The sequence below is a fragment of the Bidens hawaiensis genome, unplaced genomic scaffold (genome assembly GCF_021521415.1).
Source record: "Bidens hawaiensis isolate Kalapana, Puna unplaced genomic scaffold, B.hawaiensis_p1.1 tig00007551_1, whole genome shotgun sequence".
Lineage (NCBI taxonomy): Eukaryota > Viridiplantae > Streptophyta > Magnoliopsida > Asterales > Asteraceae > Bidens > Bidens hawaiensis.
In genome coordinates this window covers 971860-1043948 of record NW_027491527.1, presented here as the reverse complement: position 1 = coordinate 1043948, position 72089 = coordinate 971860, and the positions used below count along the sequence as shown (strand labels likewise).

The window sequence follows — 72089 nt, the reverse complement described above, 5'->3', positions numbered from 1 at the left end:
ATATGCAGATCCAAAGCGACCACCATGAGGTTGTCGCAGATTTGGTGCAAACAAGTTTTCTGTTTTCAGTTCCAATGGATGGGCCTATGTCTTTTTCCACTAGACATGTTTCAGTGCAATGGGTGCTTCGGTTTGAGTTTTTTATCACTCCAAAGAATGTAGATTGGACCAGGTAACATACTTATTGGCATACCTCATATCGTTGTAGCTGTAAGTAGAGTTGGCAAAATGGGTAGGTCGAGTGGGGTCAACCTGAAAACTTTTTGTTCATTTAGTTCAAAAGTTAAATGTTATATATTAGACTTTCTAAGCACTTTGTATTTTTTGATGACAGATATGAACATCCTCTTTTAATAGAGGGAAGAGACAAATTTGAATGGGTTCTTCCAATAACAGTGCATGCACCTCCATTTACGACAACTGTGTCTCATAGTAGAACTGAAAAGCCGGCTTCTATAGAACCGTTGTGGGATCGTCCTTGATGGTAATTATCAGCAACTATATCTTTACTAAAGAGAGTGGGTAAACTAATCATTGTTGCAGAAATTTTCAAAAAGCAAAAGTTATAGTTTGCATGTTGCGGTTTATTTTTTCAAATTATCTATCTATGCTTATTATAATGCATATTGCATAATACAAGGGCATCTTAAATTTTAAGTAATACAACTATTAATGCTTATTATACAACACTTAAGGCATGTGGTTAATAGTTCAAAGGGGCAGGTTTATCTTATAGGCAGAATCATCCATGAAACTTTTGTGGTTTTGCTCTTTTATTTCCACACAAGTTTTGGTTATTTAAAGAGTATTTACACTTTTGCCCCTTATCTTTACTGATATATTTCTTTTAATCTCAATCCAAGTATGATGTTGAAGAAACTAGTATTTCTTGTTGAATTTGCAACGATATAGGGACATTTTTTTTTACATATGAGCGAGGCGATTTGTGGTAGTACCTATGTCAAACGGGTAGAAAAATATTAGCTTTAAAGGAAATGGGTCAAAGGTGTTGAGTTCGTGAAAAAGTGTTTCAGGTGAGATCAACCAGATTAAACCTGTTTTGACCCGTACAAAATTAATCTTTACATGTGTTTTAAGCTTTCTACCGGTACCCAAGTTTTGTAACGGTATCAGTATGTTATGCGATATTTATACATTTACATTTTGCAGTCTGCAGTAACAAAAACGAGTAGCTGGTAAGATCACATACAAGATGAAGAAGTCCAGCTAGGCTTCACCTGGAAATACCGAAAGACTTGGTTATGGATTAGTTGTAAAGTTACTTTTATCGGGTTTTTGCAGACTAAACAGATGATATATTTTTTTTTCATACATACCGCCCATTTCAGCTGTAAACATTTTGCCATGCCTCATTTGGACCAGTTTTCTTGAATATTTTAAAGATTATTCACTATTATTTTTCTTGTTACAAGACTTGCACGAATATTAGTTCTTTTTATAGGTATAAAAGTAGTCTCACGGGATGCTCTTGCATCATTAGAGATTGTAGTTAGACAACCTGATTATCTCATAGGAATGTTTGACTCATGCTTAGTATAAAAAAGCGCGCCTAGCCGCACACAAGCCATGGGGTGTACTCAGGGTTTTAAATCCGGTTCGTACCGGCCGGTTGAACCGTTTATACCGGGTTTCGAATAGGTAGCCTGTATTTTTAGGCGATTTGCTAGAGCATCAAATTGTCGGTATTTTTAAATTACCGGAATACCGGTTTTAAGGCCAATAGATTTGATACTTTTTTATGGCTCATATTTATTAAAAATGACTTTTAACTTGGTAGATAAAATTAAAACGAGTAAACCAATAAACTATTGCACGCTTTTATTTAGAAAAAAACTTTGTTTGAAAATCAATTACTTTCGTATTATTATTTTTTTATTATGAATTAGCATTTAGATTATTTTTATTATTGAATCATGTACATGTAGACTATTTTTTAAGTTGAAATTGCGTTTATATAAAATTATAGTGTAATTCAACCGATTGAACCTCCCGGTACAACCCAGTTCAATCGGTTATACAATTTTTTAATTCAATCCGATGTGCGTAAAATACCGGTTTTTAAAACATTGAGTGTACTTACGATTCACATTTTACCATTCTCTATCTCTTGGCGTCGCATTATGTCACCACCATCTTATTTTTTGCTTCAACGTCAACGCGTCACGTCGCCATATTATTTTCCGCTTCATCTTTCTACCAAGGAAATACCTATTGTCTTTTCTTTATTTTTAAGATTTCATAATTCAAATAATATATACTAACTTAAAATGCAATACGTAATCATTAAAAAAAATTAAAAAACGAAATTCGCATTTTTTTAAAAGACCAGATTTTATAGAAAATATAAAGGAAACTTCAAACAAGCAGCAAGAAGCCCATGCATCAATATAAAAGAAAAATGACTCCCAGTTTATGCTCGCTCTCTTACTCCTATGATTTACCCATACGAAGAAGTAGGCTTTGACGTCGCTCATCTTCATATCCCTTATTTGAAAGACTAGTCACTTGAGATTCAGAAAATTTTTGAGCCGAGCTCCGCCTTGTGTTTGAGGTTCTTACTGGTCTTCCTAAAGATTAGCAATACACTCCCCCTATTTATGGTATCAGAGCCATAACGAGGCTCCTGTACCGCCTCTACTGGATCTTTTAAGTATGCTCTGTGACTGCCGACGTTGATCGGATCTCTCACGTCAGAACAACTGATCTTGTTCAGGACTCGAACAGTCTGATACGACGTACAAACACTTTCCATGTGTCGGTAGACAATTTGTTCGTGAGGGGTAAGACGACGTTAAAGAGGAGAAGAGTCGCTGTAAATCTCTAGTTTAGTACGAGTTAAGAAAGCACAGAAGGGTGTTAGGTCACGTCAAAACTCAGATATGAACCAAGAGTCGAGTCTGCCCCGTTCCATGTCCAGTCGTTGGTCGTCAGCGTCTAGGATCGATCAGTTATATGGGTTATCTTATCTACCTGATGATTCTAAAATCCCTATTACTAGTATGCCCTTAGTTAATCCTTAGAGTGTCTTTTCAAAACCCCAAAATTCTCTTTCTAAGAGAGTAAAAAAAATAATTAGTTCAAACCCCAACCCAGGTGTCAAGGAGTATGTTCAAACCTCCAAGTTTGATTCACACCAACTTCCAGCCACAAACTCCGAACACCTTTTAAACCTATCCCTTACCCCAGATCTTCCAAGGATCTGCCAAGCACAAGGCTTCACCCACATCCACTTCGGTGCTGTAAGGTTAGCACTGACCTTCCATGGTAAAAAATGTCTACCATCGTTCTCTCGAATCGCCCTAGTCGATTCCAGGTTTGTAGAATACCAACACGACTGTATTGGTACCATCCATACCACGTTGAACGCCGGCACAGTGTTTGTCACCTTCTACCTGAATTTTAACATGCCTCTCAACGATCCATCATTGTTAACAGCCTTGAAACCCCAGATCCAGATTGGAGGTGCCCAACAGGTCAATACCTTTCAAGCAACCTTCCAATCAGATGACATACAGAGTCAAAAACCACTATTTGGACATCATGGTTCCCGGGCATGACAATTCAGGTGACGCGTTGCTAATCGACATCGATTCCAGCGCAGTGCCAACAGTAACACATGTTCCTAAGCAGCTATCCAGAGAAGAGCTCCTCAAGCTCCTCCCAAAAAAATGGATAAATAATTACAAACAAATCCATCAGGCTCCTGTCCAGATAACGACAACTCCAGATTTCGTCCGACTCCAGGACGGTCTTGTCGAACTCAATTTTAAGAAAGAAGACAAAAGAAATGTCTTCTCCACGATGTACATGATGCAGCCTGTAAAGAACCCAGCCTCGACAGAACATTTCCCTTATGACGTGTGCAACTGCCGGTCATGCTTAGACGAAGCAGACAGGGTTGAATACGATGAAGACGTTCCAAAAAAGAAGAAAGGATCCCAAAGGTCTCTAAAGAAGAGATATGAAGCGGGAGATCAAACAGTTGGTCTTCTTGGCGAACCATCGGGTAAGTTTGACTACTATGTCCTTTATGGTGATTCACCATCACAACCAACACCAAGATTAGCCAAACCTTCATCACCCAAAACCCCTCCTAAGTAGAAATGAATGTTTGTCATGACACCTATCCCGTCCATCTCGTCCCCAGATCTCCAGACTGAGTTCCCGGCCCTGACCTCGTTCGAAGATCCTATATAGAAAACAAAGCATAGTTGGAAAGTTCAACCTTCTAGTACTATGAACCCCACAGGATCCTCAAGCCAGATCAGTGCTGCAGAAGCTACACTCAACTGGCAAAGTGAGAATGTTGTTGCCCAGAACAACGCTCTCAAAGCCATCCTAGCTCAGCAGAACAGGTTTAGCCAAACCCAAGAAAGCTTGGTTGGCAGAGTGCAGACCCTGGAGGGTATCATTTATGAGCTACGGACCAAGATGCTTGGTCTTCATAATGAATTACTCCAGTTAGTCAACTCAACTCCTGGCCCACAGACTCAAAACAGTCTAGTCCAGAAAGAAGCAGAGATGAAGTTCCTCAAAGCCCAGCTTGTTGACCTTGAAAGACAGCACAAGCAACAAAGAACTTCAACCATGGCCGATGATCCATGGAGATTACCAAGTGCTCCATTTGTCAGAACAGCCTTTGAGCCACAGCTGCTACCGGTACACACGTGGTCAAAAACGTCACCATCAATGAACCTAAGGGCAAACGAACAAGCTCATATCAGAGCTAGAGCAAGAAAGTCATCCTCAAACCATAGTGCTTCATCAAGCAGCACAGACCAGAGACCATCCACAAGCAGTTCTAAAAAAGACAAGCAGTTCGGAAATGACATCATGACGATGACTTCTCAAGAATCACCACAACTAGAAAATGAAAACCCCAGGACAATTGTCAACCAACCATTACCAGCTAGTGGCCCAGTCATTATCTCCTACCCTGATAAAGAAAACGATGAAGTCCCAAACCCAGAAACAAGTTTGGAGCCATGTTACATGGCAAAACCACACCCCCATCAGAAGACCCGCAAACATTAAGTGGAAGTACCAGAACCAAATGCCAAAGTCCATATCCTTACCAGCACGTATGATAGACCAATTTCGGTCATTGCAATATTTGATACTGGGTCTGCAGCTTCGGTCTTAAACCCAAATATTCTCCCTGATGAATATTGGGTATCACATCATCAAGGATTTGTGGCAGTAATGGTGAATCGTTTGTAATCACCAAGAAAAGCATCCCCATACACATACGAGTCTTCCCTACGTGCACAATCAAACACAGATTCCTAGGTTCAGACTGCCTTGGAAAAGATCTCTTATTAGGATTTGTTGTACTTCATCGATTAAGATATTTAAGGTACGGAAAAGAAGGACTCAGATATAAGAGGTTTATGAAGCCGTGGAGTACCATCCCGAGAATGTTCATGGTTTCCACCTTTGCTCCTATTGAAGCGATAAAAGAAAAAATCATTCATACTTCTTGTGCTAATAGCCATACTGAATTTCTCAAAAAGCACAGTTCCCTGTTATGGTTAAACGAATCATTCATAATCACTCTTCCCTTCAAGAAAAATGAAGACATAAACCCTACAAGAGCGAGTCATTCAGAAATGAATCCAGACCATATGAATTTAGCTATCTAAGAGTGCCAAGAGCTAGTAAACCAAAATCTCATTGAGTCAACAACATCCCCATGGGCGTGTGAAGCTTTTTATGTCAACAAAAGAAGTGAACAAGTTAGAGGAAAACTAAGGCTGGTGATCAACTACCAGCCACTAAACCACTTCTTGGCAGACGATAAATTCCCACTCCCTCAAAAGAAGACGTTATTCCAGTCTCTGGTGAATGCAAAAGTTTTGTCAAAGTTTGATCTCAAAGCTGGTTTCTGGCAGCTAGGGATCAGCCCAGAAGATAGGCCAAAAACAACATTCTGCATTCCAAATCACCATTACCAGTGGAAAGTGATGCCATTCAGACTAAAAAATGCACCGTCAGTCTTCCAAAAGGCGATGATACGCATTTTTGAGCCAATCCTTAGTAATGCATTCGTTTGTATTGACGATATCCTCTTATTCTCAGTGGATGAGGAATCACATGCGGACTTGCTACATAAGTTCCACTTAATTGTCCAGAAATATGGAATTATGCTATCAGAAAAGAAAATGGAGGTAGGAGTAAGTTCTATTGAGTTTCTTGGCATGAAGATTACCGGAGGCAAGTACCAAACACAACCACACATTTCCAAAGAGCTCCACCAATTTCCGGATAAGCTGACGTCACAAAAGGAAACCCAACAGTTCCTCAGGTTAGTCAATTATATGGCAGATTTCCTGCCAAAGTTGTCTGTCCATACAGCTCACCTGTTCCCCATGTTGAAAAAGAGTCCTCCCACTTGGACTGAAATCCAAACACAAGCTGTCAAACAAATAGAGGAGCTTGCTGAAAAGATGCCTCCTTTAAAGATTCCTGCACAACAGACAAACGAATCTTACAGACAGACGCTAGTGATGAGTACTGGGCGGCAGTCTTGCTTGTCGAAGACGATAAGGGTGTCAGAACAATATGTGGTTATAAAAGTGGCACGTTCAAAGAATCTAAAAAGCATTACCATTCCACGTATAAAGAAATCTTAGCAGTTAAAAAAGGAATCGAGAAATTTCAGTTCCACTTAACTGGCCATAATTTCCTCATTGAAATGGACATGTCAGCTTTTCCAAAAATGCTACAGTTCAAACAAAAGATTATCCCAGAAGCACAACTGCTGAGATGGGCAAATTGGTTTACTTAATGGACGTTCACAGTTAAACACATTAAAGGAAAGATAATATCCTTGCAGATTTCTTATCAAGACCGAAAGAGTACAAGCCAAAGGCCTATAAATACAAGGAGTATCAACAGGTTCAGCACCAACACACCAGACACCCCCATATCTTACCAACCTTATTCATGATGAATAACCCAGGTTCATCCAGCTCCCCAAAACCACTTGCAGAAGAACTCAGAGACAAGAATGTGCCTGAAGAGATTATTGAGGTAATTGCAGAACATACCCTGAAGGAACGATCCCAATTATGCTACAAGACGCTTCTTACAATCATAATGAAAAAGCATGGTCCGTTCATGAAAGGAATCATGTTCCATCCCAATTACCCATTCATGAACATCTTCCATATCAGAGACCTTTATTGCCTACCAAAAGAAGCTTTATGCTTTTTCTGGTATTTGTTTGAATCTCACACAATAGCCATGTCCTTCAACTCAGAGAAGCTTCTCCTTTACTTGATTGACTATCAGTGTGAAAAAATGTCAAAAGCATCCACAAATACGTTCACCCTGCTACAATGGTTCCTCACCCCACATCAATGGATTGAAGAAATTACATCCTCAAAGAAGAAATACTGCATTATATACTTCAGAAGACTCGGATTTATATTCCTCCGTCAACAGGCAGAGACGGGTAGTCATTGGTTTTACATGCCCCTTATTGCTTCACACACTCATGGTCAGATATAAAGCCTACTAGCCCTAACTACAAATACTGGGCTCCAAAGGAATATGCTGATACACGAATATGCCTTGCTCATGCAAACAATGTCTCGCCATAATCAATACCAGAGAACGTAGTTAATGGAGAAAAGGTTTGGGAAAACGACAATCCGTATTCCAAGATCTGGAAGGAAGTCTTAAGCAAATACACAGAGACCCATCTTGTTGATGACTTTGATCCTTACGAAGATGACCCATCACACCCAGATTCCCGTTGGAAGTAAAAAGTATTTATGAAGAAGAAGAGTTTCCTATAAAGCTATTTCTATTTGTGTGCTTTTGGTTTGCTTAATGTGTGCTTAAGAATAAAGCTTTCACTCTTAAAGTGGTTTTAGGAAGTAGGTTATGTATTAATATATCTAGTATTGTGTGATGCAAGCCATGATGTAATTTGCTAGTGTGATGTAAGCAATGATGTCATGGACATCTTTCCTTGGCCTATAAAAGGAGGGTTCCCCCTAGTGTATTTTTCATCCTTGAAAAGAAATAAAAACTTGTTCTTATATATTTCTCTCTAACCCTCTCTAGTTTCTCTCACTAAAAAACTCCTTTGAGTCTTTTATCTTTTATATTTTCTGGTGGGTTGTTTGAGGGTCCTCTCAAGTCTAGAAAGACTAGTCACTTGAGGTTCAGAAGATTTCTAAGCCGAGCTCCGCCTTTTGTTTGAGGTTCTTACTGGTCTTCCTGAAGATCAGCCATTCACTCCAAACATTCAATGAAGTGTTAGTGAAACATTCGACAGAAAATTTGTTTACATTTGTTTATTTGTAAACGAACACAAACAACATTATTTGTTCATTTAATTACACGAGTGAACATGAAAAACTATTTCATTTGTTCATTTATTTTCATTATTTTATGTTTTATGTTTTATTTATTAAATTGTTTTAGATCTATAACAATTTAGTTAGTTTTATGAAATTAAAATATGACTCATTTGACTCATTTCAAACAACATTCAAATTCTTAAAGCTTTTTCATCTTCATATTACTAGCATAATAATATCATATTTTACCAGGTACTTGTTTTTTAAACTATATATTTTGACTTAAAATGGTGACGAAGAATACGCGATTGATGAATAAAAAGAGCAATCAAATATAGAACTTTGAATTAAGGTATAATATTTAACATGAATATTTTTTTCCATTTTTTGTCGTCGGTCATTTGTTAATTTGGATCTGCTTTTTGGTCTATACATACCATCATACTCTTGAAACGACTTTGGGTAACATGAGATCATGTGATCTTGAATAATGTTTGTTATTCTATTACTGTAGTCTTGCAATATGATACATGTGATTTTGATACAAAAATACAACTACTTTACAAGTACAACTTTTCTTTAATATTATTATTATTATTTTCATTATTATTAATATTATTATTATCGTGTTTTGAGAAAAATATCGTTGATGGTAAATATATAGTTTTAAGGTTCAAACTAAGTGTTTACGATGATGTTTTAAAGACGAGTAAACATCATTTCTTAAGTTTATATTGATGGTAATTGATGTATATAAAATTATACATATTTTTAGCATCAAATTATCTCTAAAAACTGCAACTTCCATCAAATAATATAGCTCAAATAGCTACTTATCATGTTAAAATGTATTTTCAGGTAAAAACAAGCCTCAATCGAAGAAACGAACCAAAATCCAAAGAAAAATGAAAGAAAACCCATGAAAACAAGGAAACACGCCCTCATTCTTTCCTATGCAAGAAAAGACAAAATACTGGACAGATGAGCTCGGGGCCGTGCCTCAGAAGGCATGGGGTCGTGGTCACCTTTCAGAAAAAGACAAAATAAATATAACAAATCACCAGAAACACGGGGCCGTGCCTCAGGAAGCACGCCCCCATGGTGAGTCAGCATGTACTATCTGACAGAGCATTAAATACGAAAGAATAGTTGGACACGCGGGCGTGCCTCATGGAGCACTGGGCCGTGCCTGAGTGCCCAAACTGCTTATAAATAGTGGAGCATGTTACATTCATCAAGTGTGCTTGAAGAAAACTTCTATACGGGTTTCTCTTATAAAAACACTCGCTTTACACTCATATTGAAGGCCTTGTGGAGAGTTTGAAGGCTTCGAGGTTATCATCACCATCATCCATCATCACCATCATCATCATCATCATCATCATAATAATAATCGTCCATCACCAATGAAGAAGGAAGATTCATCCACATTTGGTTAGATTGTTCTAGTTTGATCATGTGTTTGCTATCTTCATCTCTTTTAATGTTCATAACAATGCTCATTATGAGCTAACTCCATTTACCATCTAATTTCTATGAAGAAGCTTTGTTTTACTTGATGATTATATTGAGCATGTGATTTAATTTGGTAAAGTATATGGTTATTTTGAAATTATCCTTTGATGAAAAATGTTTTATCACTTTAACTCAATACATCAAGGTTGATGATTAACAATCATTCATGATTCATTCATGTTCTTGGAGACTAGAAATGGTAAAAAGAATACCTTGATAACTTATTCAAGATAAAACATGGATACTTATATTGTACTTTTATAATGATGAGATATAAGCTATGATCTATTTCTCTAGTTTTGATAATTTTGGAATAACATTGTTAACACGATTTCTTAGGTTATCATGCTAGTTAAAGAAATCATATGTTACTGGAATGTGTAATTATAACCTAATTAAATCAACCAATGGGAGGTTGTGTGACTAAACTATAACCACCCGAAGTTGTTAAAATTGGTATTTGAGAAATCGAAGTCAATCATAATCTTTCTACTTTACCAAACTACTTGCCTACTTAAATTGACATTCTCGTGGTAGTATGAGATTAAGCAAGGGTGGACTTGAAAATACGCATGCAACTTTCTTTTATGTCATATAATATGTTCACTTAGAAATGAAGGGATATTCTATCATATATTATTAGGGCAAGTTTATCACATGTTTATTTAATAATCATCGAGAAAGAATGGAGTGGATTCTTGATCTTAGATAGTAGCCTTCATATAATTGAATTACTTATTTAGAATTGCTCTTGCTGTCACCTACATATTATATATATATATATATATATATATATATATAAGTATTTCTCTTTTATAAAAAGTTTAAAAATCAACCCCAAAATGATTAAAACTCTCTGATTGAACTAAAACGAAGATTCATTAATAGAAACATTTGTGTCCACGGATCGATACTTGGTTCTTACCAATACTATTCTACATATACGATAGGTACACTTGCCTATTTTATGTGTGTTCAGTCTTAGTAGAAATCATCTTTATAAATTTAAAACACGATCTTGTGCGAAAGCTAAATCTCTCATATCATATATTTTATAAGCGCTCAATGCATCACATCAAGTTTTTGGCTCCGTTGCTGGGGACACGGTACGTTTCTAAGAACGATTCAAGTTTTAATTTAATTGTTTTTTTATAACTGTATAAATTTTTAACTTTTATTTTATTGTCTTTTTACTAACTATTAGATTAGATTTTTTTAAGGCTAGCCTAACTTCTACTTTAGCTTAACTTTAACTAACATGTAGTTTGATAGTTTGAATTTGATTTAATCGCGTGTATGTTTTCTACATTCGAACCTGAGCTTGTTTCCTCAATTTCTGAACCGGAATGACTTTTTCGTCGACGAATACGTAAACGAACTGCAGAAACCGTTGAAACAATCAAATACGAGTTAGTAGACGCCACGACATCAGGAGAAAATCAAACTGAAGAAATGATAGAAGCACAAAACTATGAACCAAACATGAGCCAGTATGCCAAGCCAACTCTCGAAGGCTACGACAATGGAGTAGCGTCACCTAATGTCACCAAACATTTCGAAATCAAATCAAGCACCTTAATATGGTGGAAAATTTAGTTCAATTTCATGGTCTCCTCGACGAAGACCCTCTTTCTCATATATCTCGATTCTTACGAATTTGCATAACCTATAAAATCCATAACTGTTCAAAAGATCAGATCAAACTCAAACTCTTTCCATTCTCTCTAAGGGGATAAGCCTTAGAATGGATAGAATCTCTTTCTTCTGGTTCCATCACTAACTGGGACCAGATGGTTGAACAGTTTCTCCTCAAATACTTTCCGCCTGATAAAACTGCCAAATACTGAGCCAGCATTACCGGATTCCGGAACGTTGATGATGAGTCGCTACACGCAACATGGGAGAGGTACAAAATTATTATGAGAAGATGCCCACATCATGGACTGAGCGTATGGTTACAAGTATAAACTTTCTTTGATGCACAATCCATTCAAAACAAGCAGGCCATCGACTAAGTCGTTGGTGGAGACCTGGGATCCAAATCAGCTAACGATGCATTTGAAATCATGGAGAAGGCATCAAAGAATAGTTTCACTTATAACCCACCAAGATCTACACAAACACAGAGAGGAATGCACCACGTCGATTCCAACACTCTTGTCACCGCACAGCTTGAAGCACTCTCTAAAAAATTAGAACAACTTCAAGCCGAACTATCGAAAACCAAGATCACATGTGTAACCTGTGGAGGAACCCACAAGAAGAGTGACTGCAAACAAGTCATTATGGCCATGTAATAAGTTGACTTCATCACCCGACAGAACAACGCTTTCAGCAACAACTACAATCCACGTTGGAGAAACCACCCGAATTTCAATTGGAAAGACGATGGTAACACTCAAACCCTACCCGGATTTGAAAAGAGGCCAATGAATTAATCCTTCCAACCTAAACCTCAATTTCAAGAACAAAGTTCCAGTAGCCATCAAAATCCGAGCTACTCAAAATTGAAGAAATGTTTATCCAAATCATGACCAAAACAAATGAAGCACAAAAGAAGGCTGATTCAAGAGACGTTGATATCAGCAGAGTATTGTTAAAACATGAAGCCAACCTAAAAAGTCAACAAATATCATTACAGAATCTAGAAACTTAGATCGGACGGATTGCCCGACAATTGTCTGAAAGACCACTCGGCGCTCTTCCAAGCAACACTATAACAAACCCAAATGCGACAGCCAACGTTGTTACATTAAGAAGTGGCACAACCATTGTTGCCTCACCAACTTTATAACCAGTTATGGAGAAGGAAGTTCATGCTAAGACGTAGGAGATCATGATTCCAATAGGCACCGTACAACTTAAGGAACCAATCTGAACTTATGATCCACCTATTCCATATCCTGGACGGCTGAAACAGGAGAGATTGGAAGCTCAGTACGGGAAGTTTTTAGAACTTTTCAAACAACTCCACATCAACATCCCTTTCGTCGAAGCCATTGCTCAGATGCCGAAATATGCAAAGTTTCTTAAAGAAATGCTAACCAACAAAAGAAATTTGGAGGAACTCTCGCATGTAAATCTAAGTGAAGAATGCTCAGATGTCCTCCAGAACAAGCTACCACCGAAAATGACCGATCCAGAGAGCTTTACTATCCCTTGTCTCACAGGAAATTTGTCTGTTAGCAATGCGCTGGCCGACCTAGGAGATAGTATTAACTTAATGCCTTATGCGATTTTTGCAAAACTAGGGATAGGAGAACCAAAGCCCACCCGCATGAGCATTTAGTTAGCAGACCGATCCGTTAAATATCCTCGGGGCGTTGTTGAAAACATGCTTGTCAAAATTGACAAATTTGTTTTCCTAGTAGATTTTGTAATTCTAGACATGGAGGAAGACAAAAGTGTACCTCTGATTTTAGGAAGACCCTTTCTAGCCACTGCAAAGGCTATCATTGATGTTTGCACCGACAAACTCACTCTAAGGGTCAATGAAGAGGCAATCACTTTTGACATAAGAAAATCTATGCAACATCTGCAACATCACGATGACACATTATACTGTGTTGACATCATGGATTCCATAATGAGTTGCTATGTGCGAGATTCCTCCATCACTAACAGACTAGAGACACAAATCTTAACCAAAATTATCAACAAACCCATTTTAGAAAACAAAAATCTGAATACTATCAACATCAATCAAGAAACATCAGAAGTAGTATGTGAGTTCACCAACTGTAACGACCACCTTGTGTTGAGAATGCATTCTTTTGATTTTAATTTCCTTTGTTGCATACATTTCGCAAAACCTAGGTTGCCTCCAGAACTTAGGGAAATAATCTTTCTCTTTAGCATCGGTGAGGAAAAAGTGGCGCCAAGAAGAACAAAAGCCGCCATTTTGTGGAGTTTCCAAAAGCGCAATGAAAAGAAGATCAAAAAGATACGAACGATGCTTAGGATGCGAAAACTGGTCCCAGGAAGGAAGATGTAGAAAAAGTCAAACTCAGTCTCAACATAAATATACCGAACTAATGAGGATGGGGGCTATTAGGCTCAAAGTCGAACGATCTACTAGAGTTGGGAGTTATGTTCAGAGCAGGATTGAGGAAGAACTAATCCACATACTCGACAAAACTGGTCTTGTCGATCTGACCTTAAAAAATTCACTAGGTCTTGTTTAAAAAAAACAGCAATCTGGAGAAAATAGCTAACCGTTGAAGACATATTAAGACTCCAAAAATCAGCAGAAGTTGTATTTACCATCCTCATCCTCATTAACCTAAACCCTTGAACCACCACAAAATACCAAATCCCTACTCAACCAAAACCAACCCATATTACCTTTTGATCTATGCAACCTTTCACAAAGGTGGAGATTTGAACTGGTTACAAGCTTATTTATCACAGGTCACATTTTGGATAAGAGTGTTCACATACATACATCACAGGTATGATCAGATATAAAACCGAGTGTGAGTGAACATTGTGAGAACGTGACGTTTTGCATAAACAGAAGCTCATAAAAACAAATCGCCTTTTTAAATATCACTACATATATTCTTATGATTTAAGGTTGGTTATTTTGTTCCCATTTTCTTTAAACTATGTTGGGGATTTTTAAGCTATGGTCCGGACTTGCTATTTTTAGAGAATATTTATAAGTAGCTTGCTTGAGACAAGCAAGGTTCAAGTGTGGGGTTGTTTGATGTATATAAAATTATACATCTTTTTAGCATCAAATTATCTCTAAAAACCGTAACTTCTATCAAATAATATAGCTCAAATAGCTACTTATCATGTTAAAATGTATTTTCAGGTAAACACAAGCCTCAAACGAAGAAACGAACCAAAAGCCAAAGAAAAATGAAAGAAAACCCAAGAAAACAAGGAAACACGCCCCCATACCTCACTGAACACGCCCCATGCTTTCCTATGCAAGAAAAGACAAAATACTGGACAGATGGGAACAGGGCCGTGCCTCAGAAGGCATGGGGTCGTGGTCACCTTTCAAAAAAAGACAAAATAAATATAACAAATCACCAGAAACACGGGACCGTGTACACTTGCCTATTTTGTGTGTGTTTAGTCTTAGTAGAAATCACTTTATAAATTTAAAGCACGATCTTATGCGAAAGCTAAATCTCTCATATCATATATTTTATAAGCACTAAACGCATTACATCAGTAATTAATATTGTTTGGTAATAATAAGTAACACATAGTTTATTTATAATTTCTAGAAAACTGGCAAAGATTTTGATCAATTCTTGTTCTTTTGTTTATAAAACTTGGCAGAAAGGATTATTGGTCATCGATGTACTTTTTTAAGTTCAAAGGCGAAGCTGCTATGAGAAGTGGTAATTATGGGCTTGAACAAGTAAACAATTGGAAATTTTCTCCCAGGTTAAGCTCGGTTCATTGTCTCAACAAATTGACCTACCATATTTTGAGGGACCCACCTACCCATGACGGTCATGGTTATTACCTGCAGTGAGTATGTCAAGCTACAAAATTTACAAAATGCCCTACTATCTCTACACAAAGAAGCATTATGGTTAAAGATGACTCGGTTAACGTTTACTATTGACCAAACTTGTTAGCCATGACTTATAGTTCAGGGGAGAATTGACCATTGGTGTTTTCAATTGTACTTGATTGTTAACTTCTTCCTTGCCCAAGACTCGTAGTGTAAGAGGTGCACTTCAGTTTTCAACCTTACTAAATGACCCCTTCGACTCGTGACCCGACTCATTAACCTGTCCATTTTGCAACCACTATTATTTACTTATTTATTGTGTAACACGATGGAGGGTTGTGTGGGCTATAGGCCAGTCTTGCAATACATCTGCCATCTATTATGCTCATGCACTGTTTCATGAAGTTGATTTGACTGCATTAACGAGTCCACCATAATATTATACATCATTGAGAACAATAAGGATTTTATATTAATTCAATCTCTCGTGGGACCTACTTTTATGTGTTTTATTTCTTATAACGGGTGTGCTGGTACCCAGGTGTATGAGTCAACGAGATTCCGTCTTTAAGTTGCTTGGTGAGATAGGTTTGAAGGCTGAGTTTAAATTGTTGGGTTCTATTAGTGCGTTGTTTTAGTCGTCTCGGTCTTTGTATTTATTGTAATTTATAACCGCTTATTGACGCGTAACAGTTTGTTACAACTGATCATTCGTGTACTGTAGCTCATTGGTCGTCAATATCTAATCCGTGATAAACTCATTCGTTACAGAATCATCATTAATTGCAGGCTGATTCGTTACCTGATACCTTATTCGTTATGCCATCTGTTATGTTATTCGTTTGGTCCTTCGTATGCGGATTCGTTACAATTGAATCATCATTCATTATAGCTATTCGTTACTACAATGGTGTCATTCGTTACAGTGATTCGTGATACCATTCGTTACCAGCACCGTTCTCATTCGTTACCATAACCTTATAACCTCATTCGTGTTATTGTTCATCATTCGTTACAAGACTTATTCATTCGTTATAGAAAGTTACACTTTACACCCTTAAGTTTTGATATTGGAATTTTTAACCTCAACTTGGACTTGTTGATCATTTAACCCATATTTTGATATGGCTAACTTTTACGCGTTGGCATCTCAAAATATGATGATGCAACAAATGCTTCACTTAGACGCCGAAATCGGTTCACATTTCAAATGTACTCGACTCATGAAATTCAATGACTTTGCTAAGTGGGGACCAAGATTCCGAGCACATTTAGGATTCATACATCCTGATTGTTCGAGATGTCTTGAGATGATGTTTATGCTGCTCCATTGCTTGGGGATGCAACTAGTGGTTTTGAACCAAAGGCTTTTTCTGCTTATACTCAGGAAGATAAAAAGGCCTTAGAAATTGAAACTAAAGCATACTCTACTTTGACAATGGCTTTACCAGATAATATTTTCCACAAGGTGGTAAGTATTAGATTTGTGCTTCTTTGTTTCAACACATAAAGGGCCTGTTTGTTTGGGTCTGAATGGATCTCTTAATGATTAAGGTCTGACTCGGTCAGACTTAAGAGTGTTTGTTTCATCAAAATATAACATCTTAATGGCTGAATGGGGCTCTGAACGATTCAGCTAAAAACAATCGCTAAATGAAAATTAGGCCAAATATACCCTTCCTTCATCAACAGCGCTCTCCCTTCTCTATAGCCTCGATTCACAACCTCTTACTGTTGTCGGACGCCGCCGCCTCTCACTGTCGAACGCCGCCTCCTCTCATCGTCGGACGTCGCCGCCTCTCATCATCGGACGCCGCAGACTCCGACTACCGGATCCGCTGCCTGTGTCTTCAGGTTCTCATATCATCTAATGTTTATTGTTCGTTATGTAATTGGTTTATTGTTTCAAATTGCTTTGAATTTAATCGATCAAAAAAATATGGTTCGTTTTGCTAGGGTTCTAATTGTTTTAAATTGGTTAAATCAAGATATGTTACATATGTTTGGTCGAGTGTTTGCTTTGAGGTGTATGCAAGTCTTCAAATAGTATTCTTTCTTCATTGTGTTTGGTAGTTGAATATATCTACAATTTGAATTGATTTATCAAATACCCATGGTTAACAAACCTTGAATCCAATATCTTACAAACCATGAAACAGATGTTCGAAAAGTATCCAAAGCTAATACGGTATAGTAGTAATCGCACCCTTTGTATTTTGAATTATACCCGTTGACTTTCTGAATCTGATTTGTCTCGGATGTTTACTTATAAACCAAAATTTCCTAGATTGCCCCTCTGCACTAAAATGCAATTTGAATCTTTCAATCAAAACTTCAGTCGTAATTTTAATCCACCTTTTGGTTTCTTGAATGTAAGTTTATTATGTTGTTTGCAACTATAAATATCATGAACGAGTGTATTAAACTTATTGTTGTGTTTGTTGTCCAAAATGTAAGTTTATTATGTTGTTTTGCAATTAAACATGTCAAACCAATGTGTTAAACTTGTTGCGGCTATTTGTTGTTCAAGCTATAGGGTTATTAGCTTGCTTCGTAATTTAAAATGTTGAATAAATGTCATACTTGTTGCTGCAGTTTGTTGTCCAAAGTGTAGTTTTATTATGATGCCTTACGACTAAAAATGTCAAATTAATGTGTTAAATTTGTTGCTGCAGTACTGAAGATCAGTTGTGAGTTGTGTTGTAATGCCTTAGGTGAAAGTCGGGAGTGAAAATAGGGAAGTCGAAGATCACGCACTCTGATCATTTTGAATACATATCATTCAGTTGGAGAAGTTTTGTTGAAGTGGACATAAAGTTTTTACGAGTTGTGTTGATAACGTTAGAGTTGTCTTGTCTAGCCTTTATTTATGAACTTAAATTATTATATAAATATATTTATGTTAATTTACAGCATGTTGTTTAGGGACTTCAATTATTATATATGTATTTTTATGTTGACTTGGTGAACTATTTTTAAGATGTATTTTGGTTGGTTAGAATGAATTTTGACCATTCAATACCAGTTATAAAGAGCTTTGACTAAACAGATATATTTTATTAAACATAAAATAGTTCAGAGGGACAAAATAGTCATTCTGTATAGTCATTCAGAGGTCCAACCAAACAACACTTACTGGTTCAGCACTTACTGGTTCAGAGTCTCTTAATCATTCAGACCTCTTACTGGTTCAGCACTTAATGGCTCAGCAGTTGCCAAACAGCCCCAAAGATAAGATGCATGGGCAATACACAAGAGAGCAAAAAGGTTGTGTTAAAGTTTCAATTTAGAAACTTTTGCTTGTTAAAAGGTGCAACTGTTGAAGAGATGTTGATCAGGTTTAATCATCTGATTGCTGTAATGAACAAACTAAAAATGGAACCATCTAAACCAGATCAGATTGACACTATCAAGAATGATTTTCTTAGTTCTTATTCTACCTTTCTACTTGTTTTAAAAAAAATCATTCTTTAAATCTAAGGATTTAACGGAAATGGAATTCATTCAAAAGATAAAAGAAAGGGAATATGACTTGAAGTGTCAGAAATCATCAAAAGATAATCAAGATCCAATTTTGTATGGAGGTTCGTTACCATTAAGCAGCTCATTAGCTCCAATCAATGCTTTCATATCTCAGACTTCACAAGAAATGCCATCTTTAGTAAATGAACAAATGTCAAATGTTTGTTTCATGGCATCTGGGTCAAACAATTGTTCTAGTGGAACAAATACTCCATTTTCTGGAAATGTTTCAGCTCAACCACCATATGTGAACATGAAAGAAGCTGAACAAAACTTTGCTTTTCTAAGTGCTTTCATGAGTTCGTATGAAAATATGGTGAGTCGTAAAATTGCCACAAGTGAGCTTACAGATGAAGACTATGATCATATCGATCAGGATGATTTGGAGTTAATGGATTTTAAATGGAATATGGTAATGAATGTTTGTAAGGTAAAGAAGTTCATGTAGAGAACGGGAAAAGATCTACCTACCTTAAATAAGAGGGTTGGTTTTGACAAGCTTAAAGTAAGATGTTATAACTTCCAGGACTTTGGTCACTTTGCCAAAGAGTGCGACAAGCCAAATAAAGAATACAATGGACTCCGTAATCAAGATAGAAGCTCGGCCATGAAGTTCAATGATTTAGATGAAAAAGCTTCTGGTGGTGATTCTTCAAAGTCTGATGGATCACAAGCACTGCTCACGGCTGATGGTATAGATTGGAATCAAAGGTTGTTGGGTAATGGTACAGGAATTCGAACAAATCTTTATGTGTTTGAATCTGCTGAGAATTTCAAGATACTAAAGGAGAAGTATTGGTCACTAAGAGCAAATCAGAGACCGGGTCAGATTATGATATATCAATCAACATGCATCCAATTTCTTTTGCATGGATGGCCAAGATTGATGAGGTTAGTCCTATTTATGTCTCTACTGTGTCTGAAAATGTATCAGCTAATTCAGTTAAATTATCTGAAACTGTGTCTTGTGATATTTGTGAGAAATTTAAGTCAAAATATGACTTAATTCATGCTAAAAATGAATCACTTCTGAAAGAACTTGCTTCAGTAAAAGATAACTATAGACAATCATCGGATTTACAAAAGAAATCAAAGGATAAATTAAACAGAAGGATTTTCTAATAGTAATCATGATCTGAAAGCCGAGCTTTCAGGAAAATTGACCATTATTGACAAACAATTTCAAGAGATTCTCAAATCGAGAACTAAGATAACCGATCGTGAGAATGAAACTCTTGAGTTAAAGAACAAGTTGGGTAAATTTAAAAACTCATCATTCCTTTTAAACGAAATATTGAAGTTTCGGGAAAACAAAAGGGTTCAAAGAATGGGTTAGGATTTGTAGAGGTACCTCCACCGTTTTTCAATGATTATTCAAATAATCCATTTTCTGATAAAGATGAAAATGTTATTAAAACTGACAAATATATGACAGTCATTAATGTGGAAAAGCCAACACAAAATTTGCATGTCAAACCAACTGTTCCTCAAGAATCTCATACTCAAATCACATTTTGTGTGAGCCACATGAATTTGAGGAAGTTGTGCATAGTTCAAATACCTCTAAGAATAACAACTCAAAAGTTAAACAAAGAAATCAGAGAAACCAACAATCTCTGATGAGGACTTAATGCAGACCATTAATCCTTCTGTTGGTAAATTAACACAGGTTGTGTGGTTAAACTAAAGGGGTTAAACAAAGTTTTCGATGAGAAAGACATTCCCCTACACTTAATCAAGCCTGAATTGATTGAGAGTGTCTTTCAAAACGAGACCTCTAGTTTACATGATCTTGAGCAATCTTTCGCAAGATCTAAGTCGTTAAACAAGCATATTCTTAAACCAAGTTTGAAACATCTAGACACTATTAAACCTGTAAAGTTTGTTAGTTATACTGGAACCTACACTTTACAAAGTTTTTATAATTGTTCAAACTTGGACTTTTATTAAAAGAAAAAGGTTGTGACGTTTGATGATGAAGATGTTGTTAAAGTCTAAAGTGATTCTTGTCAACCGAATGTTGCACAATCGTCAATTAAACCACAACGTGCATTTGTTGATATGAGAACCTGTTTCTTATATAGCGAACATGGGCACGTTGTAAGGAATTGTGGAACACGAAAAATGGAGAATGCTCATCCAATTACCAGGGAACAACCCAAAAAGGTTCATGTGGTTAAAGAGATTCTCAAGAGACCAATGTCTCACGTTGACGAGACCCACATTATGTTTCACAATGTGAATCCACGCAAGGTGGTTCATGTTAATGAAATTTCAGTCAAATTAAGTCCAAAATTGTTTGTTCCCACACAGCCAATTTGCAAAAATGAGAACACAAATATGATTAAGAACATATATCTGAGACGCAAGTCTAAGAGACCAGTGACATATTCACAAGCTTCTAATTCACATTTGGATTATAGTGGATAAACATAAACGTAAGTGATATAAACATAAACACTTACCGAATCTAGCGGATTAACATCTTGAGGCATGGTTAATGTATATTTAAGTCTCAAGATTTTTTAAAGATTGATGTGTGTGCATGCGTTCATTTTGCTAATAAATTCAGCTTATTTGTCTTTTCATTTTGCAAAGAAATTCAACTTTATTTTTTTCTTTATTTTTGCTTAAGTCTTGGACTCTCTACGCGTGTAGGAATACCGATCTGAGGGTTAAGGCCTAAGTATTCTGCTTTATTTTCTTGGTGTTTTGTACAAGTCTTGCACCTTCTCCGCTGTAACATCCTAAAATTTATAATGTTGAATAAAGAAAGTTATGTTTAGTAATTTCACGTTTTAGTTATTTAATGTCGAGTAAGGAACGGGTCTTGGGCTTAGTTATTTTATGAACTCGGCCTGTCTCGACCCGTAGGAAGCCAACCCGAGCCTAACCAAACCCGTAGTATATAAACGAAAGTTCTTGACACTTCCACCATTTTCACCATCTTCCTTCACTTACACCCACCCAAACACTCTCATTTCTAGAGAGAGAAGCTAGAGAGAGAAAGTTCTCAAATCACAAATCCGAGTCCACAATCTTGTTCCTAATCGTTTTTGGTAAGTCCCCCTCGAAAATCATCCGTTTTCATAACCATTTTCGACCTCAAATCGAGCAAAAACTCCCATTTTCGTAACTTGAGTTTTCGGGTCAAAAACCGCCTTGTTTTGGTGTCAAAATACAAGCTTTTGTGTTTAAAAGTACTAGGGATCGATAGCCCTTTCAATCCCGAGCATTTCCATGTCAAAAACTTCGATTTTGGGTCAAAAATCTGGAAAATCTGGAAAACCCGTGGGTTTCTCCGTCGCCCAGCTTGAAGGAGTCGAATCAGACTCATTCGATCGAACCAGTCGATCGAATCAGTCCATTCGATCGAATGCGTAGATCGAACAAGTCCAGTCGACCGAATAGGGAAGCAACCGAATGGTCTCCAACTCATTCGATCGAATGAGTTTTGTATTCGATCGAATGAGTGTTGTATTCGATCGAACGTGTTCCTATTCGATCGAACGTGTTCCTGTTTGATCGAACGTGTTCCTATTCGATCGAACGTGATGTATTCGATCGAACGTGTTCCTGTTTGATCGAACGTGTTCCTATTCGATCGAACGTGATGTATTCGATCGAACGTGTTCCTATTCGATCGAACGTGTTCCTATTCGATCGAATCAAGCCAGAACCAAGCTGTTTCCCAGTTCGCCTAAGGTTTAACTTCGCCTGAAGCGAAGTTCGTCTATAAAATAAATTAAAAACCTAATGGAAAATGTGTTAAGGCAGTTATCGAAAATAAAATTTTTCCAAGCTGACCTGGCAGCTTAACCCCAGCCAGGGGCTCTGCCCCTTGGACCCCGCTAGGGGCTGCCGCCCCTAGAACCCCGCTACCAGGGGCGCTGCCCCCGGACCCCCGTTCGTTGTGGGTCATATAAAGATAGAAACGCAACATAAGTAGTAGTAGCTAATTGATACGTGTAAATATTATACAGTTAGCCGTGCGCAGCTCAAGAGGGGAATAACTATTAACGGAGAGCGTAACAGTATTCAGGTGAGTTTCTAGCCCCATTTATGTGTTATGTTTTCGGGGCTGTGTGCATACTCGATGTGTTGTTAATACATTTATCCTAAGTGATAAGTGTATGCCATATGTGATATATGTGATGGATATGAATGGTTGCTTGTCGGTACGCGAACGATCTTCGGATATTGCGCGTACTGTCAGGTCAAAAATAAAGGTACGAATATTATACATCGAAGATGTATGAACATTACAAATGAATACTTGTCGGGGCGTGAACGATCTTCGGATATTGCACGTATCGACAAGAGGTATGGTTGTTAAATGAATGATGTAAAGAACGCCTAGGGTGTTCTTATGCTATGATGTAATTATTGTATATGTGAAGTAGGTGTATGCAGTTACACGAATGGTATGTGAGTTCTACGTTCGACATAGTAAGTTAGGATGGCAAATCCCTCTAGCTTTTGTCGGACATAGACTCGGCTGGTGATGGCGTAGTTAAGGACTGCGGGCCTTATACGTAAAGTAGATGATAGATGTAAACGTAGTTAAGGACTGCGGGCCTTATACGTAAAGTAGATGATAGACGTAAACGTAGATAGGGACGGTGGGCCTTATACGCGTTACAGATAATAGACGACAACGTAGTTAAGGACTGCGGACCTTATACGTATTATAGATAGGCATCAGCATAGGAAAGGACTGTGGACCTTATACGTGCTGTAGTTGTATTGTGGTAGCATAGGGGAGGACTGCGGACCTCGTACGTGCTATGGTTTAGGTTGCAACATAGGGGAGGACTGTGGACCTTGTACGTGTTGTGGATGTAGGATGGTATAGGGAAGGACTGCGGACCTTGCACGTACCATAAAGGGTGAACATAGGTAAGGACCGCGGACCTTTTACGTGTTCACGACCTTGAGTACAGGTATAGACGGCGGACTATGAACGTACTCACGGTAGACTGAGGTTAGTGGTTATAAATATGTGTGTATGTATGGTAGTAAGTGTGTATGTAGAACAGAAGGGTAACTAGTGAAGTATGGATATGTATCTACGGATATGTATGTATGTGTATGTATTGTATGGCGTTCGATTAACTAGAACTCACTCAGCGTAGCTGACTTTTAGTATGCACGCAGGTGAGCTGATTACAGAGTTAGCATGAGGACGACACACGGCATGGATTGAACGGCTGGCATCTGAAGAAAGAAGTAAAGATGTTTTAAATATAAAGTTTTGTGTTATGGTATCAACGAAAAAGTTTAACGTTTTGTAACAAATGATTGATGTTTTATATTCCGCGAAAAGTTTTAATAAACTCTGATTGAAGAACTGTGTTTATGAGTAAATCCGACGCTAAAGTAGGGCTACCGGGTTCGGGGCCTTACAAGTTGGTATCAGAGCATAAGTTCGAGAGATTTAAGCATCCTACATGCTTAGACTCGAACAGAAAATGGGATTTAAGTAAGAAAGGAAAGAAGATGCCAGTTCAAGAATGCCATGTGTCGCTCAAGCAAGATCAGTAAAGGTAAAGTGTATGATTAAATGATATATGATAATGAGAAAAGAAAGATATGTGAACGTCAGGGATAGGAATAATTGATTGTTTGATTTGACAAAACTGCTTAAGTAGAACCAGCACAAATAGACTCATAAAGGGAAGTGTATAGGACACGGAAAGTAACGTGATCAGCTAATCACAACTGGCCACTGTTATTACCTGTTAGCCTTACTATCCTTGTACTAAATAGTTCCTTGAGTGATGATGTTTGTGTTTTTCCCTTTTAGAATACGGATGGCTGGAGCTGGAGAATTTGTGGGAACTGGGGGTCGCACAGGACGTCGTGGCAGGCCTCGTCTTGTCCGGCAACCCTCGGTAGAAGAAGCTTCCCACACCGAAGATGAAGGAAGCGCAGCTGGAGGAGACCAGAACAACAATGAAGAAGTTCAACTTAGCCCTGCAGTTCAAGCAGCCATTGTTCAAGCTGTAGTTGCTGCTGTGAAGAACCTGAATCCCGAAGGATCTGCTGGAAGCCGTGAGCGAACTGCTGAAGGGGCAGGGGGTGATGGTAAGGAGGTTGGGGAAGGAGAAAGAGGGGCCTCGAGCGAGGATAAGTCTGTGAAAGTCGATGATATGAGAAGAGGACAAGGTGGGTGCAGCTATAAGTCCTTCAAGGGATGCGACCCGCCGAAGCTGACTGGGTTGGGAGACGCAATCGCTACTCTCCAATGGATAACCACTATGGACAAGGTTATCCGCATTAGCGAATGCCGTCCCGACCAAGCTGTGGGTTATGCTACTCAGTCATTTGTGGAAGAAGCTATGTATTGGTGGGAAAGTGTGGAGCAGAGAAAGACTAGGGATGAGATCAAGGCGTTGAGATGGGACGATCTGAAAGAGTTGGTGATGAAGAAGTTCTGTGCAGATGCAGAGGTTGAAAGGACGGAGATGAAGTTCCTGAATTTGAAGGCCGGTATGATGACGCATCGTGAGTATACTACTGAATTCAGCCGACTATCTAGATTGGTGCCTGATATGGTTGACAATGAGGTCAAAAGAATCAAATGTTATGTGAGGGGATTGCCACAAAAAGTCCGCATGTTGGTCAGGGCAAATAAACCTGCTACTTTTGACTCTGCTGTTGAACTTGCAGAAGTGGTTTATGCTGACCTGGCTGAGGACGATGTGGTGGTGGGGGAAAAGAAGGAGAAGAAATGGGCTACCTCTGCTAAGCGGTCTGGCGAGATGGTGACAACAACTGATGAGAGGAAGGCCAAGGTTGGGAACAAGGATGCATGTAAGACGTGTGGGCAAGTGCACCTGGGAGAATGCAAGACTGGGACAGACAGGTGCTATCGGTGTGGAAAGAGTGGGCATTATTCTCGAGAATGCCCTGATCGTCCAAAGTGCTTCAAATGCGGAAAAGCTGACCACATGGCTAGGGATTGCAAGGAATCAGGGGCGGTAGGTGCGAAAGGATGAAGACTTTGGGAAACTGCAGAGAGGAACACCTGATGAAGGAATAATTGCTCATGCAATGGTTTTATTAAATTACATTTGCTTAAGAACTTGTTTTGTGTTAAGGTCTAAAAACTTATGTTTATCTGTGGCGTGTAATTATTTTGAGTTTGGTTAAGAATGATTATTATGTTATGGTGAAATGTTGTTTTAGACAATAGTGTTAAAAGTACTAATCGAAACCCTTAGAAGGATGAGATGAGTCTTGGTGCATCGAGGGTCTCATGGACAAGCTACCTTAAATAGCTAAAACACATGACCACCATTCGATGGCTGTAAAGTCGGAAGTAGGAAGGGTAACTCAGAAAGCGAAGGCATTTCTATAAAACGTGTAAATGTAAGAAGTTTTCCTTTTTAGGGAATAAGTTAGGTTTCGGGGACGAAACCTCTTTAAGGAGGGAAGACTTGTAACATCCTAAAATTTATAATGTTGAATAAAGAAAGTTATGTTTAGTAATTTCACGTTTTAGTTATTTAATGTCGAGTAAGGAACGGGTCTTGGGCTTAGTTATTTTATGAACTCGGCCTGTCTCGACCCGTAGGAAGCCAACCCGAGCCTAACCAAACCCGTAGTATATAAACGAAAGTTCTTGACACTTCCACCATTTTCACCATCTTCCTTCACTTACACCCACCCAAACACTCTCATTTCTAGAGAGAGAAGCTAGAGAGAGAAAGTTCTCAAATCACAAATCCGAGTCCACAATCTTGTTCCTAATCGTTTTTGGTAAGTCCCCCTCGAAAATCATCCGTTTTCATAACCATTTTCGACCTCAAATCGAGCAAAAACTCCCATTTTCGTAACTTGAGTTTTCGGGTCAAAAACCGCCTTGTTTTGGTGTCAAAATACAAGCTTTTGTGTTTAAAAGTACTAGGGATCGATAGCCCTTTCAATCCCGAGCATTTCCATGTCAAAAACTTCGATTTTGGGTCAAAAATCTGGAAAATCTGGAAAACCCGTGGGTTTCTCCGTCGCCCAGCTTGAAGGAGTCGAATCAGACTCATTCGATCGAACCAGTCGATCGAATCAGTCCATTCGATCGAATGCGTAGATCGAACAAGTCCAGTCGACCGAATAGGGAAGCAACCGAATGGTCTCCAACTCATTCGATCGAATGAGTTTTGTATTCGATCGAATGAGTGTTGTATTCGATCGAACGTGTTCCTATTCGATCGAACGTGTTCCTGTTTGATCGAACGTGTTCCTATTCGATCGAACGTGATGTATTCGATCGAACGTGTTCCTGTTTGATCGAACGTGTTCCTATTCGATCGAACGTGATGTATTCGATCGAACGTGTTCCTATTCGATCGAACGTGTTCCTATTCGATCGAATCAAGCCAGAACCAAGCTGTTTCCCAGTTCGCCTAAGGTTTAACTTCGCCTGAAGCGAAGTTCGTCTATAAAATAAATTAAAAACCTAATGGAAAATGTGTTAAGGCAGTTATCGAAAATAAAATTTTTCCAAGCTGACCTGGCAGCTTAACCCCAGCCAGGGGCTCTGCCCCTTGGACCCCGCTAGGGGCTGCCGCCCCTAGAACCCCGCTACCAGGGGCGCTGCCCCCGGACCCCCGTTCGTTGTGGGTCATATAAAGATAGAAACGCAACATAAGTAGTAGTAGCTAATTGATACGTGTAAATATTATACAGTTAGCCGTGCGCAGCTCAAGAGGGGAATAACTATTAACGGAGAGCGTAACAGTATTCAGGTGAGTTTCTAGCCCCATTTATGTGTTATGTTTTCGGGGCTGTGTGCATACTCGATGTGTTGTTAATACATTTATCCTAAGTGATAAGTGTATGCCATATGTGATATATGTGATGGATATGAATGGTTGCTTGTCGGTACGCGAACGATCTTCGGATATTGCGCGTACTGTCAGGTCAAAAATAAAGGTACGAATATTATACATCGAAGATGTATGAACATTACAAATGAATACTTGTCGGGGCGTGAACGATCTTCGGATATTGCACGTATCGACAAGAGGTATGGTTGTTAAATGAATGATGTAAAGAACGCCTAGGGTGTTCTTATGCTATGATGTAATTATTGTATATGTGAAGTAGGTGTATGCAGTTACACGAATGGTATGTGAGTTCTACGTTCGACATAGTAAGTTAGGATGGCAAATCCCTCTAGCTTTTGTCGGACATAGACTCGGCTGGTGATGGCGTAGTTAAGGACTGCGGGCCTTATACGTAAAGTAGATGATAGATGTAAACGTAGTTAAGGACTGCGGGCCTTATACGTAAAGTAGATGATAGACGTAAACGTAGATAGGGACGGTGGGCCTTATACGCGTTACAGATAATAGACGACAACGTAGTTAAGGACTGCGGACCTTATACGTATTATAGATAGGCATCAGCATAGGAAAGGACTGTGGACCTTATACGTGCTGTAGTTGTATTGTGGTAGCATAGGGGAGGACTGCGGACCTCGTACGTGCTATGGTTTAGGTTGCAACATAGGGGAGGACTGTGGACCTTGTACGTGTTGTGGATGTAGGATGGTATAGGGAAGGACTGCGGACCTTGCACGTACCATAAAGGGTGAACATAGGTAAGGACCGCGGACCTTTTACGTGTTCACGACCTTGAGTACAGGTATAGACGGCGGACTATGAACGTACTCACGGTAGACTGAGGTTAGTGGTTATAAATATGTGTGTATGTATGGTAGTAAGTGTGTATGTAGAACAGAAGGGTAACTAGTGAAGTATGGATATGTATCTACGGATATGTATGTATGTGTATGTATTGTATGGCGTTCGATTAACTAGAACTCACTCAGCGTAGCTGACTTTTAGTATGCACGCAGGTGAGCTGATTACAGAGTTAGCATGAGGACGACACACGGCATGGATTGAACGGCTGGCATCTGAAGAAAGAAGTAAAGATGTTTTAAATATAAAGTTTTGTGTTATGGTATCAACGAAAAAGTTTAACGTTTTGTAACAAATGATTGATGTTTTATATTCCGCGAAAAGTTTTAATAAACTCTGATTGAAGAACTGTGTTTATGAGTAAATCCGACGCTAAAGTAGGGCTACCGGGTTCGGGGCCTTACATCCGCGTATACTATAAAGCAATGTATCGAACTGGAGGTTAAGGCCTGTACAATTTCAAATTATTTTATCTATTTATTTTGTTAAAATGGAACCTTATTTGTGTGTAGTAATACAGATCTTAAAGGAAATTTTTAACCTTCTGCTTTATTTCCTATTTGTTATTTTTGCATGAGTCACGTCTAATCATTTTTAGTAAATAAAAGGGCGTACATGATAAGCTTCATTGTATGAGATATTTCAATTGTGTCTGGAAGATGGGGGGCCATCTATGATTCGTGCTTAATTGAACAAATTTAATCATATCACTGAAATTTCAGAAAAAAAATTTGTTGTTAAAGTTTAAGTGGACAACAATACCAATGACTAACTTAACACCAGTCATAATAATGTTGAAGTATAAAACTGTGATAGAAGGGCGATTTGGTCAATATGATTATCTGCTTAACTCACAAAAATATGTATTGCTTTAGTAAAATAAAGTTCATACTTGTCTTAGTTTTAATTTTGGTTTTATTTTGAAAATGTTCAAAATCCAAAAATTATTTTTATTTTGCTTTTGCTTTATTTTCGATTTTTTAGCTAAAGGGTAATTTTGAAAAAGAAAATACAAAAAGATTTTCCCACATTTTTAAGTTAATTCTTTTAACTTATGTGTTTTTCACGTAAAACACGTTAAGGTATTGGTTTTTACCCCTGAGTAGTAAAAGTTTTTAAGGTAAAAGTTATTAAAACACGGGTTTTCATACATGAAATGAAATGTCATTTTACTTTGTTATTTAACACCCCATTCGTTACACTATTGTAACGATTGGAACCCATTCGTTAACTTAAATGATAACGAATGAAGGTCATTCGTAATGAAAAATGATAACGAATGTAACCATTCGTTAATGTTCATTCGCTCCTGATGGTCTGATAACGAATGACCTCATTCGCTATGATTGTGATAAAGAATGAAGGACGATTAGCGTGCTATTCATTATGATTTTAATTTATAGTTGTTTCGTTAAATTTTGTTAACGAATGACTTAATGAATGAGTGGCAATTAACGAATGAGCTCATTTGTGTGCCTTGGGGGGCGTGAAAGTCTGGCAATATATAAACCCTAGATGAAGACGAATGGTCTCATTCATCTTCCTCGATTATCACACTCTCTAAACGAAACTCTGCAAAAATTTTCCAAGAATTTCAATCTTCTTTAAATAAAGTTCCAAAAATCATTTTGTGTTCACAAGGTATAGACGAACACAACGCAATCATTTTCGTCAAAATAGATGAACGCTTGAGGGGTTAATTAGGACCTTAGATAAACTGATAATGTGATAATCAAATGAACAAATTAAACATTCATGTTTGTTATATCTGTTAATAAGGGTTGATTAGCAATGATGTTACGAGACTAGTGTTATAAGTTTTACTTCGATTCATTGAGTATTCAATCCAATTGCAATTTTAAAACTGCATGTTTGACCGATTATGATGAATCAATTTTGACCTTGACTATTTGAGTGTCAAACTTTGATATTCATCATGCTTATTCGTTATGAATAACGAATGAAGGTTCATTCATGTTTATAGTGGCCGAATGAACCCATTCGTATTACTTAGATAAAGAATAGGTCCATTCATTTGCTCTTATAAATATGACACCTCATTCGTCTTGTATATGTAATGAATGAACTGATTCGTTACCGAGTCATTCGATATTTAGCTATTCGTTATTGATATGATAACGAATCGACTCATTCATTATAACGAATGGACTCATTCATCATAACGAATGGACTCATTCGTCGTAACGAATGAATAACGAATAAGCTAAGTTATATCAAACAGAATGCTATAATTTTTCTAAGTTTTGGTGAAACTTAGAAAGGTTTATAATGTTCGGGTTTATGTTTTAGAAATGGCATATGAACATATGGTTGATGCTCCTGCACAGGAAAACCCTGACTTTCAAGAAAACCCTGCTTTTCAAGAAGCACCACAGGCAAAAGCTCAGGAACCACAAGTTCAAGCACTAGAAGTTGCACCTGTCGTAGCTGAGCTGGTCTAGGACAAGAACACAACATCTGTGCATTTTTACAAGATGACTTTGTGGGCCATGATATATTTAGGGACGTAATCTCTTTCTTTCGTCGCTCACGTATTCACTATGCTATCACTGTACATTTCAGCGTGATTCATCCACTTTGGGAAAATGCTCGCTATGTCGATGCTGAGTAGCATATCGTAGCTGTTGTGCAGAAAAAGACGATCAATATTGATACTGGCGTGATGCGACGTGTTCTGAAGTTTGCTGATATACTAGACCACCCATGTGAGTTTGACAAGACCCTGATTCGAGGCTTATTTCAAAGGTTATTCTATAAAGGCGATCTTGGCCATTCACAGTATAACAAGGCGTACTTGTGCGAACAATTCAAGTACCTGTTACACGTTATCATTCATTGCCTTGGTGGACGTAAGGGTGGCTATGAAGAATGCATAATCAAGCTGCAACCTGCTTTCGTTGCACTAATACTGAACAAGTCGTTCAATTTCTCCGAGCTGATCTTTTATCATCTGAAGGAGAACTGCTTGGTTCGACATCGCAAGAATAAGTTCCTAATGTATCCACGCTTCTTGAAGTTGATTATCAATGATTTGGTGCCTGATCTAGTTATTGACCAGACATTGATGAGTGATGTAATGGTCTTGGAACACATGGATGAAGATACGATGAAGCGTATGAAGACTTATCGTAAACAAACTGCTGAGGACATGCCAAGATTTAAAAGGATGATTGGTCATTTGGCAAGGCCTAATTATGAATGTTCATCTAATGATCGTTGGATCCACGATGATTCTGATTCTGTACGTGAAGATGGACAAGGTGGGAACAAATGACGGTAACGATGGTGGTGATGGAGGTGATGGTGGTAATGGTAGAAATGGGGGAGATGGTGGACGTAAAGTGGTTGAGGTAGCAAGTTTTGAAGCTGCTCAATGCAAAAGAAAGGGTAAAGCAGTTATGACAGAGAAACCCAAGAAAATGAGGGTTCATAGGAGCAGTGATGTGGAAATTGGTCCTTACGAACCAAGGTCGTATGTTCCTCAACAAGTACCGGTAGTATCTGCTGCTGTTAGTACCCCGGCTATCACACTGATGACGATGGCGTCATATGATCCAAGATTCGCTTCGATTCCTCAATTGATGTTGTCTCCTATGCCGACCTCTATCATTACAATTTCTACAACTCTTGCACCAATGATGATGCATATACATCCGCCAGCTCTATCATTTATGAGGTTCAATCGTCCTCATGGTCCAGTGCAGCTAGTGCCTCCTACATTCCATTCTTTGGCTGTTCCACAACAAATGGATATGCTGTTAAGCTTGATCCACCTCCAGGAAAGTCAAATGGTTGTTGATCGTCAATTGCAAGATCAAATGAGGATGGATCAACGCAGAATGGTAAGCCACGCTGCTTACTGTCAGAAGGAGAACCGTGAACTCCGTGAGCTTGTTACTGCTCAGGGGGAGAAGATAAAGGAGCAAGAAAACGTTATTCATCAACTAACGTGCAAAGACGATATGTTGAAAAATTTGAAGAATAACGATGAAGAGAAAGATCCAGATGCTGGTATGGGCGGTAGTGAGTAGAAACAACCTGCTAGTACATCTGCTGGTGGTGTTGAAACTGAGGGCAATGATCGACAGTTGGTAGTATATCAAGATACTACTAACGTGAAACCAATTGAGTTGATCAAAGCCAACGCTGTTTAATTTATGGACAATGAGCGTGGATTGTCATGAGTACAACGAGCATGGATAATCTATATAACTTAATAAAGTAAATTTTGTCCTACACATTTTCAGTATCTTGGTAGACAACGTCAATTTGTCATACACATCTTCAAAATTTTCCTGCATCTCTTCAAATTATTCTAACATATCTTTATTTCTTCCTACACGTTTTTAATTTTTCATACTCATTTTAATTTTAATTCCTACACATATTTGGTTTCTTCATACATGTCTTTCTAACTACACATCTTCAAATTCTTACACATAAATAAAAAAAATTGTTTTCAAAAGAAAATTTTGATGATGAAGATGCTATATATTAACCCTAAAATACACAAATTTAAAACATGATATTGGGAAAAAAAAATAAGTAAATTAATAAGCATCGATGATGAAGACGTTATTGTTGTTATTATTTTTATTATTATTTGTTTAAGTACTATAAATTCAAGAACATTTTACTAATGAAAAAATAAACAAAAATAAATCTCATACTAACAGAAGGGCATCTAATAGAATAAATAAATTATAACTTATAAATCATAAAGTCTTGATATTTATGCTTTGGACTTTTATTTAGGGATAGATGAGAACATTAAATGATGAATTATTTTAATCTACTTAGGCTACCCTTTTATTTATTTATTTTAATTTCTCTCAAATTTCATTAATTATATAAATGCAATACTCTTTCAACCATTGATTAATAATCTAATGGTTGATATCACTTCTAGCACTTCTCGCTATAAGAATCACTTCTGAAATGAACACAATCATACATATATATATATATATATATATATATATATATATATATATATATTGTAACATCCCGTTTTCTTGTTTCGATTAATGAAATAAATTATGAGTCGGGCTAGTGTTAGGCTAAGTAAAATGGGTAATGAATTTGGGTTAATAAGGAAAGGAGAAAGAACATGGGCTTAAGCCCATGACCTATAGTATATAAACATTAATTAACCCATAATCCATTCATTTCCACTCATTCCATACACCATCAAAAACACACACTTAAGCTCTCTCTCTCTCTCTCTCTCTCTCTCTCTCTCTAGTCGTGAAACGATAAACCGACACCCTCAACCGTTAACGTCACGAGATCCGGAGGGAATCGAGTATAAACCAATCAAAAGACAAACTTAGGGGTCACCCTAGCTCGAATTTGGATCGAACGGGACAAAAACGGTGGAAAAACGAGTGAGGTCTCGCTTTCTAGGCGAGATCCCGGTTTTCCGGCGATGACGGCACCGAAAAACGGCGTACGAGGTTAAAGGGAATGTCAGAGAATATTCAAACATTCTCTGACCTAACCTTAATTCGTTAACGGAAGAATAACGAATTAACAACAATTCGTTATGTCCATTCGTTAAGGAAGAATAATGAATTAACAACAGTTCGTTATGCCCATTCGTTAAGGATAAATAACAAATTAACAGCAATTCGTTATGCCCATTCACTAAGAAAAAGTAACGAATGAACTTTAATTCGTTTTGCCCATTCATTAAAAAAGAATAACGAATGAGCAGTCATTCGCTATGCCAATACGTTACAATAGAGAAATAACGAAGGAGCCTCCTTTGTTAATGAACTGAATAACGAATTAGAATTTGAGGACTTGATAACGAATTAGACTTTGAAAGAATGACATAAAGGTCCTTGGGCGTATAATAAAATGGATTAATTATAAAGAAGCCGTCGAACTTTATGAGTTAGCAAATAAAATAATAAATTAAGAATCCTAATGAAAATTGTTTTAAGACAGTTAATGAAAATAAAATTTTTTCAAGCTGACTTAGCAGCTCGACCCCAGCCAGGAGCTCCCGCCCCTAGAGTTTCCTCAAGTTTTTATAAATATATAATTTTAATAAAGTAAAATAATAATGCTAATTAATTTATGAATATAAAACAAACTTTTAACATATATAGAAACTTACATCAACATATTTACAATAAGATCTATGAAGAAAAGAGTAGGTACATATAAGCATGCATCATATACTAGTAACAATGCAAAGATCTCACACTCCGTGTATACATGATTAATTTGCATCACCCCCCAAACCATTTCAACACTCACATCTCTAGATCTCTCTTGTCATATATATTATACATACTACGCGTAAATCAAACACCCATTCATTACCACGATGGAGCGATCGTCGTCAAGAAGAGATGCGACCGGGTGCACGTACGACGAGGTGCATAACAACAGCGAGAGCGACAAAGGAAACAAAACGGACACCGGTGAAACGGAGACGGTGGAGCGGATCTTCGAGAGCAAGGAGGTGCCCACGTGGCAGAACCAGCTGACGGTGAGAGCATTCGTCGTCAGCTTCGTTCTTGGAATCCTCTTCACGTTCATTGTCATGAAGCTTAACCTCACCACCGGAATTATTCCCTCCTTGAACGTCTCCGCGGGACTCTTAGGCTTCTTCTTCGTCAAGACCTGGACAAAGTTTTTGAATAAGTCCGGTTATTTGAAGCAGCCGTTTACCAGGCAGGAGAATACGGTTATTCAGACGTGCGTTGTAGCCACCTCCGGCATTGCCTTTTCCGGTATGTTCGTCTTTGTTGTGATAACTCACCATGACTCTTTCAGCAGTGTTTTTAAGAATAAAAACCGAGAACGTGCTAGCCCTAGCTAGCTAGCTCCCCACTGTTCCATACTCAGGGAATGAAGATGACTAGGCGGGCAAGTCGCACGTTAGTAATGCAAATTGGCCGTTCTTTTAAAAATTAAAAAAATAAAAATAAATAAATAAAAAGTTAACACATGCCCTTCACTTCCGGTTGTAAATGAGTCAGATGTTTGTGGCTTAGTTCTCGCAAAGTAAATCACGAGAAAACATGGACTCATGTTGGTGGAACAAACCAATACGTTTATTTATTAATTATGCACTTAATTTATTAAGTTTCTAATTTAAGTAAACCATTATTACTTTATTAGGAAACGGTATAAGAAGGTACATATGTGTAATAATATATGTTAAACAGAAAGCTTGGCCTTTCTTCTTTCTCGATCACAGTTAGACAAGTCATTCTCTAGTTGATTAAAACATGTGCCAGTTGCGGTGATTCTGGCGTCGGTTATATCTTAAGGTTTGTTGATACTTCAAGTGGACCAAATGGCCGAAGAATTTGAGAATGAAACGGACTTTTAATTAATCTGTATAAGAAAACAACCTTTTAAAGATACAAGCCACTAACCTAAAACATGCCAAAGTACATGGGTATGGAGCATCCCCCTGTACTCGTTTATTTAACACACACAAAACATGACTACTAATCCTAGGTTCGGTGATATATATTATGAGAGTGGGTCGATCGAGCTTAGAGTAATATTCCAGAGCGACACATTTTACATTATTTATTTGTATGATCACGGTATGATATGTACAAGTTTATATAGAAATCCTCATGGAGTGATCACAAAACTCATATTTAAGTTTCTATATTATATTGTTAATCATATGACTTTGTTCAAAATGCAATATGATGTTAATAATAATCTAGGAGATTTTATAAACATTGATCTATAGCGTATAAATTAATGATGTGTTTTGAAGCTAATCATGTTAGTGTAACGCTTGCATAACTTACAGGAGGGTTTGGTAGTTATCTATTTGGCATGAGTGAAGTCATAGCCAAACAGTCAAACGAAGACAACGCGGCCGAGAATATAAAGAACCCTTCTCTGGGTTGGTTGATTGGCTTTCTTTTCGTCGTTAGCTTCCTTGGGCTGTTTTCAGTTGTACCACTCCGGAAGGTAAACCACATTGCTCGCGCACAAACGCATGTTTATTAGCAATTGGTTGTCTTAACTAATTATATATACATTTTGTAGATAATGATCATCGACTTCAAACTGATTTATCCCAGTGGTACCGCAACCGCCCACCTTATCAACAGTTTCCATACTCCTCAAGGAGCCAAGTTAGCCAAGTAAGGCTTATGACCAACTAACTAATTAACTCATCGTTGCATCATGTAGGTGTTACCTTTCTCAAGAAGTCTACAAGTCATGTGAACAACTTAAAATGAGAACCCTTCTCTAATTGTTGAGGTTGTGACAAGATAATAAAGTAGAACCAAGTTTTGAATAAAAAAGAACGTATATTTCATATTGCGAGACCAATAAATACGTCATTTTAAATACAACTCTGTTTTTATTTAAATTTATATCTAATCGTAAAGAACGACGACGTTTCTCAATACAGTAGTATAATATGTCTATTCCGTAATGTCATGATATATAATTCTTGCAATCCTAATTGTAGGAGACAAGTAAGAACTCTAGGGAAATTCTTCAGCTTCAGCTTCCTATGGGGTTTGTTTCAATGGTTCTTTACTGCAGGAGAAGGCTGTGGTTTCTCAAGCTTCCCCTCACTTGGTCTTAAGGCATATGAACACAAGTCAGACCAATATCTCTAATATTATCTCACTCAACTTATTAACAAATCGATATGATTCTTTAACTTATAATGTCAAACACGTACAGGTTTTATTTCGACTTCTCAGCGACTTATGTGGGTGTTGGCATGATCTGCCCGTACCTGATCAATATATCGTTGCTGGTCGGAGCAATTATTTCATGGGGTTTGATGTGGCCGCTCATTGAGCTAAAAAAGGGTGACTGGTACCCTGCAGACCTCGGACCAGGCAGTCTCCATGGCATACAAGGTTACAGGGTAAAGTCCCTTTTTTAGTTTTTATGACACATAATTTATTTTTATTTTAGCTTTTTGAAAAAGTTAAGAAAACACTGATATGTTTTACTACAATTGTAGGTGTTCATAGGCATAGCAATGATCCTAGGCGATGGTCTCTACAACTTCTTCAAAGTCCTCGGCCACACATTCTTGGGGTTATACCGCCAAGTCAAAAACAAACCCGACACCCAAATCCCAGTCACCCGCAACTCCTCGCCTCAACTAGCAACATTATCTTTCGACGACCAACGCCGCACGCAACTCTTCCTTAAAGACCAGATCTCCATCTGGATCGCGGTTGCCGGGTACCTCGCCATCGCCACCCTCTCCATCTTCACACTCCCGCACATCTTCCCGCAGCTCAAACAATACCACATTGCCGTTATTTACTTGCTCGCCCCCACCCTCGCCTTTTGCAACGCCTACGGCTGCGGCCTGACCGACTGGTCATTGGCCTCCACCTACGGTAAACTCGCCATTTTCGTAATTGGCGCCTGGGTAGGGGGCGACAACGGCGGGGTTCTCGCTGGCCTCGCCGCATGCGGAGTCATGATGAATATCGTCTCCACCGCCTCCGATTTAATGCAGGATTTTAAAACCGGGTATATGACGTTAGCCAGCCCGCGATCCATGTTCGTTAGCCAGATGATCGGGACCACCATGGGGTGCGTGATCTCGCCTTGCGTGTTTTGGCTTTTTTATAACGCGTTTAAAAACTTTGGGGTCCCGGGGTCCACGTACCCCGCGCCCTACGCGCTTATCTACCGCAACATGGCGATTTTGGGAGTGGAGGGGTTCGCGGCGTTCCCGAAGCATTGTCTTGCTTTGTGTTACGCGTTTTTTGCGCTGGCGATTGTGATAAACGGGTTTCGGGATTTGGTCGGGAAGAACAAGGCGAAGTTTATCCCGATCCCGATGGCGATGGCGATCCCGTTTTACATAGGAGGGTATTTTGCGATTGACATGTGTGTGGGGAGCTTGATTTTGTTTGTTTGGTCGAAGGTGAATAAGCCGAAGGCGACGGCGTTTGGGCCGGCGGTTGCTTCGGGTTTGATATGTGGCGACGGGATATGGACGTTGCCGAGTTCGATACTTGCTTTGGTGGGAGTGAGGCCGCCGATTTGCATGAAGTTTTTGTCTCGGGTGGTTAACATGAAGGTTGATGAATTTTTAGGGTCATCTTAAGTTAATTAAGTCGTATGGTAAGGTAATTTTGTGTTTTTTGTTTGTTAAGTTTAATGTTTCGGTTTTCTATTCATGGAGTTAAGAAATAGGTAAATGGAAGTTGGTATTAGCTATAAATAAGTATTGTCTTTTTTTATATATACTATTGTTATTATTCGTAGTATTGTTGTCTTAATTGTTTGGTTGAAAATGAGCTAATTGAAACGATAAAGTTTGAGGCTTATACGTCTTGAATATTTGTTATTGTTCATGTTTGATTTGTAAAAGGTTTAGTTAATTTTCGAGTTCATAACTGGTAACAACTTGAATGGGATAACACCCGAAACACTTTTATTAACCAAGTTCCAAAAACTTGGTAAATATATAGGCATGTAAATCATAACTTGGTAAATATATAGGCTAGTCTAAACTCGTAAAGCTATGGCTCAAATCGTTAGAAACTAGGACTCCTACCCAACTTGTCCGGACTCCAAGTGATGGCTAATAATAAGATAAGCTTGCTATTAATCCACCTTAACCATCTTCCATGCGCCCCAAGTTTCGTTGTCAATTAGTAACCAAGGTACATGTGGGCCAAATTCAGTAATTAGGGTATGTTTGTTTACATCTGAATGGAACCATTCAGATGGAAGCATTTAATTCATTCAGACTTCAGCCAGTTTGGTTTCATACAGAAAAACATCTGAATGGTTAAAATTAGTATAGTTTCACAAACAAAAGAGACGGTTTGTAACGTTTTTGATATTTCGTAGCATTATGGATGCTCTTTAATTGTGATACAAAACAATTGAAATTTGTTGGCTAAGGGACTGTTTAGTTTATTCGGATCTGAATGAGCCAAATCTGAATAAGCGTCTGTTCTATTCGACAACAAAATGAGTCTGAATGATTCAGACGTAGGGCCTGTTTGGTAAGGCTCTGAATGGGCCAGCTAAGAGGCAAAAATCTGAATCATTCAGATTTAGATTGTTTATTTTGTTAAAATATGAAATGTTAATGGTAAAGCATGTGTCTTACCAAATCAGACTTAAAACAAGTCTGAATGAAAAACTGACCTAATTACCCACACACCTCCTCCTTCCTTCTCCTTCTATTCTGTGACTCATTCACAACATCACCATCTTCGATCGATTTCAAAAAGCACAAACTGTTCCTTCTTTTCTTCTCTTCTGGTGACTCACGCACAACATCACCATCTCCTATCGATTTCAGCAAGCACAAACTGGTAAGATTTTTGTTTACGTTTCACGGTCTCTAGGGTTCGAACGGCTAGGCCTAGAAGCTAGGGATTATGGTTCGAACGGCTAATCGATGTTCAGTATTATTTTAATTGATGTTCAATTTTGTTGAATCTTGCTTTTATATTGACAATTTGGTTCTAACGGCTTCTAACCATTTGATGATATGGCAAGGTATTTGGGTTGAATTTGAAATGAAAGCGTAAATTTTACAATTGAACGTGCAACTAATGTATAATTGAAACATAATAGAATGTGCATGAATAGTTTATTTTCATTTTAAATTGGTTGTATAAAGTTTGTGAAGAAAGATTGTGTTCAAGAGCCACATACATAATTCGTTTTGTAAACAAAATTATGATGCACATAAGGTATTTGATAAAATGTCTTGAATGAAATGACTACTTTAACTTTTAAACATTTGATTTGAGTGCTATGTGCCTTATGTCCAAGGCTTGATGCAAAACTACTATCGAGCCGGGGGTCTCACCGGAAGCAACCTCTCTATCCTCATGGGGTAGAGGTAAGGCTGTCTACATCTTACCCTACTCAGACCCTACCATAGCTTTCCTATTGGTGGGATATACTGAGTACGATGATGATGAACTTTTATACATTTGAGAGCTTTGGTGGTAATGTGTTCTAATCTTTTAGTTTGGGTAAAAACAAAGCAACACTTACAAATGTGTTGCATAAAGTTGGTACAGTGAAATTTAAACTGAAAATGTTGATAAAAGTGGATGCTTTCTAAGTACAGCATCTGAACTCTCTTTCAAAACTTCATTTACAATTATGGGATAATACTTTAGAAACCCCTTTGAAACTCATATTTGAAAGAATGATCACTTATAAATTTTAAAAGTAATTCTTGAAGCTTTCTAACAACATCCAAGCTCCAAAAACGTGTCTGTTCTTACCAGAACATTCAATATCTAAAATTACACTTCATGATATTTTGATGTCATTTGAAAGATGCACTCTAATTGTTATATCAAATGTCTCATAGATCAATTGAATTTGAGTTACTTAATTGAGTGTGGCGTTGAAATCATTGTTCTCGTTTGGTAAAGAAAGATTGATGTATAGTTGTGTTATCATAGGTTAATTCTAAGACTTTTAAGTAAACTATGTGTCCATTTGATTGTTTGTATCTTTTTTTATATGTATATGGTTCTATGTATAATTGTATATGATGTTGATTCTTTGTGGTTTGTTGTGTTATTAAGATGCACCCCATACTTTTGATGTAATGTCTCGTTTAATATCATTTTTTGTTAGTGCCAAAACATATTAATGAATGATTGCGTGCATAATATGTGAAAACTAGATCTCATTTGTTTTCATTTTTCTACAATCCTTCTTTTGTATTTTTTATTGCCAGTTCGTATCAAAAGTGAATTTTTGGTGGTTTCGGTGCCAGTACCAAGCTCATTCCTAGACTTTTGTATTTCAACATCTACCATTGCAATGCGTATGGTTCTTGTTAGTTTGGTGAATTAACATTTGCTTGGATCTGTATTTAATAAAGGAAATGGGATCTTAATTTAAAAATGCTTATTGTTATTGATTTGCAGGTGCAAAGGTTAGGTGAGAATGCAAGGGCAGGGCGCAATAAAGTCATATACATAGCTGAAGGAACCACTGATGCAACTGGAACATACTACATCAAGATGAAAGAAGACCATGGCTTTTGGAAAATAGTGGTCAGTAGGAAACTTCAACTGTGACAATGCTCATGAATTGAAAACATTCTCTTATGTTCATTATTTTTATTGATTATATTTTATTTTGTTGGTGGATTGCACTTATCCACTACAATATACGTTAAAGTTTATATCGGGATAAGGTGTTTGGACTCTTGTATTTATATGGATCGAACTTTTGGTATACATAGCAAGAAATTTTTGCAAACATGTTTTATTGTAATATACAAAGGGGAGAAAATGAAGGTAAGTTGGTTCATGACGTAGAATAGTTCAGAGGGGCAAAATAGTCATTCTGCACAATCATTCAGGGGTTCAACCAAACATCACTTGTTGGTTCAGCACTTACTGGTTCAGATTCTCTTAATCATTCAGACCTCTTATTGATTCAGCACTTAATGATTCAGCACTTGCCAAACAGCCCTTAACAATAATTCCTCTTACAGCATACACGAGCCATACAGGTTTCAAACATCTGACACTCTTCATCACAAAAGGATAAAATTGTGCACCTATACAGCTCGTATAACCTCTCTATACGATCCGTATAGACGCATATGATGTCCAAATACACTATATGGTGGATAATAAAATTTTGCTTTAAAAAAAGAAATAAGGAAAAAAAATAGTTTGTCCACATAAAGACCTGAAAAGTTGTAATATGTTATAAATATATATTATTGTGGTTATCAATACCAAATATAGATTAGGTTTTTCCTCCAAGTTATTACTCCTATATATACATCTCATTGTATTTCATTGTATGACACACTCTCAATAAAATCACCATCTTTCTTCCTACATCTCTTTCTCACATGTTTGGCTATTAGGCTTGTTTCACAACATGTTATCGGCACGAATTTCTTTTGGGTTTGGTCTGGGTATCATAAGGTAATTAATTTTTTCCTTGTTTATTACTCAAACGTAAGTCATATTGTAATTCATACAATAGTGGGTTGTGTTAGAGATTTGTTTTTATCTCTAAATGAATGATTTACAATAATTCTAGTTAACTGTTGGTAATTACTAATACGATATTACAATAATAGTTAGAATATTTGTTGACATTTTTTACAATACAGAATTATCTATCAAAATAAAAATCAAACCATGTGACTCCCACATAAATTTTATACGAATTTATACAAAAATTTTGAGTAAATAATGGGGAGTTGATTAATGATTAATATTAAGATTATCATGTCAAAGCCTCAAAGGTAATGAGAGAGGGTCAAACCATTTATAATTATTTTGCTATGTTATTTTCTATTCTTTAGTTTTGATTAATATGATAATATAAGTACCGCTTGCATATGCTAATTAGTAATGATATTGTAAGTATACTTATTCCTTTTAATTGAGTATACATGCTGTTAAAAGTAAATTAAGTCTCTTATCAAGCGAAAATATTTTAGCAATCAAATGCAAATTAATATGTTTAGAGTTTAGTCTTTTTCATTCTTCTTTTGTTAAACCATACGTAAAGATAATATTTGGTTTGCTTCAGTTCGCATATCCTAGAAATATATTGTTTTATTATATTGATTTAATTTAAGAGAGAATAACTTCAAAATTGCAATATAAAATTCTTGTTTGTCTTATCTTAAGACATTATGGTATTCAAAGTAACAGTTGTAAATCTTCTGCTAATTTTATATTTAGCATGTAAACCTTGTAACCAAAAGTTATATATTACGTGTTATTGCTGGTAATGATATTATATATAAATGGATACTTTTTAATAGAGTATTAGATTACATGCATAATAAGAGTTATTGTTACAATGCATATGTAAGTTCAAACTAATATTGGTATTAGTTTTATTTGTAATTTGATTTCATAATATTGGTATTACATTAATAATAATATTTGATTTTATACATCAGTTATATATATATATATATATATTAATAAGTTAACATAATCGTGTCACATATTATGATTATTTTGTTGTTTATTGCGTTTACATGTACATGTGAATATAGTAATAAAATTTTGTTAACTTGTAACATTAAGTTAAAATACAAATGTACTGTCAAAGCTAAGTATACACAATATTAATTCCTTATTGTAGTTACTGTTCAATTGATGATATGTATGTACTATCATCAACGTTTATAGTTATTGTAAGTTTAACAGTAGCTTTAATATGAAGTACGAGTGTATAATTTTGTATTGTGTGTTATCATATATATGAGTGTGCTTGGTTATACAATGATAATTATTAACTATTTTTCTTTTAAGTGGTGAAAAGTAAATAACATTATTTCATAAAGTTTTATTATAACTCATGTTATATGGTGAAATCTTATATAATCATGTATTGTACAATTTGACAATATGTTTACTTTGTACTTTGTATTTCATTATTTATTTATATACAAAACAACTAAATCGAAGTTGTTATTAAAGATATATCATTCTCATGACAGAGTGTGAATATACTTTGATATGATACCCAAAGTGTCATGCTTCCTAAATTTCATTATTAAAAGATATAAATATTAGCTCGATTATCTTACATTACTTATTCATGTAATTACTTCTCGATTTGTTATATGAAGAGAAGATTAATTATGAGTAAAAACCGGACACGGCTATTTTTCATTTGTCAAACCTCAAATATGCTCCTGAAGTAGCATATCATTAAAACATATGAAACATTTGAGGTGATTTAGTATCCGTGTTCGAGAAAATTTTGAATAAATACATTCCCCGAAGTGAATGTGATAATGTATTGACCATTGCAATCATGGACAAAATTGAGAAACTTGTAACGATGATTATATCAGTAATGAGATCGACCATCATAATGATGGTCATGCTAATAATAAGATCGACCACCAGAAGTGGAAAAGAGATTGATCATATATGAGAACAAAATCTAGAAATACAAAGGTGAAATCACATGATCGTTTGAAACGATAATACAATGTTCACTCATATTTACAATCTTGTACAAAAGAAGCATGATGCATATACGATCATAAACCTAAAGTTTATGGATCATAATTATCTTATGGCGTGACCAGTTAGACCACACTGAGTCAATGATGTGATATTTATTGAGGAACCAAAAGATTGTTCATAATAATTATACATGTAATATTGCTCTCAAGGGAAATCATTTTTACAACTGAAGGAGGGTGTGAATCTGTAGATGTTATGGAATTGAGAAAAAGATACACATATCCTAACATGATACCATTTAGTGTTTTGAAAATCGATGCATCGTCTAAATGGTTATCAAGATCGCAACTTCATGTTTGCATGATATATGGCTTAGCTAATAAGATAGCAAGAATATTATTCCAGGTTGATATATTTACATTCGATTATAATAATGAATTTGATTCCCAAGTTAATAATGATCATTGGAATAAGTGTTGAACTTTATAACAGATTATGTTCTTACATAAATTGTTTTGTTAAAGACGATTATTCAACGTCTATAATTGGTCGCAAAGGCAATTATCACGAGAGCAAATGTTCATGTTTGTATTTGAGTACATATGATTTTACATGTCTTAAAAACTAATCCACATCAAGCCAACACATTATGATGCTTCCTTCCAATTATAATTGGTTTTTGGTCAATAACCAAGCAATTCTCATCTAATATTCCGTGTGTGTTATATACTGAAATTAATCCACCATAAAACACAAAGATGAGGTCACAAAGGAAGTTGGGAATTTATGTCGGTTTAAATATTATTTATGATTAAATACTTAGAGCCACTAATGAGATATTTGCATATGGCACATTAGTTTTCACTTTAGTGAATCAACATTCCCAACATTAGGGGGAGATATAAAGCAGTTGGAATGAATTATCATTGATCCTCAAACTAAATTATATGAACTAAAAGTTCAAAGGATAATTCATGAATAAAAATTAACGAATGAATTACCGGACGATTCACTGACCAAAAGAGAGTGTCTAGCTAAGACACCTATACGAACTGCTAATGCTCCAATTGATAAATGTCCCAGAAGGACAAACACATATTGATAATAATTATAATGCACGATTGTAGTGTGGTAGATTGATCGGTTCCAAAGGTAAAATTTTCTCGAAAATTGGAGCAAGTAATAAAGATGGTCAAGTCGAGGTACAGTAAAAGGTCTATTGAATGAGATTAGACATGATGGTTCTTAAAGAACCTTAGGTACCTGAAAACAAAGAGCTCTCAATAAATTATTGTATCATGTCTATAAAGATATATGAAATCGAAATAAAGTCGACGTCGTTATACTTTCATTTATATATATATAATTAGCGCTTGAAATGATGATGAAGATCAAGATTCTAAATCTGCCTATAAAAAATGATTGGTCAAAGTGGAAAGACGCAAACATGGCAGAGTTGAATTCTCTAAAAAACGGAAAGTTTGTTGGACCAGCAGTCCATACAACTAAAGTTGTAAAATGTGTTAGATACAAACGGGTCTTGTATATGAGTTATGAAAATTCATCAAGTGATATAAGGCAAAACTAATGACACAAGGATTTTGCAAAGACCCATGATTAAATATGAGGAGACACATTCTCCAATGGTGGAAGCAAGGATTTTCCGATAACTAAACAGTCTGGTAATATGAAGAGAGAATTGACATGCGTCTAATAAATATTGTTATTCAGTTGATACTGAGAGTTTACAAGAAAATCTATGAAGGATTTGAATTATCAAATTATGTAAAGTAAGTTCTCGAGAACACAATGATTGTTGTGTATAGATTCATATTTTCAATACTTTACAATTATTGAATATGTTGAACATAAATGGAACTCTTAAAGAGTTTCTTAAGGTAATTGAATACTTGAAAAATTAATTGATTATGTGCATCAACAAGCATACACATAGAAGAGATTGTATGTGATGAGTATAATATCTCAATAAACAAATAAATTGTACAATAAGGATTTTTGATATGTGATACAAAATGATATATTAATGTGCAAGTTTATGCAACAAAAATCCTGAAAAAGTGAATGCGTATGCATATTTGTCAAGTTAAAAAGAAGTCCATGATGGATTGGTGAATGCATGGATTTATGCTTATTACGTTTGGACTAAATTATACGAATTGAGTTTGATACAAATCAAGAGATATTTTGATAAAGAAGGAGATGAGTTGGATATAATTAGTCATACTTTTATCAAAATTTCACTCTTAAAATGTCATTATAATCACAGTTTACTATGATGTACATGTCACCAAGAGAAACTTATGAGCTTTTAAAGAGAAAATTCTTTTTGAAAGACCTTGACATAGTGTGATTATTGTTCGACTTATAGTTCGAGTAGATGTGTAATTATATGCTTATAAAATGCATTTAGAAAATGTTGAGACATTTTATCATGGACAAGTTTAATCATATTTAGCACGTTAAAGGATGTCAAACAATGACTCGATATCATTTCTTATCTAAATATGAAATATTATTGGTTCGAAAATACCATTATTAAATGCATATGTGCATTATGTGATATTGTTATCTATATATGATTATTATTTTCTTTATTTATATTTATCAGCATGTGTCTTGTTAGGAAACATCAGAATGGGTTAAAACATGTATTTTAGGTATGAAAGATATGTGTTTATATTTTAATAACCCATCAAAACAAGTTTGGTTAGTCTTGTTGATGTAGAGAAACACAACAGGATCATAGTGTTTACCAGATGAAGCAATAGAAGTTTTCACGTGAAGATTATACAACATTATTCAACTTAAGAATTCAAATGTCAAGGGACGAAGACGCATATGATTGACTACAAAAGCTTTGGGTAACTTTCACAGAAGATCGATATTTACCATTTTAAATGATACATAAATCAGGGGGAGACAATACGCGTTGCCCTCTTTTTCCCTTAGCTATGGTTTTGTCCCAAATGGGTTTTCGTAGCAAGGTTTTTAATGAGGCAACATCTTCAAGCGTATTGAGTTGATAACCAAGGGGGAGTGTTATAAATATATATTATTGTGGTTATCAATACCAAATATAGATTAGGCTTTTCCTCCAAGTTATTTACTCCTATATTGTATTTCATTGTATGACACACTCTCAATGAAATCACCATCTTTCTCCCTAAATCTCTTTCTCACATGTTTGGCTATTAGGCCTGTTTCACAACATAATAACATTTATTAATCAGCTTTAGTTAAAAAGTTAGAATAAAGAAGTAAACAAAAAATAAGAAAAAAAAACAAGAAAGAAGGATGAATAAATAAATATCGGGATATGTAGCTTTTCTTTTCGTACAGAGTGAGATTACAACGGCTGGCTGGCTGGCTGGCTATATGACATGATGGTCATGGTCATGGTCATGGCAGGCATTAAAACCACCTTTCATTTCCCCTTCCACCATTAACAGCCATTAAGAAGATGAAAGAGCTTGCGGAGCAGGAGTTGAAGCTTCTAGAAGCTCAGCACCCGACCCGTTTCCAGTATCTGAAGCTCCAACTCAAGGAGTTCATACATCTGCTTGATCAAGGAGACCAACAACACCTGCATTCATCTATCGTCACTCAAGGTACTGTGACTCGATCACTATTTTACTTACTTATTATTTATTTATTTGTCACATTTTAACATCAGTCATGTTCGGAATTAGAGTAGTTGGAGTTGGGGCTAGCTCTTTACGTCCTTATCACTTATAACTTATAAAAAGTTAAAAAAAATGTGTCTGGGATTACTTATTATTATGTGGAATAACTTATTGTTATAAGTCATAAGGTGGTAGAAATAAAGAATTCCAAACACCTCCTAAAGTAAAATTTTAATAATTAAACTGATTTATTAAAGCAAAACCGAGCTGACAAATTCTCGGTGTTTAAAAGGAAATTTAATAAACACAATTCAAGGTTAGTGACAGTGATAGTGATAGTCGTAAAGTAAATGTAAAGTCAAACCAACCTTGCTCGATTTCAAACCTGGTTGGAGTGTTAATATCCATAAAAAATTAGATTATTAAGTGATTATGAATTTGGTTGATAGAATCATCATCAAGCCGGAAGAGACAGAGGGAGGATGAAGGGTGCAGCAAGCACAAGCACAAACGCAAACGCAAAACCGAAATCAAAAGACCAAGGAAAGAAGAAGGGATACGTTGTGATGATGCGATTCACAAGGCGGAAGTCTGTCTTCGTAAGATTCAGACCTTGAAGTCTTTGTTCTTCTCTTCTAATCACTAATTACTGTTATCTAATCACACACATGACATGAATGTGGATTTTGGTGCACTTTTGTATTTTGGAACCAAAAAATTATTATGTATTCAAGTGTGATTAGTTTGTCTGTTTTGAATTTTGATGGTCATTTCAGTTTTTTGAATTCTTGGAGGTTTAAGGGGGTGTTTGGGATTTCTTATTTAACCTTTTTAGAGCATTCGTATTTCATCTATCATTTTTTTTTATTCTATAATTTAACTAAAAGTCATACATTTTAAAATTTAGTACTCATTTTTAAAATCTTTCAGAACTCGCCCACCACTTTTATTTTTATCTTACTCACAAACAATTATTTTATTATATTTCTCGTTTTTATATATTTACAATAATTTAAAGAATGATAGAGTAATCTTTTATATATAAAAAAGTTGGCATTGCAACTTTTATTTCTTCAACCATGCTACTTGAGTTAATTGCTTTACAGTTAAAAACCACCTCATTTATTACCCACCATAAAACCCAAATAGTGATTGCCTTCCGGGATGAGAACGATGAAAATTTGAGCATGTCTGGTAGAAATCGTGTACTAAAAGCAAAAAATATGGTACCTTGCACCATTATTGAGAGATGATTTACCAAATGGCTTTGCCATGTAACTTTAGGATAATGAAAGTTTAGTCCTTGATCTTTAAAAATGATAGTTTAGTCTAACTTTTTGAAATTTACACTTTTAACTCTTGAACTTTAGGCATCTAATATATTAGCCTTCTGAAGTTAACAGATTAACCCTTGAACTTTTAGATAAAGCAAGTTTAGTCTCTAAACTTTCTTATATGGACAGTTTAGCCCTTGAACTTTTTGATATTTGAAGGTTAGCCCCTAAGATTCTGTATAATGACACTTTAGCCCCCATACCTTATGACATTACCGTTTAGCCCTAAAATTTGGATAATGACTAATTAGCCATTGGTATTTCGTATAATGACATTTTAATCCTTTTAATTTTTAAAATTGATAATATAGCCCTTGAACTTTAATGTAAGGACAATGTAGCTCTTTATCTTTAGGCTTGAAATTTCAGATATTGACATTTTTGTCTCTGGACTTCCGGGTAAAGATAGATTGGTCCTTGACATTTTTCAGATATTGACATCTTTATCTTTAGACCTTGAACTTTTTGATACTGACACTTTAGCCCTGAACGTTCGATCATTGATAGATTGGTCCTTGAGCTTTCCCTTATTGGCTATTTAGCCCTTAAAATTTTGGGTTTGGACAGTTTAGCCCTTGATCTTTGGGGTGTTGACAATATAGACTTTTAAGTATTCGGCTTTTTTCGGTTATCGACATTTTTTCATTAAACTTTCTAATATTGATAGTTTAGCCGTTTAACTTTGCTATTGACAGTTTAGCCCGTGAATTTTTGACAATTTAGTCTTTGTCTTTATAGTTGTTGACAGTTTCGCCCTTGAAGTTTTATCTATTGACACAACTTTCGATTATTAACAGTTTAGCCCTTAAGCTTTTGAAGTGTAACAGTTGAGCGTTTGAACATTCAGGTGTTGATGGTTTAGCATTTGGTCTTTCAACTTTAAACAAATTTGCCCTAGATCTCAGCTTTTGACAGTTTAGCTTTGCCCTCCTAGTCTACAAGCGCCTAACTGAGACGAATTATCTATAACTCTGATCTAGTTTTTCACAGTTGTCCAATCCAAGTCTTCCATTTCCATTATGTTTGCTTTTGATTCGCTCTAGTCCGTAAAGAAAGTGGGAAATGATGGGAAAAAAAGTCATCCAAACTTAGTACGATGTGTTTACAACTAAATCCAGGATCAATGCTTCACATCTTCAGACATTATATTAATGTTTCAAATGAAGCATTTTAAAACTACGATTATTGTAATAAATTTTATAAGGACCAAAAGAAAGGTAAAGTAATTGATTCTTGAAACACAAAAAGATGTATAGTAAAATTATAAATTATTAACTTGCAATCAATTAACTTTAAGCGGTTTAGGCTTTCGGTCGGTTCCCGTTCACCTTCCCTCCTCATAGTCCACAACCACTGGGAATAGATAATCTATCATATCAAAGGTTGGTGGGAGATAGTATATTATCTCTTGACGAGGGGTTAAAAAAAGAATAATATTCAGTAAGGATGAATCGCTCCCGAAAAAGAATCTATTGACTCCAACGGTTGAAAACCAAATTTAAAACACTTACAATTATTAATTGCAAAACTTTAACACAAATCCACAGCTTCAAACTAAATCATAAAATGTTGTCCATTGTGGCTCAATATTCGGTGCCTTTTCTCTTCTGATTCAATGTCGAGACGCTTGTTTGGGGTTGACCAAAACCGACCTGCATCCCAATACACACAAGCCAATAATAAACATACATAAATACATTAACCACAAACTAATATTAATAAATACGGAAAAACTCACCCACAAGTTGAACATTTCTTGTGATGCTTGCAGAAAATAGATAGACAGACAGACAGAGCAAATGTATCCCATGTCGATTGTGTTTTTGTGGCAAAAAAGTCTGTCATATAATTATTATATGGTCAAATACGAGCTCAAAATATTGATGTTGTAAATAATATATGAAAAGCCACTTACGAAGCACGGAAATCAACACCTACGGGCTTAGGCAGTTGCAAGAAGCTGCGTGAATGTAAATATGTTGCAAATACTGTCTGCATGAAAAGAAAAACGGGTTGTTTTGAAAAAGTATCAAGTTGGTTCGGGTCAAAAATTGTTCTAACCAAAATAGGTTTCGGTTGTAAAGGGTCATTTTAGAAGAAGTAATAACTTGGTTCTGGTTAAAACTTGTTATGACCAAGATGGGCTTGGGTTCAAACAGGTCACTTTTAAAAAGCACCAACTTGGTTCGATTCAAAATGTGTTCTAACCAAAATTTGCTCTGGTTGAAACAGGTCGTTTTTGATAAGTGTTGACTTCGTTCAGGTCAAAATTGTTCCGGCCAAAATGGGCTCGGGTTGAAACGGGTCATTTTGAAAAGCACGAATTTGGTTCGGTCATAACTTTTTCTGACCAAAATGGGCTTGGGGTTGAAACACGTTTTGAAAAAGGTTCAGGTCAAAACTTGTTCGAACCAAAATGGGCTTGTGTTGAAACAGGTCGTTTTGAAAATGTATAAACTTGGTTCAGGTCAAAATGTGTTCTGACCAAAATGAGCTCGGGTTGAAACGGGTCGTTTTAGAAAAAGTATCAACTTGGTTCGGGCCAAAACTTGTGACCCAAACGAGCCCGGGGTCAAAACTTGCTCGGTTGGAAGCTGGTCGCTTTGAGAAAGTATCAAATTAGTTCAAGACAAACCTTGTTCTGGCCAAAAATGGGCTCAGGTTGAAACAGGTCGTTTTGAAAACATATCAACTTGGTTGGGTCAAAGCTTGGTCTGACCAAAACGGGATCGACTGAAATGGGTCGTTTTGAAAAAGTATCAACTTGGTTCAGGTCAAAACTTGTTTAACGGTCTCGGGTCAGGTTCTGACCAAAACGTGTTGAAACGAAAGTATCAACTTGGTTTGGGTCAAAACTTGTTCTGACCAGCACGGGATCAGGTTGAAACAAGTCATTTTATAGAAAAAATATCAACTTAGTTCGGGTGAAAACTTGTTATGAGTCATGCCCAAAACGGGCTCAGGTTGAAATGATCATACCGTTAGATACTGAAACAATCCATCAAGCTGTTGTGGCTTCAGATACACACCTCCAGTTATATAAGAAGCCTGCAAATACGCATATTATAAACAATAATATATACACTAGAAACAAGTCAACGTTAATATATAAATGTATGTCAGTATGTGGTACCTGTTGTAAAAATGCCGAATAATGTGACCCGATAACACAAGAATCTATAGGTACCTATTAATATACGCCGGTTCACAAGTGTCAGTTAAATAATATAATATCACTTACAAAATGTATAAATACAATATATATACCATTGATCTCTGAGCAGAAAAAATTGAATTCATGATAGCAACATATTGTCCCGGTCCATCTTGTGATCCATGCATACACAAAATCTGCAACCACTCATGAAAATGAAATAAAATACAAACGAAAACTGAATTCATGATGGCAACAATTAAGATTTTGTAAATGCAGAAACAATTACCCGAGGTTGTGGATGAAGTGACCCGGAACGAAATACTCTTTGTATGTCTGATAACATAATTGTTATTATAAACAATCTAATCACACAGTAAACCATAAATATAAAATATGTAAGCACACGAGTTTAAGCCAGTGGCTATGACCATAACTTGATTGAGTTGGTTTAGAAGAAGAATTGAATTTAAGAATGAAATGACCTGCGCGTAAAATATTTGATATAGATAGTGTGTGTGTGTGTGATGCACTATATTTTGTACGGCTTACTTGAGATAGGAAGTTGGAGAAGGGTAAAGGGGCAGCGGTTGAGCTCCAGAATAATGGGTTAGTGTCAATTAATACCATGAGCAGGCTGACATCATCTGTGATGGAGTTTAAAAATCAAAATTAAAATAAAAAAAAAAAAGATAGATTGATGAATGGAGATGATGATAATAGTAATAATAATTTACCTGTGTATTGCTTTGATGAAAGCGGTGTCATACTTGGTTTATTTTCTGGTTGATCTAACAGAAAAGCAGTTAAGAAGAATGACAATGTTAATCATCAGTTTGTAACAACAGACTGTTAACAAATTAGACATGTCCCTATGCAACTCAACCAAATGTAGAAATATAAAATTATTAGAGAGCATTGCGAAAGCCCAAACATTTAAAAATTTGGAGAATATGATTTGGGGTGAGGTGTAGAAGCAATTTTGAGAAAATATTGATCCTTTTATATATAACACAAACCGAATTACATCTGGATAGTTCGTTAACACAAACCGAAGCAATTGGGATGTATTTTGAGGACTAATGAAGAAGGTAACATCCATCATAATCAAATCAAAAAGTTAATTGCAGAGATATTACCTTGGAACTAATCACCAGAAAACAAACAAACTCAGTTGGTGTGGTAGGAGGTATGGGGAGGAGAGAGAGAGATGATTATTGATTTATTGGTGGTGGTGATGGTCGTGGCTGGCGGTCGGCGATGTCGTGGTGGTTCACACATGAAGGGGGTGTTTGGTAGGGGTGCAAACGAGCCGAGCTGAGCCCGAGCTCGACTAGGCTCGAGCTCGGCTCGTTTAACTTACACAGAGCTTGAGCTCGAGCTCGGCTCGTGAACGGATTTTGAAGCTCGAGCTCGGCTCGTTTACTATTTATCAATTATTTTTTAATATAATTATGATTATTTTATATATTTTTTTCTATTATAATTTTATTTATAAAAGAATATATATTATTTAGTTATTTTTATTTATTTTTTCATAACATTATATTTATTAATTAATATTTATTAAATATATATTTTAAAAAAAATTATATAAATGGCAGACTCGTTTAGGCTCGCGAGCCGGCTCGAGCTCGATAAGTAAAGCTCGGGCTCGTTTATTAAACGAGCTTATTTTTTGGCTTGAGCTCGGGCTCGGGCTCGATAAAGCTCGGTTTGAACGAGTTTTTTAACGAGCCGATCTCGAGTAGCTCACGAGCAGCTTGGCTCATTTGCACCCCTAGTGTTTGGCCTAGCTTTTATTTTTAAGCTTATGCTTATATTTAAAATTAGCTTATAGCTTTTTTACTGTGATTTGATAAGTTTTTTTTAAGTGTTTTGATTAGCTTATATTCTACAAGTTAATTATATGTCTTAATAAGTTGTTAAATCCAACATTCTTTAATTTGTTAAAGTAATAATTACTAATCCACCACCTTTTAAGAACAAAGGAGTAATTTACACCCTTAAACAAATAAGCTTTATATCAAATAAGCTACAAAACCATCTTCAAATAAGCTTATTCAAATGAGCTTATATAAGCTAATAAGCATAAGCTTAAAAAGCTAAGCCAAACACAAAATTAAGCTTATTTTATAAAAAAAAAAAAAGCTAAAAAAGCTATAAGCTTGGTTAAAAAAGCTAGGCCAAACACCCCCGAAGAAGACGAAGGGCGTGTTTGGGATTCCTTATTTTTTTGCCCTTATAACTTATATAACTTATGAAATTGAATAAGTCCTTTTTTCTTCATTTTAGTGTTTGGAAACTTATAAGAACTTATGGGTTTTTCCTTATTGATAAGGTTAAAAGATGGGTTTTGAATAAGTTGAGATATCCTAACTTATCTCCTTATATGTTTTGAAATACCCTTTCCACCCTTATTCCCTTATTCCACCAAATCCTACACTTGTATAAAAATGTCTTTTTTTGGTCATTTTACATCAATAAGTTAAACCAAACACTTTTTAAAAAATAACTTATTGACTTATATTAATCCAAACACTTTTTTTAAAACTCCTTATCAAATAGTCATAAGAACTTTTCTACTTATCACAAAAAATTCTTTTCACCTTAAATAAGGAATCCCAAACACACCCGAAGAAGATGAAGACGGTTATAATAAGGGGTATTTTAGTTAAGGCTTGAAATCACCATTTTGCCCATCACAGCACATGAAGAAAATCAAATAATTTTAAAAGACTTGATTCATAAATCACTACGTTAAATCTACAAAATTTGTAATTTTATCTATATAAAATTATATTTGAAAAATTATAAAATAATAGTTATAAATACATAAAAATTAATTAATAAATTATAAACGAGCATAACTTGAGCTTAAAAAAGTATTCACGAGCCAAACTCGAGCTCTATGTAAATTAAACTAGGCGAGCTCGTTCACACCTAAGGCTGACATATCGTGTATACCCGTACATGATAAGACACGTACACGAAACATGTATACATGTACACAACAAAGACACGAACTTGCCAGAGAATCTGAGACGAGTTTGGTCGTTCGGTGACTGGTGGTGCCGCTGCAACTGCGATGAGACCAGACTGCTGGAGAGGTAGACCGGAGAATCGAAAGGTTGCAACTACCGGATATGTAGAGGGAAACCACTAGACTACTGGAGATCCAAATAAGGAGAATCGGAGAAGGGTTTATGCGTTGTTACATGATGTTGGACTGCAATGGTGTGCGTGATGTTCAATTGTTTCTTTACCAAAGGAACTTATAAGGTCGGACGAAAAGGTAATCTTTTCAATCCTTTCCGTTAACTCCCTCCATTTTTTTATATGTAAAACCATCATCACAAACACGTGCCTAGTATGCTTACATATGATCTTGCTTCATAACTTACAAGGGAGATTCATATTATTCTTGTGTTACTTCTTTCTTGGTTGCGTAGGATGTGATGTCATTGTTAATAAAGACAAAGGAGTCTCACGGGTTCATGCTGAAATACTCATTCATATCAAACCAGAATAATACAAATCATATTAGGATCAAAGACTGTTCAAAATACGGAACCTTTATTAAAAAGTCAATCGGGTCAAAACAAAAGGTTCATGAGTTCCCCAATAAAGAGACAGTATTGGAGGATGAAGATCTTGTTTCATTTGGAACCGGTAACGCTACTTACAGGTGGTATACAATGTGTCATTATATATTTTCCACTATTTGTATGTTCTCTTATATTTTTGTCATACCCACAGGTTTAGTTATGCCCCTCTCGTGTTTTTTATTTGTGGGTTAGAGCCTGGCCGGTCAAAAGAGATTGAAGAGAAGATATCATCCATAGGTAGGGTTGTGTATTATTATTATTATTATTATCATTATTTTTGTTGTTGTTTGGTTGGGTGGGGGTGGGGTTAGGGCTCATGGGTTGCTCAAAATAAGCTCGCTTGAAACTGGCTCGTTTTTAAGAAAGCCAAATCCAAGTCGGCTTGGTTTGTAAACGAGCCGAGCCGAGCCTGAGCCAAAATAAGCTCAGTTTGTTAGGCTCGTGTAGTTGTAATGCTGGCCTGCCTGTTAGGCTCGTTTAGATGGCTTGTTGGCTTGCTTGTTAGGCTTGTTGGCTCGGTCTTGGCTCGTTTGAGTCAAACCCCAAATTTTAAACGAGCCTAACAAAAGTATAAAAAAATTTCATACACAAGAATAATAAAATTAGTAGTTTTACAATTATGCATTTTGCGGACATTAAAGATAATTTTTTTTCTTTTTATACGTGTGTGTGCGTATCACAAGCGACGAGCCGGCTTGGCTCGGTTTGTAAATGATCCCGAGCACAACCTGGCTTGGCTCGATTACAACTATAGGCGGTGGAGGGGGTGTTTTCGGGTATCTTGTTTGATACGAAACCTCCTAAATAAAAAAAAGTATATTTGATGAGCAATACTACAAAATGGTGTGCAGGTGCCTCTATGATTAATAAATGGAACTCAAAGTGCACACATGTTGTTGTTGATGATACTGCATCATTGAACGCTGATATAGTTGATGCTGTAATGTCCAAAACACATTTTGTTAGTTATAAATGGATAGAGGTAGTAACTTACAATACTTAATTTTTCTGTTAGTTATAAGTATGTAGTTGCTTGTATAGCTGCATTTAACCTTTTTCCATGGTTTTTAGTTACTTGCAGATAAACGTATTGGCACTAACATCCCGAATTGCAATTCGTAAGTACAACCTGTATTGACTTTTGAAAGTCGGTCTAAGTCTATTTTTGATCAAAATAACCTCCTAAATTGTTTTATTCAAATTATAGTAATAATAGTGTTTTTTTCAATCATGAGTAATGTGATAACGCATTAATTATTTATAAAATAAAATTAAAAATTAAAAAAATGTCTTTGGGTCAACCCAACCCAACTAAATGACCCGTTTCAGCCTGAACCCATTTTGACCCGTTAGAAAACGTGCAGCTATGCGCCTACCTTGAAGTTGCAAGGGGTCTCTGTTAAAGTTGCTGAGCCTGAGTCTCGAGAAAACTGTTTAAGCAGATGGACTTTTCTCCTGGAGTCATCAGACAAGGTAAGCTTTTTAAAATACACACACAATGCATATACATATAGACATACATTTTCTTTTCAGAACTTCCAAATATTTTAAGAACTTTCAAAACTTTTAACAAAGATTCATTTGGTTTATTTACTGTATATATTTTATATTATTTGAGGTAATTTTTTCATTTCTTATATGTAACTTTATGATTGCAGACATGTATATTATTAATTGTAAATATATGTAATTTGGTTATTACATATATGTAAACTTGTGATTACATATATGTAATCACAAAATTGCATATAATAAATGACAAAACTACTCTTAAGTAATATTAAATATACAAAATAAACACATAAAATGATTGTTTGCTAGAAGCTCTTGAAGTTGTTAAATTTTTTGGGTTTCTGAAGAGATCCAAACCCTATGTATATATAACACACACACACATAATACATATGAGTTCTTTACTATGTTTTACAGTATAAAGTTAAGAAAAAGTTGCAGTCATTAATTGAAGCCTTTGGTGCAAAAGTTATTCCTGTTGGAGAATTCATTCTACAGAGTCAGGTTCCATCTCTGCATTTTAATCTCTTTATAGTTATATATATTATATAAGTGCTTTATTGCATGTTAGTTTAATTTATAATTATTTTTAGGGTGTGGAAGATGATGAAAATAATCGTTTTGTACATGTCATCTCTGAAGATGATTCTGTTTGCTATCATGAGCTTAGTTCTTTACCTAAAGTGAGTGAAATTAACTTAATATGTTCTGTTTTATCTGGTCATCTGGATGTGGCTGTTCTTGTATCGCCACCTGGTAAGATTTTGTATTTATATATTTATTTAAAGAGAGAGTTGTTCACAGATGGTCTTTGTGGTTTACTCATATTGCAAGTTTAGTCTCTAACACTGGAAAACGACATGTATGGTCCCTACTGGTCACTCAAACGTTACATAAATGATCCACGGAGTGGATGGATGTTAATTTTCTGTTAATTCTTTTACAAAAGGGCATTTTGGTCGTTGATTAAAAACTTAGCAGAAAACTTAACGTTCATCCACTCCAAGATCCATCTGTGTTACGTCTAAGTGAACAGTAGCAGGCTTCTATATTAACAAACAATCGGGCACGGACAGCTAAACAAACAATGGTTTTCGTGTTTGTGTTCGTCTACTAACAGTATAACGAATGGTTCCGACCGTAAACAGACGGACATACCAAACATAGATGAATGAACATAACTGAGCTAAAACCAATTAAAAGAAAATGTGATCAATGTGTTGGGCCTAAAAAGTTATTAAATCTAGACTAAATTGTAACGGGTCTAAAAATTTAAATGAATATATTAATAAGCGTCAACGAACGAACTTAAACAAATGTAAAATTACAAACATAAACGAATTAAAATGAACAAATGTAAACGCACGTTCACGAACATAAATGAATGAACGAGACATGTGTTCATGTTCATTCTTTTAACTAAATAAAAACTTTTGTTTATGTTTGTTTGTTTATTAAATAAACGAACTTCCCACCAAACGGTTCACTGAATGTTCACTTCATTTACAGGCCTAAAAAGTAGGGATCACCAATGTAATTTCTCAGGGGCAGGGGCTAAACTTGCAATATTGCTAAACCACAGGGACTATTTAACTCTAAAAAATTAATTTACCTGTTTATCACATGTAATGTAATATCAAATTGCAGTGGTTGTCACATCTAGATGCTCAACAGATGAAACAATTGTAGCAGATTCTGAACCAGAAGTTGAAATCACATCCGTTTATACAAAAGTCAATATTGACAAAATAGAATCTGTTGAAGATGAAAAGGAAATAATATCTATTCGTAGTGTAGAATCTATTAATGAAGTAGAGACAGAGTCAACAAAAGTCAGTGTTGACCAAAGAACAATCACAGATGATATTAGTGCAAAGTCGAAAGATGATCAACAAAACGATGATGGAATGTTGACCCGAGAACATAAGATTGATGATCATGAAGATAGTGAAATGGGAACTTCAGATGTGATTTTCAGCCAAGATTTGATCATCCGAAATGCAAATGACAATCAAGTTTTGAACTATAAACGATTCAAAAAGGTAAGTTATAATTATAAATAAATAATGTGTTAATTATGTTCATAAAAACTATATTATTGCAACAATAGTAAATATTTGAGTAGAAACGATTTAAGAGGTTGCATGCATTAAAAAGACACTTTGACCTTCAGCATAAAAAGTCAACCCAAGTCAAACTGTTAGAAAGTAAAGGGGTCGAAATTGTCAACCCTAATTGCCCTTGTACCAAAATTGCAGATGGCAGACAAATCAGGAAACGGTTTCCATAATCTTGTACCTTTTTCAAAGCATCCTTACAAGTATGATGACATCTCTAATCCTGCTTTTATTTGTTATATTATTATCTTTATTAATATTTGATTTTGTTACAGAGGGTCTGAATATGAGGATGATGGAGTTGCAGAATCTTTGATGGAAGAAAAGAAACGTAAACAGCGAGAGGCTGTTGCAGAAGATCTCTTTAATAATGCAAGGGTATGATTATATTTTAATTATATAGGTAATTAATTAACAAATGTTAATAGATGCATTTTTGATTTCTGAATAATGTTTTAGGCGAAGCAACGAGGAGCAGCGGGTTTCGTATCGGGGCTTTTAAAGGAAGATGATGTAATTGTATTACAAATTTATGCTTTATTATGTGTAATTAGCATCTTGAATTGTTTCAGACTTTAACCAATTTAGGCAATATGATGATCCTTGTTTGTGGGGGAATGGTTTTTTTTTTTTAATATTCACTTATATATTAATTTTCATATCAATCTTTCTCCAAAACACCAATTTCATATCTCAATCTTTCGTCCAACGAGCGTAGGCGTGAAAAAACCAATGATTAAAGCTGTGACAAGGAGTCAAGTTCACAAGAATTTCTATAATGTGATCCATTCCAGGAACTATTTAGACAACGTTTTTACAATATCAATCTCATTCACAATTTGATCCATTTCATTTTATCTTTTACTTTTAGGAGTTATAGAATGTGAAAGATAACTATTTCTATGGTTTAGTGATGAAATAATAAATCTTAAGTGATAATGATATGAAAGACAGAGTGAGAGAGAGTTAGATAGCGTTTAGTATGTAGGAATGAGAGATCGAATGAAATGAACCATTATAAAGGAATAAAAAAAAGTGTGTGGTTGATCAATGGATTAGAATCACTCATTATCATGTCTATTTCATTCTCCCAGAAACACCTCAAATCCATTTCATCCATCATCCTTGTTTTTTTTCTTCATTTCATCCTCTTTTCACACTATACCATCTCCAACACCCTCCCATCACCACCACCAACCACCCACCGCCACTCACTACCATTTTCATTTTCCTGTTTTTATAGCCTACCAAACGACATAAAATAATAATTCATTCCATTCCATATCCTCGCACATTCCGTTCCGTCACTCTTTCCATTACCTCATACCAAACGAACCCTTAGGAATGAATGATAGGAAAGACTACACGCACCACCATTACAAGTATTCACAAAGATAGATGACCACATATTATTAAGTGTTCCTAAGATGTACCAGCAAAAACACATAAGAACACTTCTAGTTGTCTTTTGATCTTAATCTTGATCTTGATAATGAAAGATTGAAAAAGGCTCTAAAGATCACTTTGAGAGAAAATAAAGTTTCAAATGTTTATATGAGAATAGGTTAGCTTTAGTGTTGAAAAATATTTAGTTAGATAGAATGAAAAATCAACTTTTAAAAAATGACAAGATGTTTCACACTATATCTTATGACAACACTTAAAAGACTTTCAAAATTTCAGTCATTTTTGACATTTTTTCAAACCGATTGAGAATTGCTTTCTTAGAAAACATGAAAGTTGGTTACTTTTTTGTTAAGGGATGATGTTTTTTAAGATGAAAACTATGGTGGTCTTTGGCCTAAATGTATATTTTAAGCTTTTAAACCTTAAAAAGGAATCGTAAAGACTTCATTTCTTGAAAGATTATTCCAAACCAATTATTTTTTTATATAATATTCTTTCAAGCACTTAGAAAATCTTGGAAACCTTTATATATTTTATGAAACTTATTTGATTTCACAGTTTTATAAAAACTCACTTGATTTCATAAAACGTGTTTAGTAATACTTATAGTTGTTATCATATTCTATGTTTTTCGGCTTATATACTAATCATTGTGTTGACAAATATTATCCATGTACGCATTTTTTTTAACAACCAGCACTTTTAACCATATAGTAGATACATACGAAATTTCAATTTTCAGGTGTAGAACTCGTGACCTCAATAGAAGAAACCCTTAGGAAAAACATGTATGACCACCACATCAAAATGATGATTGCCATGCATGCATTAATACTGCATCGATATCTTCCCAAAAATGTTTAAAAACAAAAAAATATTTAATAATTACTAAATATCTTAATACCACTCAATAATAACCCAGAAAAAAGAGCTCCTAAACCCAAACTAATGTCAAGTCCTTATTTATAGTGACGCAAAATAGGATTCAAAAGTTTAAATCCATCGAATGAAGTAATGCAACTTAAATATAAAAAAAAGCTATTCAGATTAATAAAAGTATGCGTAATTTAAGACTAAGTCAATAAATCCCGACACGTCACAATTTGAAATTAAAAGTGTAAAAGAGGCACCAGTCTTGTTCAAAAGGTAGATAACCCAAAAATACATCTATATCCATCCTTCACGGGTTGTACCTAAAACCCCTGATGCATTACCATGTTGTACATTTGTGGATTGTTTTTGTATTGTACACCCGAACCCGATGCAGTGTTTACATGGCTTAAAATATCAGGCAACGGGGGAAGGTTAAATGTAAACACTACGCCAAACGGTGTATAAAAAATATACCAAGAAAGTGATTGTTCAACCAATTCATATACAAAGTCAAATAAGGAAGCTTTAACCCCTTACACTTTCACTAACTACAAAACTCATCCATATATTATTCATTTCGACATGTTTAGAGATTCGGTTAACAGATAAATTTCACGTTTGCGTATAAAACGATACATCAAAATAGTTTCTACCATTTTTATTAAATATTTAGTTGTTACAAATGGTTTAAGTCTCATTTGACTAAAAATAAAAGTAAGAAGTGAAAAAACTAGAACTTAAACCAAAATAAATCAGGTTTCGGTTTCATTTTAACTCACTTTGTTAAGTTAAGGACACGAGCGCTATGCTGCGTATAAGTTATTAGGCCTTGTATCAAACATACCATTTACAGGTTTGGTAGACTTAATTTGTCTGTTGAAAAATGCCACAAGTTAATTTTCACATGCTCTAGACAATCGTTTTGTGATAAGAAAACAAACGGTTTTGTCAAAAATAAAAGAAAAAGAAAATATGTTAATCAATCATCTAATTTAATAAGTACCAAATGTACAAAATCCAAAGTAGGACTGTTTTGCAACTTTTACTACCATATGACTTTATCTACTCTTTTATTTTTCCAAGTCTTATATAACACAATAACTTCCTTCATTAAAGAAGAAAAAAGTGTTATACTTTACTTGCTTCTTCAGCCTAAGCACCAAAATATATAAAACCACATAGTGTCCATTCATCACAACCATCATTTCATTCAAATGGCAGATCACCAGAGAATCCACCCGGTCACAGCCGAACCGACACCCGACCTTGAGTCACAAAACAAACCCACTGCACCATTGGTCCCCCGAGGCTCTTCCCGGTCCGAAAACGGTCACCCAACCGAACCACACCCGCCTTTCCAACGCACCATCCCGGTCCAATACTCCAAACCACCTAAAAGGAAAAACTGGTGCGGTCGGTGCCTATGTTGTACCCTTTGTACAATAATCATACTTGTGCTTATTATAGGCATGTTAGCAGCAGTAGTGTACTTCGGGTTTGACCCGAAATTACCAAAATACTCGGTTGACGGGATGACGATCACCCGGTTTGATCTCAACACCGACAACTCGATATCTGCTCAATTCAATGTCAATATTACCACGAGAAACCCGAACACGAAGATTGGAATATCATACGAAAGCGGGTCAAAGTTGACTGTGATCTACATGGGTACAATCCTTTGTGAAGGATCATGGCCCAAGTTCTATCAGGGTCATAGAAACACGACTGTGTTAGATATCCCTCTAACGGGCCAGACCCAAGATGCTAGTGGGCTTTTGAGCTCGTTACAGGCCCAACAACAGACCGGGACTGTTCCTTTGGTTCTCAGAGCAAAGGTCCCGGTGAGGATTAAGTTCGGTGAGTTGAAGTTACCGAAGTTTAAGCCGGTGGTGAGGTGTCGGGCGAATGTTAACACTTTATCGGCTGATAATGTTATCAGGATTAGGGATAGTAGTTGTAGTTTTAGGTTTAAGTTATGATTTTTTGGAATTATGTTGGTCTTTGGGAGGGTTGTGTTATCATTATTATGTTATGTTTGTTTTGGTTATTTGTTGATTCAATATTGAAGAGAAAGAGGAGGATCATAGATCGGTTTTTCCTCCCTTCTCTATATTGTTTATGATATATGTTTGTATATGATTTGAGATAATAAAGATGCTTATTTGTTTAAGCGGTCAACATTGACTCGTTTTACAGAAATAGTAGCTCTGATTTTGTCAATCAAGACCGACCCGTTTAAAAGTTTACTGTTGTAATCTGAACATATTAAATTGTGGATCAATATAAAGTTTTGAGTATACATATTATAAAGGCCCTTATATAATCCCCAAAAGAGGTCAACTCATGCTGTATACATATCGAACTAATTAGCTATTAACATAATCTCTCACTTTGCAGACTAATTCAATTTGTAGCATCAGCAATGGCAGGTTCAATGTATCCAATATGTAAAGGGTTTGGTAACTATAGTTTACAGGATTAGTTGAATAACTACTACACACAGAACACATTCAATTACGCATGCACGTGATTTTATTTTAAACTATACCATAAAATTGATGTTTTTAAAGTTTTAGTTCACCGAATTGAATTGTAACTACAACAGCGCGTCCAATACCTGCATGTAACTACATTGCGTGCCACTGAAGTACCTCGGTTTTAAAAAAGCGCAAGGTCCTAGGAGTTGCTCAATGTACAACCTCTGCTTTAAAGTTTAAAGTACACGTTCTTACGCTAGTTATGATTGTCTTCTTAGAATAACCTTTAAATCTAAACCACTCATACATACCGAATATATCAACTATTACGATTAAGTAAAGTTTCGATAACTATAGTTAACAGGATTAGTTGAGCAACTACTACTACACACCTATATGCATGCCTATATATGTGTGTACATATAATTTATGTATACATCTTCTCTGTTCCTAAGAATGTAAAACCAACAAGATAGTAAGACAAAAAGATCATCACATGAATGCTTAAACATTCTTGGAACATTAATAGTTCTAGAAGATAAGGTCCACTTTCAACCAAAAGCTAAATGAATCCACCTCAAGACATATAGCAAAATCATAAGATTTCAAGCCAATGAATCTAACACTGGTTTCTTAATCAAATCATTTACTCTCTTTAACAAAACATAATTGCAATGAAGCAGCATACCATATAACTCCTTAGTGAATAACAGGCTTCAGAGGTTGAGCTCTCACTTCTGACAAATCCAGACTCGCATCAAGTTCCTCATCGAGTTCCCCAATAATGCATCTGAAGATAATAATAATAATAATAAGACGAATGATTGATTAGTCTCTCACAAAACTAGAAATTCTAATATGAATGAACAAATGTTAACCCATTTAAAGAAACATACATGTTATCACCCCTGATGATGTAAAGACCCAACACATGTTGTTGAACTCCTTCCTGCAAACAAAATGTGATCAATATTAGTCAGATTATAAAACAAATACGAAAAATTTTCAATTCGTCATTAAGTTAAAAATAATATCAGTTTAAAAAGACAAAATTATGTGTGAACTAACCTTGGTGGAATAAACTCTTTCATGAGATTCATCCAGAATTATATTAGTTGCTTGATCAAAACCTTTTAGAATTCCCTAATTAAAAAAATTGAAATTCAATCAAGATTCAAGAAATTATGTGTATATTAATTAAGTTAAATTAGTGATTGAATAATAATAATAATAATAATAATAATAACAAGAAGAAGAAGAAGAACAAAGCTTACCACTATATTCCGTCCATCATTTGTGATGACTGAAATGAATTCTGCAGGGAAATACATCATTAGCATTAGAAGAAACGATTTAAATATATAATTTACATTAAAAGCTAATAAAAAACAATGTCAAAACATTGTACTTACGATCAACAACCGATTCAAGACCGGGGCCACCTAGCATTTCTGCAACACCACAAAAAAGCACTCGTGAATCCAGGATGAAAACAAAAGAAAAACAAATATCATACCGGTACTTTCATCAAACAGGTGATATGCAAATTAGGTTAAACTAGGGGTGCAAACGAGCAGAGCTACTTGAGATCGGATCAACAAAAGCCTCGACACGAACCGAGCCTGATTGAGCCCAAGCCTCAAATAAAGCTCGTTTAGTTATCAAGCACGAGAACAAGCATTGTATGGGAAGATGAGTGTATCTTCAAGTTTAAAACTTCCATGTAAAGGTTTGGCTCATTTAAGGTTGTTTTCCAAAATATCTAAATACTTAAAACGAATATAAAATGCATATGCGGGCCAAGCTCGAGCTTAAAAGAACGACTCAAGCTTTAAAAGAACAGCTAGAAACGAACGGAGGCGAAGCTCTTGTAAGTCAAAAGAAGCAGTCTTTTGCACCCCCAGGTTAAAGAAAGGGATGGTAGTCAGCCCTAAACAATACACAATCCAATGTTAAAGAAACTAGGTCTTAGATAAAGGCTAAAGACACCACAATAGACAAACAAAGTAATGAATGGGATTATGAGACTAGCAATTCATTGGGGACTTTCATCAAACAGGTGGTGTGCATATTAATATTAATATTAGGTTTAAGGAGGGGATAATTTCACACCAAAGCAAGCAACAATATAATATCTTTGATTTGAAATGAATTACCTCGTTTGTTTAATTTGTGGAACAAAACCCAGACAAGAAACAAAGAGTGGAAGAAACGTTCGTATTTGGTACTATGGAGGAGAACCACAGCAAACTCAAGGGATGCTATTGTTATTAGTTTAGGGTCTGTGGTGAATATGAATGATATAGGAAACAATGTTTTTGTTTTCACAAATTGGCCCCTAATGTTTTCGTTAATATTAAACAGACAAAACAATTTCAAGTAAGTACGATGATGATGATGATGATGATGATGATGATGATGATGATGATGATTGTTTAACTCATTTAATAAACATATTAATTTGTCAACCGGTTTAAAGGTAACAAGAAATATATAGTTTATCGATCAACCCGTTACAACCCTAAGTTCGCTTCACTCATTCAACTAAATGAATATACTAATTATGAAAAATACCGTCTCACAACGTTACTATTCTGTTCTTTTAAATTCATTTTTATTATATGCGTATCACATTTCGTGGTATTACTTTTCTTCTCTTATTAGAAAGTTCCTTTTCTCCTTGTAGTAGTAAGAATACAATATAACCTTATAATTCAGTTTAGAGTTTAATAAACCGTATACTTTATATGTTTATCTATCTATCTATCTATCTATTATTATTATTATTATTATTGTTGTTGTTGTTGTTGTTGTTTTTAGAACATAAGACACAGGGATTTAATTAGAAAACCTGGGAACAAAGCTATTGCAATTAGGATTAGTTAATCATGGGATTATAAACATAAGACACAAGGATCAAATATGAGAACATTTGGTAAACCAAATCATAAGTTGAAAACCATAGCCACCACAAGCCAAATTCGGCAGGTCGCTCTCGCCTCTCCCCTTTGTGCGACGCAAGGAGATGCCGAGACCAATAGGTGCCCATTGCCCAAGCAACAAACCAGTGGTTTGGTTTTGGTGTTTTGGCGTGTGGACTAGCATAATCGTTGAATCGTTGTGGACAAAATCTCTAGTTCATCATATTCCATCAATAATAACTTGATCACGATATAATTGTTTTAGCTTTGCTATGATTTCGTTTTGAGATAAGATTATTGCAACAGGAGTACTAGACTCATAATGGGCATTCTTGATGTAAATCAAGAAACATTCGAGTGTCTTTTCCGTCAGTTAAATTATTTTATAACTGATACGCGAAACAACAAAATAAAAATTCCTAGTTCAACTGCAGACTCTAGCGAAAACATTAACAAAAAATGACACAAACCCTGACCATTAACAGTTAGTTTGTAACTAAAAGTCGATTTATATGTTTTCATTTACATTATCTTGATAATCAGTATTCGTTTCAAATCACTTTAATTTCTTTTAAACGTGATTCTTATTTCACAAAGGCAAGTCTGTCTTAAAAGCAAGTTATTTTTATTAAAATTCCTTGCGCACCTAAATGATGTTGAACCACAAGAAACAAAAAAACTGAAAACTAAGACATCAAGAACCTATGCAGAGTTAAGATCTTGGACATTTGTTTTTTTTTTTTTGGTAATTTTTAATATCAGTTCGACTGGGGAGTTTGATCAAAAAGTTGGCGTGCATACATATATTTCGAACCACAACAACATTACATTTCATTACGTGGGTGAATTTGAAAATGGGTTGAAGAAAACGGTGCTTCTCCAAACCGATTCCGGCAATGTAATCATGGTACTCTTTATTGATTAGAGAGAGGGTTCATGAAAAAAGAAACCCTAACTTAGCATGTTATGATTTCAGAGGTTATAATAATAATAATAATAATAATAATAATAATAATAATAATAGTAATTTATTCAAAGAAAGCCAACTTGTAAGGCCCCGTTATCGGTTCCCTACATTGAACGTTAGATTTACTCATAAACACAGTTCTAAATATCAGAGTTAATTTAAAACTTTACGCGGAATATAAAACTTCACCCATAAAACGTTACATAACTTTCAAATCGTGTCTTATCAAGCATTCATAGTCATTTGAAAACAAACATAGTCTTTAAAACATCATAACATTTCCTTGAGACACCAGTGTCTTCACTTCGATGCCATGTGTCCTCATCAAGCGAACTGCCTCATTCTACTCACCTGCGTGCATACTAAAAGTCAGCTACGCTGAGTGAGTTCTAGTTAATCACACATTATACAATACATCCAATTATGCATCCGAAGATACATAATAATTACTTTACTAATCTACTTTCATTACATAAGTTCATACATACGTTCGTACTTTATTACTTTCATACTATATAAATTACCGTCCATTTATATCTCGGATATTATTAGGGTCAAATCCCTTCCTTTTCTATCTCAGATATTATTAGGGTCTGATCCCTCTGTCCTTTGTCTATCTCAGATATTATTAAGGTCTGATCCCTTTCTTGTCTATCTAAGATATTATTAAGGTCTGATTCCTTTTTACTTCTCTATCTAAGATATTATTAGGGTCTGATCCCTTTCTTCTCTATCTCAGATATTATTAGGGTCTGATCCCTCTTTCTTCATCTTGTTGCATACTGTCTTTACATAACCATAACATACATACTTTCTTTAATCATTCATACATATTCATATATTGTACATATATCTATCATACACATTCATCTATCATATAACTGCCTCCCTTGATAGCACGCGCAATATCCGAAGATCGTTTACGTACCGACAAGCTTTCATTAACATTTAAGATATACATACATAACATATAAACCATACAAGGCATACACTTACCAGTTAAGGTAAGTGTATTAACTATCACATCGAGTATGCACACAGCCCCTAAAACATAACAAGAAAATGGGGCTAGAAACTCACCTGAATGCGGTTACGTTCATCGTTAATAGTTATTCCTTTCTTGAGCTGTGCACGGCTAACTGTATAATAATTACATGTATCAATTAACTATTTCTACTCATATCGTATTTCTATCTTTATTCATTACCCACAACGAACGGGGGCTCTAGGCAGCGCCCCTGGCAGCAGGGTTCTAGGGGCGGCAGCCCCTAGCGTGGTCCAAGGGGCAGAGCCCCTGGCTGGGGTTAAGCTGCCAGGTCAGCTTGGAAAAAATTTATTTTCATTAACTATCATAACACATTTTCCATTAGGATTTTGAATTATTTTTCTAATTCGCTAATTCGTTCTCTATAACGAATTAAGCCTGATTCGTTAACTAATTCGTTACTTTTCATCCCGATTCGTTATCCTTGTTCGTCTTTGATAAATCCCCAATCGTTAACCTGATTTTTCATCGTATCATCATCTGACTGGTCTGATTCGCTAGCTGATTCGTTACTCTAGTTCGTTATCTTTAACGTGGCCTGATTCGTCATCTTAATATAACGAATGGGCAGCTAACGAATTAAAGGTCCATTCGTTATCAATTCACACGAATGAGTCCCATTCGTTATGCATGCGTAACGAATTGATCCACCATAACGAACTATCAAAAGTTCTTATCCAGATCTTTGACTCTAGGGTCAAAGTCAAAATTGATAAGAACAAGAACAGTCAAACTTCATCAGATCTACGATTAAACCTTCAATTCTCAACGAAACAACACCAAATTGGTATCAGTTGATTCGTATTAATCTCGCCTACAAACCCTAGGTTTCCAATCGACCAAACATATGCGTTTAAAGGGTGCGATTTGAGCATATATACATACGGCTCGTTTATACAATAATTAAACCATCAAATGCTATCGAATTTCAGCAAGGTTTTATGTATTGTGCTCGTTTTTACCATGTGTATACAGATCTAAGATTTCCTATATGAATCTGAACCTAAATAAATGATTTTCAATTATAAACGTACCTTAAACGAGTCGAACTACGAACACGATCTGGTATTTGATGTAGGTTCGGTTCGTCACAACGTTCTAGCACCAAAAAGCTCAGGTTTTCGCCTTCGGATCTTGGTTCGGGTTTGTGTGTGTTTTTCAAGGTGTAGGTTATGGTGTAGAGATGGATAAAAATGAAAAAGATTAGGGTTTAAGGGGTATTTATACTCCCTTAAGCCCATGGACCTAAGGCCCATTCCATCTTATATTCCATCTTCTAAAGTCCAAGCCCAACCGTGTGCAGTTTATTATCTAAACCGATAAACGACACAATATAAAATAAACGAAATTTATTTATTATTATAGCCAAAAGTAGGATGTTACAAGTCTTCCCTCCTTAAAGAGGTTTCATCCCCGAAACCTAACTATTACATAAACAAATTCGGGTAAAACTTGCGCATCTCATCCTCAGCTTCCCAAGTAGCATCTGAACCCTTGCGATGCTTCCATATCACTTTCACTAAAGGTATAACCTTGTGACGGAGTTGCTTTTCCTTGCAGTCAACTATCTCAATCGGTTGCTCGATGTAATTCAATTGTTTATCAACCTCAATGTCCATTAATGGCACGTGAGACGTGTCATCAGCCAGACATTTTCTTAGATGAGAAACATGGAAGGTTGAATGAATTCCTTCTAACTCTTCTGGCAAATCCATCTTATAAGCCACTTCACCCACACGATCTAAAATCTTAAACGGTCCAATGTACCTCAGACTTAACTTCCCTCTCCTTCTAAAACGGATAATTCCTTTCCAAGGCGAGACTTTGAGCATCACATTATCACCCACGTTAAACTCAATTGATCATCCCCGCTTATCAGCATACGACTTCTGTCTGTCTTGAGCGGCTTTCATTCTTGCTTTAATCTGATCAAACTTTGAAGATGTTTCTTGCACGACTTCCAAACTTCCCATTTCTTTTTGACCAATCTCTCCCCAACATACCGAGGTTCTACATCGTCTACCGTAATGCATCTCAAACGGTGGCATACCAATACTTGAATGGTAGCTTTTGTTATAGGAGAACTCTGCCAGATGCAGATGATCATCCCAACTTCCTCCAAAGTATAAAACACAAGCACGTAGCATATCCTCAAGGGTTTGGATCGTCCTTTCAGACTGTCCATCTGTTTGAGGATGATACGCCGTACTGATGTTCAGTCTCGTTCCCATAGCTTCATGGAACTTCTTCCAAAACCTCGAAGTAAATCGAGTATCTCGATCAGACACGATCGATAACGGTACTCCATGCTTAGAAACAACCTCTTTTATGAACAAGCTTGCTAACGTTTCTGACGAGATAGCCTCTTGTATAGGCAGAAAGTGAGCACTCTTGGTCAAACGGTCCACAATCACCCAGATGGTATCATGATGCTTAGCTGTACGAGGTAGCTTAGTTATGAAATCCATAGTGATGTGTTCCCATTTCCATTCAGGTATCTCAAGTGGTTGCATCT

The 72089-nt window shown here is 35.9% G+C and overlaps 2 protein-coding genes and 4 pseudogenes across 4 annotated transcripts in view; 4 read left to right on the top strand and 2 right to left on the bottom strand.

Annotated features, from left to right (window-relative positions):
- Positions 1-1668, top strand: part of LOC143635535 (uncharacterized) — an 8666-nt gene extending 6998 nt beyond the window's left edge. Inside the window, exons 11-13 of the mRNA XM_077103352.1 lie at positions 9-172; positions 335-484; positions 1171-1668. Of these exons, the coding sequence (XP_076959467.1) occupies positions 9-172; positions 335-482 (312 nt within the window). The 3' untranslated portion in view covers positions 483-484; positions 1171-1668. The remainder of the gene's footprint in view (positions 1-8; positions 173-334; positions 485-1170) is intronic.
- Positions 1669-37528: 35860 nt separating this feature from the next.
- On the top strand, positions 37529-38787 carry LOC143635534 (putative metal-nicotianamine transporter YSL7 pseudogene; annotated as a pseudogene).
- Positions 38788-50884: 12097 nt separating this feature from the next.
- LOC143635533 (general transcription and DNA repair factor IIH subunit TFB4-like) lies at positions 50885-53414 on the bottom strand (annotated as a pseudogene). The gene is made up of 9 exons (XR_013154072.1): positions 53382-53414; positions 53197-53291; positions 52934-53129; positions 52758-52841; positions 52624-52677; positions 52470-52538; positions 51406-51482; positions 51225-51328; positions 50885-51142 (listed from the first exon to the last, which is right to left on the bottom strand). The product of XR_013154072.1 is annotated as a general transcription and DNA repair factor IIH subunit TFB4-like (transcript).
- Positions 53415-55878: 2464 nt separating this feature from the next.
- On the top strand, positions 55879-60491 carry LOC143635544 (nibrin homolog; annotated as a pseudogene). Its single transcript, XR_013154074.1, has 12 exons — positions 55879-55939; positions 56097-56332; positions 56404-56489; positions 57104-57234; positions 57324-57370; positions 57617-57725; positions 58182-58268; positions 58358-58520; positions 59412-59806; positions 60023-60084; positions 60157-60259; positions 60341-60491. The product of XR_013154074.1 is annotated as a nibrin homolog (transcript).
- Positions 60492-63174: 2683 nt separating this feature from the next.
- LOC143635531 (NDR1/HIN1-like protein 6 pseudogene) lies at positions 63175-64333 on the top strand (annotated as a pseudogene).
- A 784-nt stretch (positions 64334-65117) lies between these two features.
- Positions 65118-66900, bottom strand: LOC143635530 (sm-like protein LSM8). The gene is made up of 6 exons (XM_077103351.1): positions 66798-66900; positions 66054-66092; positions 65916-65956; positions 65710-65784; positions 65538-65590; positions 65118-65431 (listed from the first exon to the last, which is right to left on the bottom strand). Exons 2-6 carry the CDS (start codon positions 66088-66090, stop codon positions 65341-65343), a joined length of 297 nt encoding a protein of 98 aa, XP_076959466.1. The 5' UTR covers positions 66091-66092; positions 66798-66900; the 3' UTR covers positions 65118-65340.
- Positions 66901-72089: the final 5189 nt, after the last annotated feature.

Bases quoted from the DNA above. Each gene is read 5' to 3' on its own strand.
- LOC143635530 (XM_077103351.1), bottom strand. From the start codon at position 66,090: ATGCTAGGTGGCCCCGGTCTTGAATCGGTTGTTGATC. The intron at 65,957-66,053 runs GTAAGTACAATG...ATTTCCCTGCAG, and splicing joins TCTTGAATCGGTTGTTGATC to AATTCATTTCAGTCATCACA. The intron at 65,785-65,915 runs GTAAGCTTTGTT...TTTTTTAATTAG, and splicing joins ATGATGGACGGAATATAGTG to GGAATTCTAAAAGGTTTTGA.